Source organism: Myotis daubentonii, chromosome 10 (genome assembly GCF_963259705.1).
Source record: "Myotis daubentonii chromosome 10, mMyoDau2.1, whole genome shotgun sequence".
In the NCBI taxonomy this organism is placed as follows: Eukaryota; Metazoa; Chordata; class Mammalia; order Chiroptera; family Vespertilionidae; genus Myotis; species Myotis daubentonii.
In genome coordinates, this window is record NC_081849.1 from 13,449,877 (window position 1) to 13,521,965 (window position 72,089).

The 72,089-nt window shown below is 43.7% G+C and overlaps 1 protein-coding gene and 1 long non-coding RNA gene across 2 annotated transcripts; both read left to right on the forward strand.

The window, feature by feature from the left end:
- The first annotated feature begins 26,416 nt into the window (after positions 1–26,416).
- On the forward strand, positions 26,417–32,557 carry LOC132211321 (leucine-rich repeat-containing protein 37B-like). The gene is made up of 5 exons (XM_059656050.1): positions 26,417–26,487; positions 27,960–28,031; positions 28,658–28,732; positions 31,444–31,559; positions 32,418–32,557. The coding sequence occupies exons 1-5, from the start codon at positions 26,468–26,470 to the stop codon at positions 32,555–32,557; spliced, it is 423 nt and encodes a 140-aa protein (XP_059512033.1). The 5' UTR covers positions 26,417–26,467.
- An 805-nt stretch (positions 32,558–33,362) lies between these two features.
- LOC132242676 (uncharacterized) lies at positions 33,363–41,119 on the forward strand. Its single transcript, XR_009454692.1, has 3 exons — positions 33,363–33,478; positions 33,736–33,863; positions 41,082–41,119. It is a non-coding gene; the product is annotated as an uncharacterized LOC132242676 (long non-coding RNA).
- The last annotated feature ends 30,970 nt before the right edge of the window (positions 41,120–72,089 follow it).

Consider the following 72,089-nt stretch of genomic DNA (forward strand, 5'->3'; position numbering starts at 1 on the left):
GAATGAACTTTATTATTTCTTCAAGGTTCTTCACATATGTACACCTTAAGAGTTGTCAAGTAGGCGTAACATGTTCTCAAAAAATTAGGGTTGCCACGCAGAAGAATTTTGAGTCAGAGATTTTGTTGGTTTTGGCAAGCACTCACAAAAAGCCTACCCACCCCTGACCAAGGCTTTTATTAATATAGTTAATTAAGCATGCATTTGAATGTATCATTTCATAGGTAACTCTAGCCTTGAGGTAAGGAATTATAGTATAAATAGTCAAGTATTTATATACAAATAAGAAGGGCCATAGGCAAGAAAAGCTGGGCTGAAGCTGGAATCCCTGGGGAAGCCAATACTTCCTCAAGCAGCAGTGTGGTCCATCAGGTGAAGAGGTCTTCTCTTTCTTGTTTCCCCAATACACTCAGTCCCTGAGAACTGGAAGACACCTCCTCCCCCAGGGGTAGAGGTTATTCTGGTGCTCTGACCTCTCGGTCACCAGTTATAACACTAGTGGCCCAGTGAATGAAATTCTTGCACATTAAAAGAGAATGAGAAGAAATATTTTAATATTGCTATTTACCCTTTATAATAGAAGTGTCAGAGATGAAAGAAATTAGTAAAATGTATATAAAATTTCCCTCCTGTCCGAGTCTGGGGTGTGCCATGGGACCTAGAGTCAAGTCCCTGCCCACCACCCTCATACACTTCAAAAACGCAGGAGACACACACCCAGACAGCCACATCCCCACTGGGTGAGAGCTATACCCTGCTGGCCACACACCTGACAAGCCCCTCCAGGTGGGAGTACAGCCTCAGGCCTCCTAGCCCGGTGCCGGGGCGGGAGATGCGGCCAGAGTTTCCCCTTCAAGCCACACCAGGCAGGGAGCACAGCCTGAGGTTCCCATCAAGCCCCGCCGGGTGGGGGCATGGCCTGAGGTCCCCGGACCAGTGCTGGGATGGAGGCGCAGTCTGAGGTCTCCCAACCTGGCACCAGGGCAGGGGGCCCAGTCTGAGGTCTCTCAGCCTGGACCCGGGGCGGGAAGCATGGCCAGACGTTTCCCGTCAAGCCCTGTGGGCCGGGGGCACGGCCTGAGTTCCCCCTGCGCAGTGCTGGGGCAGGGGGCGCAGTCTGAGGTCTCCTGGTCTAGAGTCGGAGCCGGGGATGTGGCCTGAGGTCCCCCATCAAGCCCAGCCCTCCCACTCCCCCCTCCCCCCCCCCCCCCGTCCTCCCTGGCATCATACCCGTGCTGAATGGGGACACACCCAGGCAACTTGATGTTAGTGCTAGGGGCAGAAGTCCCCTCCCCTGGACCTGCCCACAGACTAGTTGTGACTGGGACACCTTAATGGACAAATTAGAATATCTCTTTATTATATAGACTAGAGGCCTGTTGTACGAAGAGTTTCGTGCAATAGGTCTTCCCTTTCCTTGGCTGTGGCACCAGTTTTCCTCTAGCACCAGGGACCAAGGCCTTTGCTCTAGGTGGGCTCTAGCCAGAGCCCCACCCCAGCTATCAGGCCTCAGGGCTCTCCAGATCCTGGGGCCAGGAGGCCTCGCGGTTCCGCTGATCCCGGGGCCGGGAGGCCTCGCGGATACTCTTGGCACCAGGGCCGGGAGGCCTCGCTGCTCAGCCAGCTTCGGGGCAATTTGGCTTCGCTCCACCCCTTGGAGCCTATGTATGCAAATTAACTGCCATATTTGTTGGCAGTTAATTTGCATATCGCCCTGATTAGCCAATGGGAAGCGTAGCAAAGGTACCGTCAATTCCCCTTTTTGTCTTTTATTAGATAGGATATTTCTCGACGTATCCATAGAGGTGTGAACAGGAATGTGTGGATTCATTATATTTTCTAGAACCAGCACTTGTTAACTATCCTCAAGATGCAGCTAAAGGGATGGTGAACAGCTAGATGCCAGCAGCAGGGTGACCTGGGAGAACAGGTAGAAGAAGGTGGAAGATGTGGGCCAGCGCTGCACATTCATCCCTGACAACACAGCACACAGACCATCACTAAGGCCCTAAGGCAGTGGTTCTCAGTCTTCTGGCCCTTTGCGTACAGTTCCTCATGTTGTGACCCCAACCATAAAATTATTTTCGTTGCTACTTCATAACTGTAATGTTGATAGTTATGAATTGTAATGTAAACGTCTGATATGCAGGATGGTCTTAGCCGAACCCTGTGAAAGGTTTGTTCGACCCCCTAAGGGGTGGTGACCCACAGGTTGAGAACCACTGCCCGAAGGCATTGGCAGCTTTAGCTGATGAGTGAGCTGGAACCTGGGATTGAGGGTCCTTTCTCTGATGCACTAGAGCAGCAGTTCTCAACCTGTGGGTCGTGACCCATCTGGGGATCGAACGACCCTTTCACAGGGGTCGCCTAAGACCATCAGTAAACACATATAATTAAAGAGTTTCCCAAAATTCACGCAAAAAGTAATTTTGATAGAAAACACAGGTTTATGATTAAAAATTGTAAATTTTTTATTGATTCATAGAGTATAAAGTATAGGGTTATGTATGAAATAGCATATCTGTTAAATGGCCTCCATGGGCTTGCTGCCACATACTCCCGAGAAACAATTCAATTACTGCATGAGTCATTTCCTGGTGGTGTAATTTCCCATTTTGGTGATCAGAATTGGCCACTCAGATCATGGGATTTAACGATGTTGGACTTTTTTCTTTGGGGTTTTTGAATTCTAAGGTTTATTCCAACAAGCCCACGACCACCCACGCCTTGATGGAGGAAATTGAGCACTGTATGAAGGAAATTCAGCCACATTTATGCAAAACGGTCACGGAAAACTTCAACAAAAGTGTGCTTATCTGCCCTGACCAGTTTGGCTCAGTCTGGAAAGGGACTGGTGGGACCACTTCTCCATTCACTTGTCCTGCCTCAGCCTCTGTGGATCCCGCTGTGGGTCATGTGTGTGCTCCTCGGCTCCCTCCAGTTCAGCCCAGCACCAAACCTACCTACTTCCTACTGTGTCCAACACAGATCCTTTGACGCGTGATTCCAAGTGAATGTTCTGGTTCCTCCACTCCTGCAAAGAGAGGAGAGTCATTACTAAATCACATAAAGTCAGTGAGATTTAAATGCCTGAGTGAGTAAAAGAAATTCTGAGTGAACAAGATTTAATAATAGACCTAAATGACCACAGATAAATGCTGGTGGCTTAGCAATATGAGACGCAGAAACGGTGCGAACCACACTCAGGACAACAGCACCACGCCCCCCAGGGGAGAAGTGGGACTGGGAAACAGGCCAGCATATTTTGTGGCAGGAGAAACAAGGGAAATGCAGAATTCATATTTATCTGTCTGTTTTCTAGGAGGGCTTTTGCTTGAGAAGGCAGCCACTTTGGCTAAGAGATAGTCAAACATGCCACATGCAAGCAAAACATGGCTACATGCAAGGGTTTGTCTGATGAGGATGAGATTTTCATAAGGGTAAAGTCTAAATCAATGGGGACAATCTGGAATTCTTATCTGAAATGGTCAGGTGGGGTTCTACGCAGAGTGCAAGGGCCTCCAGTTCCTAAGTGGTTAATTAGTTTGCTGATGCTGTTCTCTTGGTGCCTGCCCAGGTTACCTCCCAAAGTTCCTACTGAGAATGAAAACAAGTGTTTTTCTCTGGGTTGACCAGTGAGCCAGCTGATACATAGTGTGCTTAAGGCACAGCCTGGGAATGGGGATCAGTGAGGTGTGGGGAATGCAGGAGGTGAGGAGAAACAAATGGGATTGTCCTGGAGACTCATTTCCTGTCCCCTTTCAGTGGCTCACCAGATCGCTAGCTCAGCAGGTACCAGCAAGTAATGGGAAAATAGTCCCCTTTTCCAATGAGATAATTTCTTTCATCCAACAGCTTTCATGGTGGTGGTATAGATGTTCCTGCCTCACCTTCCCTAGAAGCGTGATGCATTCCATGCAGGCTCCCTCTCCACAGGACCTGCAGCCATGGGACACATGGTCCAACTAAGTCTGGCCTAATCCCCTTCTATGGTAGCTTGGGGATTGAGTAAACTTTGCTATTGTCCTTTCACATTTGTGTGTGTGTGTGTGTGTGTGTTTGTGTGTGTGTGTGTGTGTGTGTGTGTGTTTTAATTTGAGAGAGAGGGGATAGGAGAGGGAGAGAGAGAGAAACATAGATGTGAGAGGAGAACATTTATCGGATGCCCCCTACTGGGAATTCAGCCTGCAAACCAGGCATGTGCCCTGACCAGGAATCAAACCAACAACCTTTTGGTTCATGGGTGATACCCAAGTCACAGCTACACCAGACTGGGCTCTGTTGTTATTCTGATTGGAATTTCCTCCCAAAAAGAATGCAACACTATATTGACACATTTGTCCTCTGTACATGCTGGGTTCAAGGAATTTTGTGCCCATAAAAATCTATGGGTTGTTAGCGTGGCTGACATACAGAGGAAGAGTTGGAGCCTGGAGTCAAGTCCGCAACCATTACAAGGGCATCATTCGTTAATATATGATCTCAAAGGGTCTCAAGTCTGTCTCACTGAATCCCTGTATCACAGTGTATTAGGCATCAGTTTCTCCCTATATGAACCTGTCTACATGTATGTATGGATTGGCTTGTATATGCATAGATTCTGGAAAGATACACAAAGACTAGTGATGTTAGGTATTTTGGGTGAAGGAATTGGATGGCTATTAAGACAGAAATGGAAGAGTGATTTCTGTACTTTTTATTTTTTTACTAGAGGCCCAATGCATGAAATTTGTGCAAGGGTGCTCAGCCCATGCAGCCCTGGCTTTGTCTGGTAGGTCATTTGGCTGTCTGGTCTAATTAGCATATTATGCTTTTATTTTTATAGGTTCCTTTTTAAAAAAAATTGTAATAAAAGGCACACACCATAAAATTTACCATCTTAACCTTTAAAAAATATTTTTATTGATTTTGGAGAGGAATGGAGAGGGAGGGAGAGAGAAGAAACATCAATGATGAGAAAAAAATCACTGATCAGCTGCCTCCTGCACCCCTCCTACTGGGGATTGAGCCTGCAACCTGGGTATGTGCCCTGACTGTAACAAAAGGTTTTTGCTACAAAGCTGGTCCACCTTCTGGGAAAATGGCCAAGGCACTTCAGAAACAAAAGTATCTAACATAGATTCTTTAGTTGCTTGTGTTGCTATTGCAAAATGTTTCATTTCTGCCAATTTTAGCAGAGTATGAAATGTAAATAGATAAAACTGTGGGGGTTCAAGGTGTTTTTTAGGATTCATTTTATTATCACTCAAGTACTATATGAGACTGATAGCTCAACTTAATTAGGCAAAAGCTCCATAAAATGAAAAGAAACTTTTGAGACCAGAAGAAAATATTTGCTTTGTACGTGGAAGAAAAAGTACACCCATACAATAGAAAGTATGCCCTAGCTGGTATTGTGCACTGATTAGCTCATTGGCCTGTGGACTGAAGGATCCCGAGTTCGATTCCAGTCAAGGGCACATGCCCGGTTTGTGGGCTTGATCCCCAGTACGGGGCATGTAGGAGGCAGCCGACCAATGATTCTGTCACCATTGATGTTTCAATCTCTCTCTCCTTCTGCCTTTCTCTCTGAAATCAGTAAAAATATCTATCTCTATATAAAAGCCTAAGCAACCAAATGACTGAATTACTGAACGACCGTTCCACCAGTAGCTATGACATGCACTGACCCCCAGGGCGCAGATGCTCAATGCAGGAGCAGCCTGCTTGTGGTCAGTGCACTCCCCGCGGGAGAACCGCTCAGCTGACCAACCCGTCCCGGGGGCCCACCAGCCTGCTGGCAGCCTCTCACTCCCTCAATAGTCCTGCAGGTCCAATCACCAGAGAATATAACAGACATCGATGGACTGGCACCGCAGGCATGATCCTGACAGTGCTACTGGCCCTGCACTATGGCCGCTTCCCCTCCCTAGAGGCCCTGCAAGGAAGAAAGAATATAAAAGCAGCCGCCAGGTGGCTCCCAACAACTGGTGCAACATCAGCGGATGGACCTGGATCCCTGGCTGGCAAGGGCATCCCACCACCTGCCCAGAGGGCTGATGGAGTCCTTCTCTCAGCATGGGATTCAGACACAGGGTTTATGGATGGTGTGCACCACTGCGGTGGCACAAGCCTCTGCCAATCAAGACTGACTGGGCAGGAGCCCCTATCAGGCACTGTGGGGCAGGAATGAGCAGGAGTGGCGGGCGGCATTGGACTGCCACTTTTGGCCCGATCCCTGCAGGCCACCCCGAGGGACCCCACCCATACACAAATTTGTGCACCCAGCCTCTAGTCTATACATATAAAAGGCTGATATGCAAAGTGTCACCCGGGAGTTCAACCAGGAGTCCAGGAGTTTGATGGCTCATTATGATATACACTGACCACCAAGGGGCAGAGTGGAATGAAGGAAGGCCCATGCACCAATTTCTTGTATTGGGCCTCTAGTATAAATAAATAAAAAGTATGTCTACACATTAATATTAAAAGGCAAATACTCATAACAGCAATGGGGAGGCATCAGTCTGAGCAGTACGCACATTTCCCGCTAGTGCATCTTTGAGGCTCATTCCATTCCAGGCTCCTGGGAGGTGCAGCTCACTTGACCACCCTGTTCCAGGCCTGTGCTACCTGTTGCTTGGCAACCATTGGTTCCAGCAGTCACCTAGCAAAAGGCAGAAAAGGACTTGGCGCTTCAAGGTGATCCAGAGTGAGGTGCAGGGAATTCAAATGGGCCTCATACCTCCTAGTGTACTGGGCTGCATTTCGGGGCGCGCTGTACTGTCTGTTCCTGGAACAGACAGATAGGAAGGTACTGACATCAGGTCAGGCCTTGAGATATGGTCTCATGGTCCCTCCTCAATATACTGTGCTCTCTGTTCCCGGAGAACATAGATAGGAAGGTGATAATGCTACACTGTGTCGGGAAAAAATTGGGTAAACAAGGCTTTGTAATTTTGTAGTTTTTGCAAATAAATAGGCTGTAACGCTTGCAGTCATTGCTGCAGTTCCGCCTTTGCTTCGGCCGGGTGCTGGGACTGCAGACAGCTGGCCAGCTTAATAAAGGTTCCTAAATTTAAATTCTGAGTCTGTGGTCTATCTCGCTGAGTCAACCCATAACATTTGGAGGCCCCAGCAAGATACCCGGCAGGGAGGAGAGGGACCCCTTATTTAGGGCTGGAGGCTCTTCCCCAGCAGGGAGGAGAGGGACCCCCTATTCAAGGCAGGAGGCTCTCCCCCACTTGTCGCCCGGCACTCAGCGAGATACCCCACACCTGTGGAGAACGACTACCAAGGAGGCCTCCACTCCACCCAAAACTTTCAATTCGGAAATCGACCCACCTGGACTTTCGAGAGAGGTAAGGACCGGTCGTTAAACAGGAATTGGGACGTCCCACGGAAGGACCTATACGGAGGGCTGGACGCAGCGGTACTCCTGGTCCTCACCTGCAGCCACGAAGGTGGCCGGGGTCCCTGGTTAGTGCGGCTGTAGGCTGCACTGGGTTTGTCTGTCTGGTATTTGTTTGTCTTGGTGTTTATTGTCAAAAAGTTGTTTGCCTCTGTGTACACCCTGCTGCAATGTTTTCTGAAAAATTTTCAGGACTTCAAAGAGCGAGCTGCAGGTTCCGGGCAACCTTAGGGTGCATTTGGCTGATTTATTTTGTCTTTGTTCTTTGTTGTCTTTGTCTTTGTCAAATGGGTTAGGGTCAGTCATCTTCGTCAACCCCCTACCAGTCAGGCCCACTCCGAGTGAGTGGAAAGGGAGCTTGATCACCTCCCGGGAAGCCATAGAGCTCCCTTAGACAATTAGTCAGGAATTGGTTGGATTGTTTAAACTCTGAATAAACATTTGGTAGAAGTCAAAAACTCGGACTGTCTGGTGTATGAATGTTAGTATGAGAGTCTGTGTGAAGTGAAAGAAACTGAAGTTCTGGGGTAGATTTAAAAGTTATAATGTTAATGCTTTTTGATTTACAGCGATTCTGTGAACGGGAGTGGCCCACTTTCCAGGAGGGGTGGCCGGATGCAGGGTCTTTTGATCTGACCACTGCCTACCGGGTCCATTATGTCATATACGCCCGCCCAGGGCATCCTAATCAAATTCCTTATATTCAGGTTTGGGTTGATATATTGTCCAAGAAACCCCGGTGGATGACGGCTTGCCTCCCGAGGGGAAAATTGGGACAGAGACAGACAGTCCTCTTGGCTTCAACCTAGAAGGACAAGACTCGCCCTGTTTTCCAGGGTCCAAGTGAGGAGGCACACCCAAAGGTCAGGCCTCCCCCGTATGCTTCCCCACCCGCCGGGCTGGCGGTGGCTAAAGACCCTGGCCCGGAACCTCTGCCTCCTCCACAGCCGGTTTCCTTTCCTCCAAAATCACCAGACCAGGACCCGGCTTCCTTCTCCCCTCCTCACACTAGGCAAGGGACAGCATATGGAGAGAGAGAGAGAGAGAGAGAGAGAGAGAGAGAGAGAGAGAGAACCTGCAAGACCCAGAAGCATCCGCCAGTCCTGCAGTTCCTATGCTGCCACTATGGCAGGCAGGCCCTTTAGATTTGGGTCCAGACGGGCAACCTTTCATGGTCTATGTCCCCTTTTCTACCAGTGACCTGTAAAATTGGAAGAACCAGAATCCTTCTTTCTCCCAGAACCCACAGGGGTTAATCTCTCTTTTAGAGTCTGTGTTTTTTACCCATCAACCTACCTGGGATAATTGCCAACAGTTGATGCAAACTCTTCTCACTTCGGAGGAGAGAGAGAGAGTCAAGGCAGAAGGGAGGAGATTTGTACTGGGTCGGAATGGGCAGCCAACCTCTGACCAAGATAGATTAGAGGCTGTGTTTCCCTCCAGGCGACCTGACTGGAATCCCAATAGTGAGAGGGGAAAGGAGGCTCTCGATCGGTATCGCCAGACTCTATTGGGGGGCATCCGAGCTGCTGCTCAGAGACCCACAAACCTCTCTAAGGTGACAGAGACAGTCCAGGGGCCTAATGAGAGCCCGGCAGCTTTCCTGGAGAGATGTGCGAGGCCTATCGGGTGTATACCCCCATTGACCCTGATGCCCCAGAAAATCAAAGGGCTGTCATTGTAGCATTTGTTTCCCAGTCGGCCCCAGATATTAGAAAACACTGCAGAAGTTAGAAGGCTTTGAGTGGAAATCAATCTCTGAGTTGGTTGAGGTAGCCCAGAAGGTTTCTAACAATCGGAGGACCCGACGGCAGGTTTAAACACCTGGATGGCCAAGGTCCTCCTGGCCCTAAACGAGGAAAAAGGCCCAAGGGGCCGGAGTGACAATAAGAATAAAGGAAAACCTCGTGGGAGAAAAGGAGTCCAACCCAGGCTTGGAAGAAATCAGTGTGCACTTTGCAAAAAGGAAGGACACTGGAAAAGGGAGTGCCCTGAATGTGTCGGGGAACCAACTCCCGTGCTGGTGGAGGAGGTGGATTAGGGTTGTCAGGGCTCAGCTGGCCCCCAAGAGCCCAGGATAACTCTGACAGTGAGGGGGCCAAAAGGTGGACTTCCTTGTGGACACGGAGGCACCTTCTCTGTCCTGCAACAGCCAGTGGGTCCGGTCTCTAAGACCAAAATCCCCATCAAAGGGGCAACTGGAAAAGTGAAATCCTACCTATGGACTAAAGGTCGGATCAGCGACCTAGGAAACGGCTCAGTGACTCACTCATTCCTAGTAATGCCAGAGTGCCCTTACCCTCTGCTAGGCCGGGACTTGCTGAGTAAATTATGGGCCACAATCTCTTTTGAAGGGCCAGGGCCAGAGGTCAAGTTGGAAGACCCAGGGACTGCGGGGATCTATCTTCTGACATTGCCCTTACAGGAGGAATATTTACTATATGAGGAGGAGCCTGGGGAAGTCTCCGCAGATGCCTATCTCCAACAACTAAGACAGGCTATCCTGGGAGTTTGGGCAGAGGACAATCTGCCAGGGTTAACTAAACACCGGCCTCCAATTGTAGTCCAGCTGACCAGCAGTACCACCCCAGTCAGAGTCTGGCAATATCCAATGAGTCAGAAGGCGAGAGTGGGAATTGCCAAGCACATTAAGAGTCTGAAAGAGGCTGGAATCTTGATTCCTTGCCAATCTGCTTGGAACACTCCCCTGTTGCCAATACAGAAACCGGGGACTGAGGATTTCAGGCCGGTGCAGGACTTAAGGGAAGTATACAAGAGGGTTGAGACTATCCATCCCACGGTTCCGAAGCCTTACACTCTTCTCAGCCTCCTCAAGCCAGAACACCAGTTCTATACTGTTTTAGACCTAAAGAATGCCTTTTGCCTTTTTCTCCCTTCCCCTGGCAAAGAAGAGTCAAATTATTTTCGCCTTCGAGTGGATGGACCCGACAGAGGGAGAGTCTGCACAGTTAACTTGGACAAGGTTGCCACAAGGGTTTAAGAACTCACCCACTCTGTTCGATGAGGTCCTAAACCAAGACCTCTGGGCCTTCCTTTGGGACCATCCATGGGTGACTCTGCTCCAATATGTAGACGACCTCCTCCTGGCCACGGAGGAGGAACAGGACTGTAGACAGGCCACTCGAGAGTTGCTGACCACCCTAGATCATTGGGGTATCAGGTCTCAACCAAGAAAGCTCAGCTATGCACTACCCGAGTAACATATTTGGGTTACAACATAGAAGGGGGTAGGTGAACTTTATCCAGTAGCAGAATAAAGGCCATCCTGTCAATCCCCAGGCCTACCGCCAAAAGGCAAGTCCGGGAGTTCCTCGGGGCAGTGGGTTATTGCAGGCTATGGATACTAGGTTTTGCAGAGATTGCAAGACCACTATACTCTGCAACAGGGGGAAAGGAGGCCGCCCTGGTCTGGACAGAAAAGGAAGAAGAGGCTTTTAAGAGACTGAAAGAAGCCCTGATAAGCGCCCTGGCACTCGCCCTGCCAGACCTAACCAAACCCTTTCAGCTATATGTAGCTGAGAACAAAGGGGTGGTGAAAGGGGTCCTCACACAACCCCTAGGACCATGGAAGTGCCCTGTAGCTTATCTCTCTAAGAGACTTGACCGAGTGGCCTCGGGATGGCCCAACTGCTTGAGAGCCATTGCAGCCACCGCCCTCCTGGTAAAGGAAGCCTCAAAGCTCACCTTTGGCCAAAATCTCCAAGTAGTCGCTCCACATGCAGTTGAGACCTTATTAGGAGCCCCCCGGAGAGGTGGATGTCCAACGCCCGCATTACCCAGTACCAGGTGTTACTGCTAGACCCACCGCGAGTCAGCTTCCTGAAAACAGCTGCCTTGAACCCGGCCACACTCCTCCCTGACGAGGAGGCAGAGCCCCCTTTGCATGACTGCAAGGAGACACTGACTGCCTTCACTTCCCTCCGAGAGGACCTTGTGGACCAGCCCCTGCAGAATCCAGATGAGACCCTCTACACAGACGGGAGCAGCTTCGTAGAGGAAGGTACACGGTATGCGGGGGCGGCAGCGGTGACACAAAAGGAGGTTCTCTGGCACAAGCCTTAGGACGAGGCACCTCAGCCCAAAAGGCAGAACTTATAGCACTCACTCAGGCCCTCCGTTGGGGAAAAGGAAAAAGAGTGAACATTTTCAGACAGTCGGTATGCTTTCGCCACTGTACACGTGCATGGGGCCCTATATCAGAAAAAAGGCCTTCTGACCTCAGGAGGAAAGGACATTAAAAATGCTTCTGAGATACTTAACCTCCTGGCAGCCATATGGAGGCCAAAAGAAGTGGCAGTAATTCATGGCCAAGGGCACCAGAAGGGTGATAGTCCCGAAGCACAGGGAAATCGACTTGCAGACCAAACCGCCAAGGACGTGGCTAAAAGTCCAGTAGGGCCCCTAGAAGTTCTCGTAGCCCTGCCAGCACGAAGGCTCCCAGAGAAGCCTACTTATGTGATGGGGGAGCAGAGGCTAGCTGTGAAACTAGGGGCTCAGGAAGGAGAGGCTGGATGGCTAATCCTGCCAGATGGAAGGTCTATAGTGCCAGTAGCCCTGGGGCTGACCATTGCTTCCCAGACCCACCAGAGCACCCACCTGGGGGGAACGAAGCTATCAGAACTACTGGGAAGAGAATTTTACATCCCAGGGCTCCAGAAAATATCCCAAGATGTGGCTAGGAGGTGCCAAGTATGTGCCCAGGTAAACCAAGGGCCCCCTGTTGTGGCCGCGCCAGGGCAGCGATTCCGAGGACAGAACCCTGGAGAACACTGGGAAGTGGACTTCACCGAGATACCAGGAGGACAAGGAGGGTATAAATACTTGCAGACTTTGATTGATACCTTCTCTGGCTGGCCTGAGGCATACCCAACCAAGGCAGAGACAGCACAGGTAGTAGTTAGAAAACTCCTCACTGAAATTGTCCCCCTGTTTGGCCTGCCACTATACATGGGGTCCGATAATGGCCCAGCGTTCATCGCCAAAGTTACACAATCCATAGTTGAGGCCCTGAGGGTTACCTGGAAATTGCATTCTGTCTATAGGCCACAGAGTTCTGGACAGGTATAGAGAGGATGAATCGGACCTTAAAGAAAACATTAACTAAATTAAAATTAGAGACTGGCAAAAACTGGGTAAATCTCCTTCCTTTTTGCTCTCCTCAGAGCTAGGTGCACCCCATACATAAAGGGACTCACCCCTTTTGAAATTATATTTAGGCAGGCCACCACCTCTTCTTCCCCACCGAAGGGAGGAAGAGCTTGCCCGACAATCTACCTGAAATTTGCTTAAGTCCTTACAGGCTTTGCAGAGCAGTGCCTCGTCAGCAGGACGGGCGATGAGAGCCATACGGGAGGAGGACGTGCTGAGATCCAGTCCAACACAGCCTGCCTTCTCTCCGGGAGATCTCGTTTGGGTGAAGCGTCACGACCCTGGCAGCCTGGAACCTAGATGGGATGGACCCTCCCAGGTGGTGCTGAGCACTCCAACCGCCATCAAAGTCGCAGGAAAGAGGCACTGGATCCATCGTACGCAGGTTAAGAAAACAAACGACAGCGTCGAGGGATGGCGGGTCCAGAAGACCGGAGACCCGTTGAAGGTCAGACTCACTCGGTGTTCTTCCTAACTCTCCTCATCTGCCTGCAGCCGGGCCTGGGAAATCCCCATTCGGCCAGAAATTACTCTTGGGAGGTCACACGTGCTATTGATGGGACTGTTATAGGCTCTGTTGTTGGAACAGGAGCGCCTGTCATCCCCACAGATCTCTGTAAATTGTTTGGAGAAAACTGGGGAAATTCCCGTAGCAAAACTGCATCGACGGGGTATGGCTCCTGGGGCCATCCCCGGGTCACCACAGCCAGGTGTTACGGGTGCGGAGACCTAACCCTAGAACAAGAATTGTGGCACACTCGACATTATGTCTGCCCCCGGGAAGGGGGTAGTAACTGTGGAGGAGAGGGTGACTTCTATTGTGCCTCTTGGGGTTGTGAGACCCTAGCCCCATGGAAAAAACCTCCCACAGACAAGCTCCTCCGTCTGAACAGAGAGGTTCGACCTGGGGCCCCGAAGAAGAACTGCACGATCAGAAATTGTAACCCCGTCCTCCTCATGCCTCTCGCCTGGTGGACTGACCAATGGGAAGGGAGAAAGACGTGGGGACTAAGACTCTATGTAAGCGGCCGAGGCCCTGGCCAGCTCTTCACCATTCAACGCCGGACTCTTTCCCGGTGGTTCAACCCAATTGGCCCCTTGCGTCCCCTAGATAAGCCAGAGAGACCAAGCCAGCCACAGCACCCAGCCCCAGCTAAACCTCCTGGTTCCCCTGGGGCACAAAGCTCTGGGAGCCCCAGTCCCACTCCACCTGCAGCCGAAACCTCGCCAGCCCTTGGGGACCTACAACAGCCTTTGGATACAGGCTGTAAAGTTAATAGTTTTATGCACCCAATACTCCAGAATCTTAGAGGAGGACGCTGAATCAAAGATTTGATTCCCAATAAGACAAGTAGCGAATGTATTGGGCTGCATATCGGGGCGCGCTGTACTGTCTGTTCCTGGAACAGACAGATAGGAAGGTACTGACATCAGGTCAGGCCTTGAGATATGGTCTCATGGTCCCTCCTCAATATACTGTGCTCTCTGTTCCCGGAGAACATAGATAGGAAAGTGATAATGCTATACTGTGTCGGGAACAAATTGGGTAAACAAGGCTTTGTAACTTTGTAGTTTTTGCAAATAAATAGGCTGTAACACTTGTAGTCATTGCTGCAGTTCCGCCTTTGCTTCGGCCGGGTGCTGGGACTGCAGACAGCTGGCCAGCTTAATAAAGGTTCCTAAATTTAAATTCTGAGTCGGTGGTCTATCTCGCTGAGCCAACCCATAACACTCCCCTCCTCCCCACCTTCTTTTATACCCCCTCCCCACATCCCACCAATCTTGGGCTCTGGGCCACCCAAGTGTGTAGTCCAAATCCTGCCTCACTGTGAATGGAGAGGGGAGAACCAGAGGGAGATAGTTATCTTTTCTGCAGGTGAAAGGAACCACTTGGTCCCTGATGATTCTGGAGAAAAAGCTCCCTCTTCTGTAGGCACTGCAGCCCAAGAATAATCTAGATTGCCTAAATAAAGGTTAGAACTTGAGGTGGGGGAGGGGTGCTTGGTGGCTAAGGGGCACATGCAGGACAGGGCTGCCAATTGTGACATGGCTGCCAATTGTGACATGGCTGCCAATTGTGACATGGCTGCCAATTGTTGGGCTCCTGCTCAGCGCAGGTACTTGCATCCCACTTTTCTGGGTTGCGTGTATGTGCCCCAGTATTTTGGATCGCTCGTTGTGCTCCAGTCTCCTGGATCGCTTGTTGTGCTCCATTATTTTGGTTCACCTGTTGTGCCCCAGTCTTCTGGGTCACTCTCCGTGCCCCATTCTCCTTGGTGGCTCACTGTGCCCCGGACCTCTGCCTGTCATGTCCGGGCTGCACATGTGGGCCCCACGGTTCCTGTTCCTGTGGCAGCTGTTGTGGCTGCAGGTCCAGGCAGCTCCGATTCCGGAGTTGGCCATGGACTCTAACCTGCTGACCTCCATCCCCCTGGGGCCCACCAAGCCCTGGTCTTGGGATCAGCAGAATCCTGCAAACCTAGAACTTCCTTCTGTCAACCATGATGCCTCAGCGGTGCTTGCAGAGGCCCCTGAGAAAACGGAACCTTCTCCAAACCCTCAGACGGCTATAGTTCAGCTTCCAACCCAACAAGAAGCCTCAACTCAGTCTGTTCAGGCTCAGCGGCCAACCATTCCACCTGTGGACCTGGGACTCACCATCACTCCTGAACACACTTTGGGGGCTGCTGCAACAGCCCTGAAGCAGACTGCAGCTCCTCCACTGAAACCTGCGGTGACACTTCCACCGCCAGAGACTGTTCAGGCGCTTCAGCCAAACTTTCCACCTGTGGACCTGGAGCTCACCATCACTCCAGAGTCTACACTGGCGACTGGTGCTACACCCCTGCAACAGACTACAGCTCCTGCAAAGCACCCTGAGGTGACACTTCAACATCCAGAACTTGTTCAGGTTCAGCAGCCGACCTTTCCTGAAGTCACAGCCACAGGTCTATCATTTGACCTGGAAGCTACAATAACTCAGCCACCAGAGTCATCAGAGACAGTTCCTCCAATGACTGAACAGAGTGCCACCATGAACATTTGTGAGATCTGTTCCTGCAGTAATGGCACACTGTCATGTATTGGTTTTGGCTCAAAGCAGAGGCTCACCAGAGTGCCAGTACCAGAGCCCAGCACCTATAATGGCACCTTCACCATCTTGTAAGAATTGCCTTTTCTCATTTGCTCTCTGCATCCTGGCTGACATGGCAGCCTTTTCCTTGAGGTCTTCCTGGGCCTTCCTCATCTCCCCCAAACCATGTTGAATGACTTTGTTTTTATCTTTGTTTGACAACTATTCCTTATCTGTATTCTCTTAATACTATTGTTCCCCCTTAACCAGTCTTCTGCTTGTAATTGTCCATGTTATTTTTACATAGTTTTAGCCCTAACATTTCCTTCCTTAACCTCTACTGTCCTCCCACTTTTGCTCCATTCTCTTTGCTCCAGGTCTTTACCTGCAGCAACATGGCCCTCTCCCAGTCTCATTGGTGGTGATACAGCAAAGTGGTTAAGAGTAGAGATTCTACAGCCAGAGTGACTGGGTTTGAAACCACTATGCCATTTATTAGTGCTGAGACTCAATTTCCTCACCTGTAAAATGAAGATTATATAGTTACCATTACATAGGATTGTTGTGAGTTTTAGAAGAATTAATATATATATATATAATATATATGTATATATGTTCATATAATATATATATATATATATATATATATATATATATATATATATATAGTACTTATACAAGTTCCTAACATCTGTTTGTGTTTTTTATTATTTGCTACCTCAAGTCATATCTAGAACTTATCTTTGTCCCCTGGCTTTCTATATAAATGACCCATTTTGTTCCCAGCCCAGGTCTAAGTACTGTGGGAGCCACAGAAGTATGACATTTTCCATGGAACATGGCAGTGGTAGGTAGGAAGAAAGGGAATATACATAAAAGAGGAGGTGATATATAAGTAAGTTCTAAAAGAAATACAGGCCAGAGGTGCTATAATAAAGCAGAATCTGTACATATTGGGGTATGGAAGTCAGGGAAAACTGCATGGATAACCCAGAGCTTTAGCTGGGACTTAAAATGAGGCTATGGTTTGGTAAAATAGTGAGTACAGTAGGGCAAAGGCATGGCTACAGGAATGCTCATGACTTAATAGACCAGTCTGGTTATAAAGAATTGGTTTAGGAAGTAGTGAAAACTATGATGATGAAAACTCTTGACTATCATTTCTAGGGGTTTGGAAGTTCCACTGAGAAAAGGAGACCTATTGAAAGTTTTCAAGTGAGAAAGACAGATGAGTAAGAAAAACAAGGGGGGGGGGATTATTTCAGAGTCCATAGGTAGAGTGATCTAGAAAGGAAATCTTGACTCAGGGAGACCAAGTAGAATACTCTAGGAGTTCAGTGAGAAGACGCTGAATCAGGGTGTTGTGATAGAAGAAGAACGAATATCCTCGGAACACTAAACGGAAGAACTGACAAGCTTTAGTAATTGACTGGAGTGAGGATGGGATGTACAGGAAAGAGAAAGATCAAATATGACCCTGGAAAATGTCTGTCCTGGATGATGAGGAGAATGATGGTAGTATGACAGGTGGACATACAGCAGTTGGGAAAGAGGCAGATTGAGGAGGTGAGCTCAGTTTGGGCTGCTTTTATTGGTGAGCATAAAGCAACAAGAAGGCTTCAGCTTGAGTCGAGGTGTCCACTAGACAGAGGGGCAGACAGATATCTGACTTTTTCTGATCTTCCTGAAAAATATGTAAACTGAATAGGTAAGTTATTGCTGAGGGATGAGGACAAAGCTAAAGATTCAAAGTCATCCACAGAATTAGTGTTTGAAACTGAACCTCAGGAATTTAACAGCTTCTTTTAAACACTTGTAATTCATGGACACATTCTCACTGTTGTGGGTTTTTTAAAAAAATACATTTTATTGATTTCAGAGAAGAAGGGAGAGAGAGATTGAAACATCAGTGATGAGAGAGAATCATTGATCTGATGCTTACTGCAAACCCCCTACTGGGGATGGAGCCACAACCCAGGCATGTGCCTTTGACCAGAATTGAACCTGGGACTCTTGAGACCACAAGCTGATGCTCTATCCACTGAGCAAAACCAACTGGAGCTCACATTATATCTTTATTAATTGTGCAAACAGGAAAGCTGACAGTTGTGGAAATTGGAAAGCTATGTTTCCTGCTTTTGAGTATCAAGTTTGCCATGATTGTTTTACTTATTTTGTTCATTCATTTCTTACTTAGTCAATGATATTAACTGTTTCTTTGCAGAAACTTACAAGGAAACGCTATTTCTTACATTGGTAAAGATACATGGAAGCCCTACCATTTGGTTGAGAAACTGTGAGTATAGTCTCTCCATAAGTGAATTTATTTATTTATTTATTTATTTATTTTTTTTAAAAAAAAATACATTTTATTGATTTTTTACAGAGAGGAAGGGAGAGAGATAGAGAGTTAGAAACATCGATGAGAGAGAAACATCGATCAGCTGCCTCCTGCACATCTCCCACTGGGGATGTGCCCGCAACCCAGGTACATGCCCTTGACCGGAATCGAACCTGGGACCCTTCAGTCCGCAGGCCGATGCTCTATCCACTGAGCCAAACCGGTTTCGGCCATAAGTGAATTTAAAAAAGCTAACTGCATTGTAAGATCCTTCTTGGTCCAGAATATTGAGGTCAGTAGCTCTGAGAAAAGGTATTTCCCCCTCTGTATCCCAAATCAGTGTCTATTGATTGCAATTCTGTACATTTAAAAAAATTAAATTTGGTAGGCCGTCTTTAAAATCAGAGTCAATTTAAACTTATTTTCCATTATAACAGGTAGGACATGATAATTTTTTAAATATATAAAAATGAGATAGCAGGTATAGTGAAAACCCTGCTTGGGCCTCATCCCCACCTGAAGGTAACTGCTAACTGTTTACTATATTTTCTTACATATCCCTTTCCACGCGTTTGCCTACATACATATTTACAGAAAGTAAAATAGGAATATTATGTGATTTTCATATCTTTTTTGTTACATAATTGATAACATCCTACCACTTGATACTTTCCCCTTATAAATTACCTTACACGTGCTTCCTTCTTGATAGAGAGAGGGTTAGCCAGTTCATTTAAACTATTTCATAATATTCCATATTTTAATAATCCCCCTATTGTTGGATATTTAGATTATGTCCAGTTTTCCTGTTACATGTATTTGATGCAACATACATTCTTGTGCATACATCTTTGGGATCATGGGCAGATATTTATGTAGACTAGATATTTAGAAATGAAATTATTGGGGTGAAACTATATTGATACAACATTTAATTGCCCTCAAAGAAATTATGGCCACTTATACTCCAATAAGTGGGCAACTACACTATTTATTTTCTTCTGTCCTTCCACAACTGGATAGTCTCCATGTTTTTGGCTGATTAATGGGTGAATAAAGGTGGTCCCACCTAAGTTTGAATTTTTCTGATTACTTGTGAATTCAGATACCTTTATATATTTATTGAACATTAGTTTCTTAAAAATAATTTTTTTTTCATTTCATAAATGAAGAGGGAGAGAGAGAGATAGAAACATCCACGATGAGAGAGAATCCATTGATCGGCTGCCTTCTGCACACTCCACACCGGGGATTGAGCCCGCAACCTGGGCATGTACCTCTACTGGGAATCAACCGTGACCTCTTGCTTCCTAGGTTGACATTCACACACTGAGCCGTGCTGGCCAGGCAGGTTTGAAGATTTCTAAGTCAGCTTGAGATTTATACTTTGTAAAGGAGAGGTTCCTAACTTAGAGTCAATGGGCCCCCAGTGCACCATTTCTTACCATTTGTCCTCCCAAATGGTAAGGAATTTGGTGATCTGCAGAAGCCTATATTCTTGAGGACTATGTTTTTAAAAGATTTATAAGTTAAAGTACCTATGAAAATAAGGAAATGTATTATTAAAATGCATATTTAAAAACATTTTTTATTTTTCTATGATTATTCTTTTTTTAATCCTCACCTGAGGATATTTTCCCTTTGATTTTTAGAGAGAGTGTAAGAGAGAGGTAAAGACAGAGAGAAATATCAATGTGAGAGAGACACATTGATTGGTTGCTTCTTGCACGGGGCCCGAGCAGGGCTTGGGCTGGAGAAGAGCCTGCAACCCAAGGTATGTGCCCTTGACCAGAACTGAACCCGGGACCTTTGGTCCATAGGCAGACATTCTATCCACTGAGCCAAACCAGCTAGAACTAAAATATTTTTTAAGAATAGATTTTTGAATGGCCAGCCAGCATGGCTCAGTGGTCAGCCTATGAACCTCGAAGTCATGGTGAGATTCCCATTGAGGATATGTCTGGTTGCAGGCTCAATCCCCAGTGTGGGCTGTGCAGGAGGAAGCTGATCAATGATTCTCTCTCATCATTGATGGATCTCTCTCTAATTCTACCTCTTCTTTCCTCTGTAAAATCAATAAAAATATATTTTTAAATTAAAGCAATTAAATATTGATACTACTTCTCTTTTTTACATTTTTATTTAATCCTTGTCTGAAGATTTTTTCCATTAATATTTTTCAGAGAGAGTGGAAAGAGGGAGAGAGAGAGAGAGAGAGGGAGAGAGAGAGAGAGAGAGAGAGAGAGAGAGAGAGAGAGAGAGATGAGAAATAGATATCAAATGACTGCCTCCTGCTGGTTTGGGGCCAGGGATTGAACTTACCACCAAGGTATGTACCCTTGACTGGGAATTGAAACCATGATCTTTTGGTCTTTTGGCCAACACTCTAACCACTAAGAAAAACCAGCCATGGCAAATCTACTCCTCTTATATTAATTAGCACAAGCTATAGTGGTTGATCTAATAACTGTTATAACTTCAATGGAGTGATGTGAATAAATGGTATTTTGAGATATCTGCAACCAATATGTTATATGAAAACCTCTGTGATTTTACTGAAGACCCAATGAACTACTGTACTGCTAATCTACTATGGTCTGTTGCCTACATTCACAATGCCGGGCAATGCAAATTTCAGGTAAAGCTTTGTGAAAATAAAGATGTAATTTTATTTGCGATTCAGGTTTGGCCCCCTGAATTCAGACCATACAATCCTATTCCCCGACCTCTGCCCTGAAGGGATAATCAACAAATGGAAATTACATGCACACTTTTGCATGTATTCAAGAAAGTGCAGTTTTCTAGGGAAAGGGTCCATAGCTTCTATGAAATTCTCACAGGGCTCTTGTCTCCAAAGTTAAGAGTCACAAATGTAGGGGGGAAGAAAGACATTTCCTTGCCTATAAAGCTGTGCTTATTCTCATGATTTATTTTAAATAAAAGTAGTAGACTGAAAATGATGTTTGTCATTTTCTGAAATCATGGAAAAAGTATTTATGGAACATCTGCTACGTGCCAGGAACTGTTTTATGTGCCAGGATTACAGGCTCAAGAACAACGTAGATAAATTATGCGATTTTTCAAGGGGTTTATAAGTATACTAGAGGCCCGGTGCATGAATTCATGCACCAGTGGGGTCCCTCGGCCTGGCCTGCAGGATTGGGCCGAAACGGGCTCTCCGACATCCCCCACGGGGTCCCAGATTGTGAGAGGGTGCAGGCCAGGCCAAGAGACCCCACCTGTGCACCATCGGGGCTGGGGAGGGATGTAGGAGGTTGGCCAGCCAGCGAGGGACCGTGGGAGGGCTCCAGAGCATGTCCAGCCTATCTCGCTCAGTCCCAATAGGTCAGACCCCAGCAACAAACTAACCTACTTGTCGGAGAGTCTGCCCCCTGGTGGTCAGTGCACATCATAGCGGGCAGTTGAGCAGTCGTTGCATATCATTAGCATATTATGCTTTGATTGGTTGAATGGACAATCGGACAACTACTTAGCATATTAGGCTTTTATTATATAGGATAATATGAAAATGAATATCCCTATATATAAAAGCCTAATATGCAAGTTGTCACTGAGGGAGTTTTACTGGGAGACCAATGGCTTGCTATGACATGCGCTGACCATCAGGGGGTGGTGCGAAACGAAGGAAGCCTCTGGCCAGCAGCCAGCAACCAGGGAATGGAGGTTCCAGCCAGGTAGCTAGAAGGCCCTAATTAGCCCTGATTGCCAGCCAAGCATATGGACCGTACCTATGCATGAATTTTGTGCACTAGCCCTATAGAGTGAGTGTGTGTGTGTGTGTGTGTGTGTGTGTGTCTGTGTTTGTATATTACATATATATACCCATATACATACATACACACATACACATATATATGTATTAACTAGATAGATATCATTTCAAATATTCGTAAGTTTTTTGAAAAGAAAGAAAGAAAGCTGAGTAAAGAAAGTGAATCAATTTTTGAATGCTCTATTGTTTGCAAAAGAGGATGGGAAAAGAAAGTTTTGAATAAAACAAAACAGATTATCGTCCTTCAATTAAATAAAAATTAGGGTTTTCACGGGCACCATTACCTGGGTTTCCCCATATATATTTCTCTGCAGTAAATAGTTGTAGTTGTTTTGCATTTTGATCCAGAAATAACCTTTTCATTTTTCAGAAATCTCAGTGGCAATAATCTGAAAGAATTACGTAAAGATTCATTTGAAGGCCTCGATTCCCTGAAGTATTTGTAAGTTAATTGTATTTATTTATGAGTTTTTTAGTTATATTATCTATAAAATAAATAAGGGTCTCACATGAAATAATTTCTACAATTTCTCCCAGCAATGAAATTCTACAATTCCATAAGTCTATGTAGCTCATTTCTAGCATTTAGTATCTCCTATGCATTTTCAGTTTCAGTTTTGTCCTCTAGACAAAATATTGATAGGAAAAACTCTTCAGGTATGGAGTAAAAGTGGTGATGAGGTCTGAGTAATGATAAACACCCATATGAGTCTTGTTATGTAAGTGTTCATATACGGTCTGCTTATATTTACAGTTCGTTTAGGGCCCATGGATCAAATTGGGCCTATGACTGCTTGTTTCTTTTTTAATTTTTAATTTAAATTCTTTATTTTTTAACGTATTACATAAGTATCCTTTTCCCCCCATTTACCTCTCCCCGGCCGCCTCCCTCCTTCCCCAGATTGTTTGTTTCTTACAGCAAGTAAGTTAAGAAGGATTTTCACATTTTTAAATAGCTTTGAAAGAAAAAAAAAATGAAGAGAAATATGGAAGACAAACTATTTGTGGCCGGCAAAGCCTAAAATATTTACTGTCCGGCCTTTACATAAAAGGTTTTAAAATGTTGATTTGGTAAAATGAGAGGAATTTAGCTTAACCTCAAATTGCCTCCTATAGGACAAGAAAATATAAAGCATTTACATTAATTTGAATGCCATTAACCCATAATTTTTTGATAATTAAATCTAAATTAGATTAACATTTACACATTAAATGTTTAAGCAGATGAATTATGTAAACAATATTATTAAGAGCATATTAAATTACAAAGAGAGCAGACTGTTGTTGACGATTTCAATGCAGGAATTTTTATACCACTACTAAAAGTAAATGATGGTTAAGTGGTATTGTTAGAAATGTCTCCACTAACTAAGTATATCAGAAATGCCCCTGACTTCACTAATTACAAAATAAAAATCTCTTCAGCCTCCTTGTCAAGGAAGAAATGCTTGCCTATTATTCTATTTACATAGAAATAGGGAGATGTTCTTTACTATAAAAACTCAACTAGGATTCTTTGTCCATGGCACCCAGAGCTGTTTATGTCATTAATCCTTATTAGGCTAATTAATGATGCTATTGAGCAAATGGATTCTTTCTGCAAATATGGAAGGCTCCAGGCAAGTAGGTATAAAGAGCCTCACATGCCACTAAAAATAGTCATTTGTATTATCAAGCCTTTCAAACTTCAGAGGGACATCCACTTTTATATTGGTCTTCTTGCTATCTCGCTTCCAAACCTTCCATACAGTTTGGAGGAAATAAAATGAAGTAAATAACTGCTCAATTGGTTAGGTCATTCATTACTTCTAGTGTGAAATACTTTGTAAGCTAACTATTTCATGCTAGCATAAAGTATTTCCATCCATTAAAAAATGCCAATCAATAAGCAAGCTAAAACAGAAAATGCCAAGCAATGTACCTAGAACTATAGGCACAAGATAGGTACGTCACGGTGCCTACCCTTCTGATAATTCATGCCCTCATAGGGAAAATAAACGTATCAACTAAAACCATAGAGCACAAGTACTAAATGTAAGACTACGTGCTGCAGTGGCACACAAGAGGGAGCCATGAAATAATAAAACTACATTTCTTTTAAAAGTCATTTTTCTCTCTACTTCCCAGCTATTTGTTTATTTGATAAATATTTCACTTTGCACCTGTTCGCATGGCAGTAGACAATGCTGATGATCAAGACAGAGTCAATACTTTAAGGAGTTTGTACTCAGAGGAAATAGGATGCAAAAGTAACTCTACTGAAATATTGTAGGAAATGCATATATAAATTGGTTTTGGTCACAGCAGAGGGAAAAAAGGCTTGACGCTGGATCAGCAAAGATGTCAGTAGAGCAATGCTGCTTGAACAGGACCTGGAAGGGCTTTGGGGGATCAATGGATAGACATCTTGGGTAGAATAAGCTTGCAAAAGGAGCCTGGGAAAATATACCTTGAGTAGCTGTAGAGTACACGTAGGGGGAGGAGGAGATTAGTGCCAGATCTTCTGGAGTTTTGAATGCCAAGTAACATGTTATCACACCATTGCTTGAGGAGAAACTTTAGCCGAAAACAGAGTCACTTGGAGGGCTTGTTAAAACTCAAGCTGTACCCCCAGTTACTAATTCAGTTGATCCAGGGTCGTATGGAGAATTTCCATCTTCCAATAAGTTCCCTAGTGTTGCTAGCTGGTATTTGAGAACCACTTCTGGAGTGTTAATCTGGTGACTGTGTGCAGGATGGTTTAGCAGGGGGAGATTATAGGTGGAAACACCAGTTAGAAGACTGTTACACCCTTCCAGGAGAAAAGTGAGGGACTAAAGTGGAATCAATGGAAATAAGACAGTCAATTATAGACAAGGGATGGTGTTTTCAAATAAAAACCCCGCACTATGTTGTGGTCTTTTGTCCGACCACTGTACAACTGAAGCCATTAAATTCATGGGTATTAAAACAATGTAAAATAAGTCAATTTCTATTAGTATATTAGTATCATTAATTCAACGTTCTGTATTAGTTCAAAGTTCTGTATTATTTAGAGCAGTCGTTTACTTTTAAGTTATGTGAAAAAGCATCTTTTATTTCTTCTGGTATTGAATTTGCCTAAAACACAGAAGTAAACCAGGAAGGTGTGTAGATGTGAGACTATTTTCTTTAATGTAAGAAATTTATAAATGTACATGAAGATATAAACTTTGAGCTCATAATCTAAATTTGATGAGACCACAAAGGGTCTTCTAATCAATTCTTCTGCTCTCAGGAATAAATACCTTCAAAATGTATCAAGATCTATAGTTGTATGTTGTATTTATGAAGATCCTGATGGTGAGACTTTTGAATGAGGGCAGCATAATGGGTTCTGGATGGTTCAAATCACAATTCTTAAGGTTTTCAGTTTAGACTAAACCTGTGTATTCAATACTATTCTAACCTCTACCAGGTATTCCTACTAATTAGATACTAAGAAGTAATTAAACACTGTTTTTCGTTCACTTTTTCTAGGGACTTGTCCGGCAATAAGATAAAATTCATTGAAAAGAATGCATTTGATTCATTACCTCTTTTGCAATATATGTAAGTGATAAATATAACCTCATTGTTTTTATGGATTTCATAAAACATAATTGTAAACCTCTTTGTTGTTTATTCTGAAGTAAGATGAAAATTTTATTACTAGAAAACTACTAAAGTTATGTAGCAACTCCTATTTGTGACTAGCATAGATTAGTGTGAGAATTCTGTCACATTCAGAATGAGCCATTCTATCTGCACAGCAAAAGAAACCATGAACAAAACAACAAAAAAGCCCAGTGCATGGGAGAACATAATTGCCAATGATTTTTCCAGTAAGGGCAAAATCTCCAAAATTTACAGAGAACTCATATACCTTAACAAAGGGAAGATAAATAATCCAACAAAAATGGGCAACGGGTCTAAATAGACACTTTTCAGAAGAGGACATATGGATGGCCCAGAGACATATGAAAACATGTTCAAAGTCACTAATTACTGGAGAGGTGCAAATCAAAACAATAATGAGATAACATTTCACACCTATCAGAATGGTATCATCAACAAATCTACAAATGACAAGTGCTTGTGAGAATGTGGAGAAAAAGGAACCCTCCTGCACTGCTGCTGGGAATGCAGACTGGTATAGCCACTGTGAAGACAGTATGGAGTTACCTCAAACAGTTAAAAACAGAATGAACCATTCTATAGCAGTGGTTCTCAACCAGGGTGATTTTGAACCAGGTGACACTTGGCATTAGCCAGAGTTTGAGTTGTCAGAACTGTAGATTTCCTACTGCCATCTAGTGGCAGAGTCCAGAATTATTGTTCAAGGCAAAGGACAGTTCCCCATAATCAAGAATTATCTAGCCCAAAATGTCAATAGTCTTGAGGTTGTGTAACCTCTTTTCAGAGAAATATAGATCAGTTTAATACAAACATCTTTTGTATCTAATTCACCACATGTATAAACATGAAAGCATAAACCATAAGCAATATCTCCCATAGTAAGAATTTTAGTGTACAGAGGGAGTATTGAGGTTGTTTTATCATATATAAATTAGAATCTCTGCTAAAGGATAAGTGATCTGAAAGAATTTGTCCTCTTCTTTTGCTTGTGTCTTTTTTGATAGAAATCTTGGGTGCAATTTAATCACAAAAGTGAACTTTGGAACATTTCAGACCTGGCATGGAATGCAGCTATTACACAAGTTGTAAGTGAAATAGTTGATGAACACATGTAAAAGCTATGTGTAAAAACTTCTTACAGTGATTGTTTGGCTGGGTATAAGCTCAGTTTGAACTCGAGAAGGATGGCTTAAGAGCCATTCTTTTTTTTTCTTTTTTAAATGAGGAAACTAAAGTGCAAAGAGACCAAGAGACTTGTCTAACTGGTATATGCCATGCTCTGCTTTGCCAGCACTGACTTTGGCATGGGCTTGTTTGCTTTCAAGACGTGTGGGGTGGGGGCGCGCGGTAATACTGAATTGAGAGGAAAATTTATTTCAGCACTGGGAATAAAAGTTTGTGTCAATTAAGAAATTTATTTGACTGATATGTAATCAAAATATTATTTATTTTTGAAACAAACACCCATTAAATTCCTAATAAATGTCAGGCACTAATAGTCAAGAAATTGAGAAGTAAATAGGTGATTACATACATTATAAGAAAGCCTGTGATGCAAGAATACACATAGGAGTATGTGATAGGAGCATGGCTTTCACCAGTTCCTCTTACATCTATCCCATTTGTGGCTCCAAAACCAAAGAATTAGGTCTATATTTTTCTTTAACTGGATGGTTTACACTGGATTATTAAAAATTTCTGGAGATGAAAAAATAGCACCTTGAATTATGAGGACATTAGAAATGGTAATTCCTTGCACTAGCCAGCTTAGCTCAGTGGATAGAGCATCGGCCTGCGGACTGAAGGGTCCCTGGTTCAATACTGGCTAAGGGCACATGCCTGGGTTGCAGGCTTGATCCCCAGCAGGGGTTGTGCAGGAGGCAGCCGATCAATGATTCTCTCATCATTGATGTTTCTATCTCTCTCTCTCCTCTCCCTTCCTCTCTGAAATCAATAAAGAAATATAAAAAAGAAAAAAGAAATGGTATTTCCTGTAGAGCAGGAGCTTCCTATCAGCATAGTCATTAATGGGTTTTCAATCTGAAAGGTTCTTCAGTATATTTTTCTTAGCTATCTACTTTTTTCCTCTTTTTTTTTTTTACTTTCTCTTCTCCACTTTATCATTCAGAGACTTGGGTAGTTCCCCAATAATGAATCCTTTATAGCCCTGGCCCGTGTTATACAGTGGTTGGAGCATTGGCCCATACAACAAGGGGTTGCGGGTTCGATACCTGGTCAAGGGCACATAGCTGAGTTCTGGGTTCTATTCCTGGCCCTCACTGGGTCATGTGGTAGAGGCAACCAACCGATGTGTCTCTCTTACATCGGTGTGTTTTTTTTCTCTCTCACTCTCTCTAAAAAAAGGAAGTGGAAAAAATATCTTCGGGTGAGATTAACAACAACAAAAAGAATGCTTTACAGATTCTAAGAGTGATCTCTGGGAATAGACAGAAAATAATTCTTTTCAACCTTCATATTCTGAACCAACAAAATGAATATAAACTTTCATGGCAGTTATTAAAAATGCAGACAATTTTAATTCTATTGCATTTTTCAGAATTGTACATGAAAATCCTCTGATGACGGTTCAAGATCCTTATCTTTTTAATTTGCCAGCATTGAAATATTTGTAAGTATTGCAACAATTTCATGGCTCCTGAGATGATTTCTGTTCTTACTTTTGTCAAAGATGAACTATTTTGCATTTTGATAAGGAACTGGTAATTAAAATTTTAACTTGGTTATTCTCAAAAATGATTTATTGGCACATAAAAGTGATAAGAAAGACTGTACAAGGGCAAGACAGCCAGCAGAGGAAGGGAACAGGGTTGAAAAACACATTCTGACATGAAACATGTAGTTGCCTGAGGAAATACCATGGATCTCCGAAAGAGAAAAGTAATAAGTTGTACATTCTGTGCTTTTTAAAAAGAATGATCAAATAGTGATTGGAACAGAGAATGAGAAGTAGGATGATGGTAACACAAAAACAAAATATCACATTGTACTGTTCACCTAAGTCATTAATTTGATGATGAAAATACAATAATTTGATGATGCAATACATTTAAATTTCTTCAAGAAGAGCTCTCTAAAATGATTATGTATGGAAAGTAAACTAAGGCACCTTGAATTATGGAGCTGGCTTGACAGAGAAGCCAGAATTTAAGTAAACGGATGTTGTTAAGTGCCTTTTCAAGAATACAATTTTAGTCTTTGGGTTCATATCATGCATGTTTGGTCTTTCTCCTTCAGAGACATGGGAACAACACAAGTGACGTTTACAACACTTGATAACATTCTCATGACAGCTCCTGAGTTAGGGAAACTGTAAGTTGATTTTTCTTATATTTATTTTCACTTAGTTCTTTTGGGTTGGCTTTTTTATTTTCAAAGTCAGGTTTATTGAGGTATAATTTGTATTTAAAATAATTGTCTCTTTTAAAGCGTACAGTTTAGTGAGTTTTGATAAATGTATAGTCTTGATAAATGTACCACCATCATCTTAGAGATCCAGAACACTTTTATCATCCCCAAAGGGCCCCTCATATTTCTTTTTTTTAAATATATTTCTTTATTGATTTCAGAGAGGAAGGGAGAAGGAGAGAGAGATAGAAACATCAGTGATGAGAGAGAATCATTGATTGGCTGCCTCCTGCACACCCCGTACTGGGGAATGAGCCCACAACCCCGACATGTGCCCTTGGCCGGAATCAAACCTGGGACCCTTCAGTCCACAGGCTGATGCTCTATCCACTTAGCCAAGCCGGCTAGGGTGCCCTCATATTTCTTTGCATTCAGGTCCTCCTCCCACCACCAGCTCCTGTCAAGCACTGGTCTGATTTTTTATTGTTATAGTCGTGCCTTTTACAGAGTGTCTTATAAATGAAATCATGTAGAGCAAGTGTGTCAAACTCAAAGGCTAACACGGTCCAAATAAATGAGGCATGTGGCCATGGGCTTGATGTAGAATGTAGCTTTTTGTGTTTGGCTTCTTTCATGTAGCATGATCCTTTTGAGATCCATCTAAGTTGTTGCATCTATCAGTAGTACATTTCTTTTTTTATTGCTGCGTAGTATTCCAATTGTGTGTATATACTAGTTTGTTCCTGTAGTAATCAGGTAATGGATATTTGAGCTGTTTCTAGTTTTTTGGCTATTGTGAATTAAGTTGCTAAAAATACTCACATACAGGTCTTTGTGTGAACATACGTTTTCATTGCTTTGGAGTAAGATACCTAAGGGTGGGGCTGCTGCATTATATGCTGAGTGCATACCTAACTAGTAAAGAAACTGATAAACTGTGTTCTAAAGTGGTTGTACCATCTCGCCTTCCCACCAGTGGTAGATGAGAGTTGCAATTGCTCCACATTTTCACCTGATCTTTATATTTCTGTGTTTTGTTTTTTTTAACTAGCCTTTCTAGTAGGAATGCATTTGTATTGCAGTGTGATTTTAACTTGCACTTCTCTAATAGCTGATGGTGTGGAATGTCTGTGTGAAAATATATTTGTCAATGGAGTGTCTGTTCAAATCCTTTTAATTTGACATTTGTCTTATTATTGAATTTTAAGAGTGTTTTATATAAAGTCCTTTCTGTAAGATACGTGTTTACTAAATGTATTTTCCAAGGTTGTGCCTTCTATTAAACGTATCACTGAAGACCAGAAGTTTTTAAAAATATATTTTTTTATTTATTTTAGAGAGGGAGAGGCAGAGAGAGAGAGAGAGAGAGAGAGAGAGAGAGAGAGATAGAGAGAGAGAGAGAAACCTCAATGATGAGGGAATCATTGATCAGCTGCTTCCTGCATGTAACCTGCTGGGGATTGAGCCTGTATCCGAGCCTGTGCCCTGACCCGGAATCCAACCGTGACCTCTTGGTTCATACGTCAATTCTCAATCTCTAAACTACACCGGCAGGCTGGACTGTTTTTTGATTGTATGCTTTTGTTTGTCTTTTTTTAATATTCACCAGGAGATATTTCTCCTATTGAATTTTAGTGAGGGTAGAAGGGAGGAAGAGAGTGGGATAAAAGGAAGAGAGAGAGAGAGAGAGGGAGTAGGGAAATATCAATGTGAGAGAGACATTTCAATTGGTTGATTGGTTGCCTCCTGCACACCACAAAGCCATCATCAAAATCAAAATGTCTATAGCCTCAAAAAGCTGCATCATGTCCCTTCTATAATGATTCCTTCCCATTCCTCCTTGCCCTCCCCAATTCCTGTGCAAACACTGATCTGCTTTGTGTTACTATAGGTTAGTTTGCATTTTCTAGAATTTTATATAAATGAATTGTATAGTATCTACACTTTTCTAACTGGCCTCCTTTATTCAGATGATTATTTTAAGACTAGAGGCTCAGTGCACGAAAATAGTGCAGTGGGCAGGGGGGTGGGGCAGCGGAGTGTCTCTCAGCCCAGATCTTGGTGGATGCCCAAATGACGGCTCCCTATAGGTAGTGGTTCCTAAGCTAGCACTTGGACATCCATAGCATTGCTGTGGAGGCAGAAGAGGCTCCCGACACCACCACTGTGCTCGCCAGCCATAAGCCCAGCTTCTGGCTGAGAGGCATTCTGTCTGTGGGAGTGCACTGATCACCAGGGGGAAGCTCCTGTGTTGAGTGTCTACCCCCTGGTGGTCAGTGCATATCATAGCAACTGGTCGTTCTGCCATTTGGTCGATTTGAATATTAGCCTTTTATTATATAGGATTAGTCCATATTTTGCCTAATGTTGTTTTGACTATCAATAATTCATTTCTTCTTATTGCTGAATAGTATTTCATTAAGAATGGATATATCAGTATTTTTCAACATTGATGGCTATTTGAGTTGTTCTAATTTTTGACTATTACAAAAAAATCTATTGTGAATATTTATGTACAAGTCTGTTTATGGAAATATACTTCTATTTCTCTTGATAAGTGCCTGAAAGTGGAATGGCTATGTCATATAGTAGGTGTATGTTCAAGTTTTTTAAAAAAACTATTTTCCAAGTAACTCCTTTGTCACTAATATAATTCTGTATGTTTCCATTTATAGTATCTTACCTAACCGTTTGGCCTGCTGCCTCTGCCAATTTAAAAATAATATAGAGGCTGTTGCCAAGACGGTCAAACTGCATTGTGAGACCGAATGTGTGACCAACACACCGTGTGGTGAGTCTCAATTGCCTGATGATAAACTTTTTAATTTTTATTTTGTTTTCACTTTTTATTTGTAATCAATGACGAAACATTTTGAGGCAAATAAAGTAACTGTATTATTTTTATTCATTTAATCAGAGGTCAACTCTAAAATTTTAAGAACTACTCCTTGCTTAAAGTCAGATGAAGGGAAGGGTCTTACCATTAATGGCCACTTCGTGTGTGTGGTGCTCTCTGCTGGGTGCTTTACTTCCAAATGAGAACGTGTTCATTAGTGTGTCACAGTCTGTAAACTCTTCTGTATGCATCAGGTTTCAATGACCCTTTGCAGTGTAGACATTTTCATTTTGTTTGTTTTTGCAAGTTTATGAAAAAAGTACAAATGATGCTGTTTTATGTAAGTTTTATTTGGAACCAGAGAGTTTTTGGATCCATCACCAGAAGCTGCTACCCAGCCCTTCTAAGGCATGGGGGGGCTCTTTCTTAGACTGTCCAACTCTGAACTTGCTCTGAAGCACAAGGTTTTCTATCCACCAAACAGGCGTGTGCTTTTAAGTATTTTTCTCCACATTAGGTTTATTGGCAGCTACTTGATAACTTCCAAAATGTGCTTTTACGCCCAGAGAGGTTAAATACAAGTTTCCATCAGTGATCTATGCTACTTATATGAAGTCAATGTTGCTTATTTTTCAAAACAATGTTTTGACCAATGATATTACTCCCTTCTGCCCCAAAGTGGGCAGATTAGGCATTTTAATCTCCGTTAAAGGTGAGTAAAAACAAGATCAGAAAGGGCTAAGAGCTGTCACCGCGTGCCCAGGCCTCTAGCTCCCAGTTTTGGGCTCTCCGCAAGCCCATGCTCTTTCCCAGGACGTTACCTCCACTTCTCACCCTTATCACCACCAGCATTACTTTTAATTCTTCTGAAAATTCTTGTGTACCAGCTGCACAATGGCACACTTGACCTTCACACAGTCAGAATCTTGGGATGGTTCCCCAAGTACAGCTGAAAATATAAAAAATGTTATGAAATGATAGCAAAGTGGGCATCTGACAAAAGTTATTTTTTCCCTTCAGTATTTTAGAACCCCAAGTATTATTCCATAGATTTAGTGAACATTCCACAGTGGCACACAACCTGGCAAGTCTCTTAACGTACATCCCGAGGGCCTGCCTAAATCTTAAGCACAGAGCGAGGGTAGACATATTGTTTGTTCTGCTTAGAGCCGTCTGTTATGGAGCTGGCATCTGTGGAGGCAGCGCCCAAGTAAGGAATCGGTGGGTTAGTGGAGAAGGGTATGTCCAGATGAGGACGTGTTAGCAGTGGGTGTTAATCGTGGTCATCTGTGATGGTAGCAAGAACACAAGCATCCTGAAGAGTGGAGAGAGGAAGGCTCAGGCCCCCTCTGCATCTGAAGCAGGACAGGATGGGGTGCGTGAATGTGAGGAGTCACAGTAGATCTGCAGAGCGTCTAACTGAGTGGGTCTTCCAGCCCTGGCTTTTGTCCAGTAACGGGCAGTTGGCCCTTGGGGACCAATGGAATAATCCTAAATATAGTCACCATATGTCATGTTATGGAATGTTCTAAGTAAATAACCACTTTAAAAAAAGATACAGTTTCTCCTTTGGTTTTGTCAACAATCATAGATGTAAGTTGGGGTTTATAATTCTCCTCTCCAAATGGCACTCAAATATTTGCCGATTCCCTATATATTGGACGGGGATGTAGGCTCTGGACTGACAAATATCTGTCCCATGAGTCTTTCAATATCAAATGTGATTTCTTCTTTTTTGACAGATGAAGAGCTCCTATTAGAAGGACCTCTCATCAAAGTATTACAAGGCCGGCAGAACATCAGCACTGAGCTGACCATTGAGCCAGAGAGGGCATCCTCAAACAAAAAGAGCGACACTTCCTCATCCCTTATGAGTGAGCAGCTAGACTTTAATGATAAAAGTGATGTTAATAGTGCACTAAATTACCAATTGCCTTATTTCTTGGAAGGAAATCTAGAAGATATAGAATTCACTTTATTACCATTCATTCAACTCCCTCTTTCAAATGTACTCGATGCAGATATGCCCCTGAATCATTTGAGAAACAACAGAAGGAATCCTTCTGTTAACCCAAAACTTAACCATTCAAGTTTCAAAAATTGACCGAGGAAACTCTATTTTCTGGAATAGGCCTTCTGATGAGACTGCTCACCCAGCAGCAGGAAGTAAAGATATCCAACGCAGAGTGGGATGCGGAACAATGGAAAGATGAGAGGATGCAAGCCCCCCAGAAGCAGGAAGAGAAGGCATCCAATGAGGTGAGGACAGGTTCTGAGACACCTGCCCTGGACTTTTAGTCAGTTTAGGTCACAGTGATGGGGAACATGACACACGTGTCAAAGGTGACACGCAAACGCATTTTTTTGGTTGATTTTTCTTTGTTAAATGACATTTAAATATGTAAAATAAACATCAAAACTATAAATCTTTGTTTTACTATGGTTGCAAATATCAAAACATTAATATATGTGAAACTGCACCAGAGTTCAGTTAGGGTATTTCAAAATGCTGACACGCCGAGCTCAAAAGGTTCGCTATCACTGGTTTAGGACATGCCATGAAGTACCCAAGTAGGAAGACCAGGGGCACCTCGTCTCAATCCTGTCTTGATCATGTGACTTTGGCTTAGACAGTGATCTGCCACTTTGCTCATTTAGAGATTTGTGCCACTGTTCCTAGTGTAGATGAGAAGAGGTCCTAAATTCCAAGATGAACAAATTGTCCAAGAAAATGCTAATGAGCAGATTACATAACACATTAGATGTGGTATGTTCTTTAAGAGCCTATAAGATGTGGTATGTTGCTTAAGAACCACGTGGAAAGGTGGGGTCTTAGAATAGTAGTTAAGAACAGTTACCAATTCATTAGAATAGGCTAGAGAATAATTAGATTTTATGCTTTCCATACCTTTGTGGGTTTTTTTTAATGTTGTTCTTGTTGTTGCTGTTGCTGTTGTTCTTTTTCTTCTCCTCCCCCTTGCCCACTCCTTCTCCTCCTCCCATTCCCCTCTCTCTCCCCCTCCTCCTCTTCCTCAAACTCCTCCTCCTCCTCCTTCTTCTAGCTCAGGCAAGAAGTGACAAGATATAAGAATGACATCATCACTGCAGCAGCTATGATTCCAGTAACAACGTTTTATTCTGTAGTTTTCTGTCTCATTGTGGTAAGACAACAGTTAATTCAGATTTCCAATATATAGTCCATCTTTGAGGAGGTTCAGAACCCACAACCTGAAAATCAAAGCCACTTTCCTGTCTACTCCTACTTGATACTCTTCTTTAGTCATGAGCACTGAGATATGCTTTATTCTTTTTTTATTAAAAATTATATTGCAGGGATGTTTAAAGGAAGCCCACTCCCAGAAATCTGTGAAAATGAAATCAAGATAACAAGCCATTAGACCATTTTAAAAATATATATTTTTATTGATTTCTGAGAGGAAGGGAGAGGGAGAGAGAGATAGAAACATCAAAGATGGGATGCCTCCTGCAAGCCCCTTATTGGGAACAAGCCCGCAACCCAGGCATGTGCCCTGTACTGGAATCGAACCTGGGACCCTTCAGTCTACAGACCAATGCGCTATACGCTGAGTCAAACCAGCCACGAGACTATTTTGAAACTTAAGTTTGATATGCCAGAATTGATATGATAGCAAAATTTCTTCAACTCAAAATGAACGATGTTGAGTTGATGTACTAATCAATTACTCTCTTCCTGACTTCTTTATTTGTTGGCTAAAATGAGGAGAGATATGGAATCTCCAACCTCATGGAGCTATGTCACCCTAGCAGATGGGACATGGCATAATGACAAAAGTGGGATCTTGTGAATTCTTAAGGTATACTTAGCAGCTTTCTTCTCCAGTGTGTAAGGCATGGTGTTAGTAGATTCAGTTAAAACACTGCAACCTAAATCCTGCATCGGGCTTCTCTAAAGCCTGTCATGTTAGAGTCACCTGTTCCTAGAGCTTGTCTGTGTCCCTTTTGTTCAATTACATGATGGTGTGCTTTCCCTACAGGCAGATTGCTGACATTAAAAGAATGATTTAATAAGCTGAAGATCTTGACTCTACCCCATAAATCCAACATAATATATTTCAACAGTCATGGCAACCCTCCATTCTAGCCAAAGCCACCCCTCACCATAACCTAGCCCACACCTGGCCCATTCCCACTTTTTTAAATGCCTTTGCCCATCTAAAATTCCCTTATTTTGCTCTCCCTGGGAAAGTCCTGTGAATATCTCAAAAGCCAGCTCAGGTTCATCTTTCTTCATAAAGCTTTCCCAGAGTCTTCCAGCCATGCTGTTCTTAGTCCTTTTGTGAGCTGTGTCACTATTTTTTTTTTTTTTTTGGTAATAGTAAGGCAGTCCCCTCCCCTGAGAACTTAAAAATGTGGTAAACAATTTTTTAAAATGTGTCTCCCCATGAGAGAAATACTAGGTGAACACATCATGGAGCAGAGCAGAGATGTGTATAGACCAAGTGGCTTCAGACCTATGTGTTCCTAAGACTTTTGAAATGTCACATTTTAATATTCTAATCAGCGGAAGAAAATGAAAAATGGGAATAGAAAAGCCCCCTAATTATATGAGAAGGAAAATAATAGCAGGTCTATATTCTCATCTTAAACAAACATACTTACATAAATGTAAAAAACATGGAACCTGTATTAGTACTAGGAAAAAACAGAAGCAATATATTTATAATCTGGTGTTGGGAAAAAGCTTTTGGAGCCTGATACCACAGGTAGAGACTTTGATAGATTTGACCAGCTTTTCTGTAACACCATTAGCAAACTTAGCACTGGTTGATGCCAAGCACAGGATGTAGATTTTTCCATACACATATTCAATCCCCACAATCCTGTGAGGAAGACAGTACCACCTTCTCCCATAGATGGAGATTGACTTAAGTTCCCAGTGGCAAAGTCAAAAGCAGGACCCTGTTTTGCCTGACTGCGAAGTCTTTGCTTCTTCCTCCACTGCTCTGTCTCCTTAAAGACAATAACACTGGGGCCATGGCCGCTGTTGCTCAATAGTGAGAGCATCAGTCTGAGTGCCAAAGGGTCACAGGTTTGATTCCAGGTCAGGGGCGAGTACCTGGGTTGCAGGGCACCTGCCATGCAGGAAGCAACCAGTAAATGTGCCTCTATCACATTCCTATTTCTCTCTCTTTTTTCCCTCCTGCCCCCTCCCTTTCACTCTCTCTGAAAAACAATGGAAAAAATATCCTTAGGTGAGGATTAACAACAACAAAAAGACCACTGGGGAATATTCGAAACAGTGAAAGTCAGTGCAATCCACTAAGGTTTAAGTTATTTATTTATTTATTTTTTAAAATATATTTTATTGATTTATTACAGAGAGGAAGGGAGAGGGATAGAGAGTTAGAAACATCAATGAGAGAGAAATATAGATCAGCACCCTCCTGCACACCTCACAACTGAGGATGTGCCCGCAACCAAGGTTCATGCCCTTGACTGGAATCGAACCTGGGACCCTTCAGTCCTCAGGCCAATGCTCTATCCACGGAGCCAAACCGGTCAGGCAAGAATTAAGTTATTTAATGTAAAAAGAGTTCCATAAATCAATAGGGAGAAGACAATCCAGGGTGGAAGAGGGCAAGGGCTGTGAAGAGTAGGCTATGTGTAGACATCTTTCTCCATACCTGTTGATCTTCTCATGGCTTATGGAGTGTGGATTTTATTAGCGAGGTGTTTGTCACCTCACAGTATGAAAGTTGTCTGATATTTTCTTCTAGTCCTTTTTATAACATTTGGGGATTTTTCTCAAATTAAAAAAAAACTATCATTGGTTTTATTTGCTTTTCTTGTGGTTGACTGTTTTTCCCCTATATGAAGATCCAATTGTCTTAAAATGTTTTATTGAAGATCTCATTCTTTCTTTACTGAACAAAAATCTATCTTTTTGTGGACTCTATTCTGTTGACCCAATTAGCTTTTTTTGTACCAGTAGCAGTATCACTACACATATATTTTGATTGATTTCAGAGAGGAGGGGAGCTGGAGAGAAAGATAGAAACATCAATGATGAGAGAATCATTGATCAGCTGTCTCTTGCACATCCCCTGCTAGGGATGGAGCCTGCAACCCGGGTCTGTGCCCTTAACCAGATTGGAGCCCAGGAACCTTCAGTTTTCAGGCCAACACTCTATCCTCTGAGCAAAACTGGCTAGGGCCTGTGTCACTATATAAATCCAGTTCCTTCTTAAACTCCTTTTTGGAAGTTTAACTCCTCCTTTTTTATCTTTTTTCATACATTTCATTGCATATTTTCTCTACCAAATGTCAGTGGGTCGGTTTAGGTTTAAAAATCATCGTGGAATTTGAATAGGATTACATTGCATTTGTAGATTAATTTAAGGAGAACTGGCATCTTTACTACCTTGTAGGAACACAGTACTTCACTTTGTGTATTCTTTCTAAAGTCTTTCAGAAGAGTTTTAATGGGTCTTACACATTTTTTGTTAAGTTTATTTCTTTATACATTTTATTGATATTGCAAATGGTCTTTCATTTTTTATGGGATTTTTTTATTTTTAAAATAATGATATCTTTATTTTCTGATTATTACAGTTGTTTCTCTTTTCTCCCCCAATAGCTCCCCTCCACCCGGTTCCCACCCCGCCCTCTGCCCTCACCGGCCCCCACCCCCTACTGACCTCATCCATAGGTGCACGATTTTTGTCCAGTTTCTTCCCACATCCCCTACCTTTCCCCCCCCCTCCTTTTGCACTCCCTATCTATGCCCCTGATTCTATTATAGTTACCATATTATTCTGTTCATCAGATTATTTATTCACTTGATTTTTAGATTCACTTGTTGATAGAGGTGTATTTCTTGTTCATAATTTGTAGCTTTACCTTTTTCTTTTTCTTCCTCTTCTTAAAGGATACCTTTAAGCATTTCATATAATACTGGTTTGATGGTAATGAACTCCTTTAGCTTTTCCTTATCTGTGAAGTTCTTTATCTGACCTTCAATTCTGAATGGTATCTTTGCTGGATCAAATAATCTTGGTTGTAGATTCTTGGCATTTATCACTTTGAATATTTGTTGCCACTCGCTTCTGGCCTGCATAGTTTCTGTTGAGAAATCAGCTGACAGTCGTATGGGCACTCCCTTGTAGGTAACTGACATTTTCTCTCTTGCTGCTTTTAAGATTTTCTCTTGGCATTTTAATTATGATGTGTCTTGGTGTGGTCCCCTTTGGATTCTTTTGTTTAGGGTTCTCTGCGCTAACTGGGCTTGGAAGTCTATTTCTTTCACCAAGTAAGGGAAGTTTTCTGTCATCAGTTCTTCAAATAGGTTTTCAATATCTTGCTCTCTCTCTTCTTCTGGCACCCCTATAATTCCGAGGTTGGTACCATTGAAGCTGTCCCAGAGGCTTCTTACACTATCTTCATATTTCTGGATTCTTTTTTTGCTTTTCTTTTCTGGTTGGGTGTTTTTTGCTTCTTCTAATTTCGAAACATTGGCTTGATTCTTGCGATCCTCTAGTCTGCTGTTGGAAGTCTGCATAATATCTGTTATTACAGTCAGTGTATGCTTAATTTCTAGTTGGTCCTTCTCATACCCTCGATGGTCTCACTAGATTTCTTAAGGATCTCACTACATTTATTGGCGGTCTCATCCGTCTTTTTGAGGGTCTTACTAAATTTGTTGGCAGTTTCTAGAAAGTTCTTGAAAAACCTTAAAAGTGTGGTTTTGAACTCTGTATCCAATAGTTTGCTTTCCTCCATTTCCATCATTTGTGTCCCCTTTCTTTGTCTCCGCATTTTGGCTGCTTCCCAGTGTTGATAGAGTGGCTTTCTGTGCTAGATATCCTATAGGGCCCAGTGGATCAGTCTCCCCAATTACCTGAGGTGGACACTCTTGGTGCACCCCCTGGTGAGCTTTGTGCACAGTCTTGTTGTAGTTAAGCCTTGATTGTTGTAGGTATAGCTGGGAGGAATTGACTTCCAGGCCAATTGGCTGTGAGAATCAGCTGTGTCTGCAGTGGGAGAACTTCTATGGTGAAGATACCCTTCTGGGACAAGACTTGCTTCAATGGGGCTTTGGTGCTCACTGAGTCTGCCCCCTGAGTGTGACCCTTATGGATCTGAGGAGTTGTAATCTGGATGGTCCCACTCTGACCACTGGGTACACTGGCTCTTGGATCTAAAGAGGTGCTAATTTAGCCACTGCCTGAGGCAACCCAGCAGGAGCTACAAAGAGATCTGCAGATTCCCCTTCTTTTGTGGGGGTTTGGAGGTGCCCAGATGAGGCCCAGCTATGAAGCAATGCAAGCTCCTATGGGGCCTTGGGCCTTCTCTTGGAAGTTCTGGGTCTGTCTGGCTGAGCTACAGTTTGTTGGGTAATTTTCAGATTGTAAAGGGCCAGGGCATTCAGATGCAAATCCTCTACAGTAGCATGGGTGGAGCCGGATCTCAGGGAATCCACAGAGCAGAGCAAGCCGCTATGGCTGATCCTCACCCCTGCCCTAAGGGGCCCCGCATCTCAGTGACCCAGTAATTGCTGCAAGCACTTCTGAGGGAAAGCCGCCCTCAACTTCTGAGTTCTGCCCACTGCCAGACAGTCCCGTTTCTCCCCATATGACTTCCTGGACCTGGAGTTCAGAGCAGTCGCAAGCTTGAGACTCCCTCCCCATTCAAAAAGAAAGCCACCTCCTTAGGTGCCAGCCCCTTTCCGCGAGCTCGTGCCTCCGTACCTCTGCACTTTACTTCCTCAGCTCCTCTGAATCTCAGTGTGCTTTTCTCTTTCCTTCTAGTTGTAGAATTTCCACTCAGCCAGCCTTCCTGTGGTTCTGGATGATGTTTGTTTTTTCTTTTCATTGTATTTTGGAAGTTGTTGTGAGAGGCAGCAATTTCTGGTGTTTACCTATGCCACCATCTTGGGTTCTCCCCTATTTTTTTTTATTAGTTATTTGTGGTATGTAGGAAAGTTATTACATTTGCATGTCTTGATTTAGCCATCTTACTGAGTTGTCATATTACTGCCAATAAAATTTTAACCTATGCTCTTGGGCTTTTTAGGTTGTGCATCATCTCATGTGCAAATATGTTTTGTCTCTTTCTTCCCAGTACTTCATTTTTCCTATTACATTGATTAGGACCTCCTCAACAATGATAAAGAGTAAAAGTACTAACAGGAATCCTATTCTTGTTCTTGACCTAAAACAGAGCTGCTGTGTAGGTTTCTGGTAGATACTTTCATTTTCTTTGCTACTTCTAAGTGTTTTTATTGGGAATTATCTGCTGAATGTTATCTGAAACAGCCAAGAAAATGCATTGCCAGCTGCATGCAAGGTCCTAAGTTAGGACTATGGAAGAGTCAAAGGACTAGGCAGAGTTTCTGCCCTCAAAAAAGTTACCATCTCAATTAAGACAGAAGGAATAAAGCTTTAGAGAGAGTGGTCATTGTATGAATAATCATGATGTTGTTTTCTTCCAAAATAGATTTTTCGGAGGAAGATACAGAAAGGAGGAAGCTCAAGGTAAATACAGGTCTGGAAATTCTTAAAGTAGAATTTTATGAGGAGAGGAACTTCCTCTTTCTGTAAGCAGCCAGAGGTGACCTCTGAAAATGGTTCATTATTCACTTGAGTCAGAAAACCCCACAAAAGCATGAAAGTCAAGAGATTTAAACCTTTGTGTTCACTTTAAGGACATTTGTGAAACTACACGGGTCATCAAGGGTACGCATATCTGAAAACCCCCAAGCTTCTGAAGGATGTCACTTTATAGGAGCAATGTGTTCCCTTCTGTCATTACAGTGGTGGAATTGGTAGGCTTGCTCAGGCCAAAGAAAGGGGCTGGGACAAGATTGGGTACAGGTTGGTGACCCCAAAGAGTGCTGAATTTTTGCTGCTGTTAACGTAAAAAAAAACACTGTAAAGAATTATGGTGAATTTATTTGAGCCAAACTGTTGACATGCATTGAAGCAGAACCTCTAGGAATTGAGGTGTTGCTCCAAAGAATGCCAGGTTACATCTGTATTTATACATTGCAATCAAAGGAAAGGGATGTAGGTGGATTACATGAAATCCATTGGTGATAGTTTAAGGAGGTGGGATAAAGCAAAGCAGGAAAACCTCTGGGATAGGATAAAAAGTGACATGATGGACATGTGCTGCTTTTACATAGATGGATACAGGATAGTTCAACATCATTAACACTTGACGATTAACTTGATAACATAACAATGAGCAAATGTCCTGGTGATATTTGTTGAACCCTGAAGGGTCCCGAAAAAAGAGGAATTTAGAAATTACCCAGATATTTCACAAATATGTTATCCTAGAAGCAAAAAGACAAATGGGCTCAGTAAAGACCTAAGTTGATCTTTGTCAGGGAAAATACTGGCCTAGGACATGACAACCCACTATAACCTGTTTGCAGTTAAATATTTAATTTTCAGACCATCTTTTGTGGTTACTTTAGGTCTCTGAGTCTGCAAGACTGCCATGCAGGCCTCCCCTGAGCTTGTCAGGTTAGCATGTGGCCCCTTTTGTCCACACTGCACATGCTGAAAAATGCAGTAAGCAACACTGAAAATCCTGCCTATACCCCATGCCAAGCCATATACATAGGTCTCCCAGAGACATTGCAGGGCCATTTTAAACTGTCACAGAGAACTGGAAGCCCAGCACGCAAGCAATCATTTTCAAGGTCCCAGGTCTGTGGTGATTTTGCTCAGGAATATGGACCCAGGTACCCAATTAGTCCGAATAAGACCAGAACTATATGTGCGAGGGTCATGGAGGATGGCATGAATCACTAAGTGTTGGTATGTATTTTCCTCCAAGCAGCTTTTTCTCCAAATTCAAATCATCATCAGACCTTGATGAGGAGGTAAATTTGAGGAGGACAAAGTACTGTGTCGGGAGAAATCACAGGAAATGTAGAGTTCATGTCTCCCCATCCTTTTTCTAGGAACCTGGATTTTGGAGGAAGTGGCCTCTTTGCATAAAAAACTGCCGGAAGCCGGTCCATCCTTGCTGCTTGACACAGTCGCTGCAGGAAAGAAACATCTGCACAGCATATGTTTCAAGGGACCTGGCGTATATAGCATACTGTTCTTAATATGTTTGCTCCCCTTAGCGCTGTGTGTTTTAACCAAGGTCACCTCTCCTAGAAAGGTTGTTTCTCCAGGTAGGAATTTTTCCCTGAAGTCAGGGAGGGGATGAAACTCCTTAACTAAGTGCCAGGCGGGTAGTTAATCACTACAAACAATCATGCTTAAGCTACATAATCTTTACTCCCTGGAATGGAGATAAGAAACGCCCTAACCTTTGTAATAGAAATTGACAGGATTAAAATCAACTGGGATAAATACCATTGTAACAAGACAATAAACAGCAGAACCTCTCTGGAGATCAAGACGAGAACTTGGCTGGAGATCAGGGCTAGAGATCCTGTCTAGGCTGCTGATCAACTGAACGCTGTTTCCTTGTTATTCCTTCTTCGCCGACTCCGTCTATGCCTTTGGGAACCCCTGGACCTGCTGGGGTTGGACCCCGGCAAAAAACATCTATGGCAAAGGGAAAAAGAAACTAAAGTCAGAGGAGCAGGAATTGTTCCTAAAAACGTAAATAATTGGGAACACTTAGAATTCCTATCTCAAATGAGGAAATAATGAATAGTTTAATTGTTCCTTTCAAGAGTCAAAGCCTTGACCTTCTTCTTTTTCTTCTTACCCTAGAAAGCGGAGTAAATCCTCCCCTTCATTAACACACATTGATACAGAGTCTGCTGCGGACACAGAAGGGGAAAGTTCTCCCTAAAATGGCATCAATAAACCCTACCTTAAGGATTATTGATTAAGGCTTAATAGTAAAGCATCCCAGTGCAAGAAATTTGTGCATGGCGGGGGGGTGGGGTGTCCTCAGTCCCGCATGCACCCTCTCCAATCTGGGACACCTCGGGGGATGTCGGACATCCCTCTCTCCATCTGGGACCAGTGGCTCATAACCACTCGCCTGCTTGTCTGCCTAATTGCCTCTAACTGCTTCTGCCTGCCAGCATGATCGCCCCCTAACCGTTCCCCTGCCAGCCCAATTGATGCCTAACTACTGCCCTTCTGGCCTGATTGCCCCCAGCTGCCCTCCCATGCCGGCCCGATTCCCCACAGCTGCCCTCCCCTGCCAGCCCATTCGACCAAAGCTGCCCTCCCCTGCTGGCTCAATTGCCATCAGCTGCCATCCCCTACCGAGACCCGTCTCCTCCACTGGGACCTGCCTCCTTCATATGAGGTGGCAGAGATGCCGATACTGGCCTCTTCTGTGCCATGCGGAGCCATGGGTCCCCTAGGCCACATCACGTGGAGCGGCCACTGGTCACCCCCTCCGCTGTCCCCGAGACGATCTTGTGGTGGCCATCTTGTGATGGCCACTCTGTGATGACGTCGTGTGCAAGGACATGAGGACCACATAGGTTGGCACGCTTGCCAAACATGGCATGCCAGTAACTTTTGCTGGCACGCGAAACCCTCGCTTATTGTCTTCCATTTACAATTTCTTTCTTAATATCGACTTTTTTATTTTTCAGATAAATTCAGTGTAGGTGCATCTTAGATAAATAAACAATTTTACATGACAAGTTATCTTAAAGACCATAGACATGGATTGACGAGAGAGGGGAAGAGCAATTTCTATGCCTCTGCCTTAACTCTTCCTGCCTTCCTATATCCCACCAGTGTTTTGGTTTCATCCATATACGCTTGTGAATCTTTGTTCTCACTGATGAATTCTGTTAAGTCTCGTAATAGGAATAGCCAGACAGAGGAAAGTAGTAGCTTATGCATATCTCTGAAGGTCATGAAATATAAACCTGATGTAAAATCTCTGTCATCAGTGATGCACCAGCAAAGGTCCCACTGATAATGTCAAACAGAGTCGTAAAGTTTTCTGTCAGACTATCAGTGTACATGTATACATTAAAAAATAAATGTAGCCCGGACTGGTTTGGCTCGGTGGATAGAGCGTCGGCCTGCACTGAAAGGTCCCGGGTTCGATTCCGGTCAAGGGCATGTACGTTGGTTGCAGGCACATCTCCAGGTGGGGGTGAGCTGGAGGCGGCTGATCGATGTTTCTCTCTCGTGGATGTTTCTAACTCTCTTACCTCTTCCTTCCTCTCTGTAAAAAATCAAAAAAATATTTTTAAAAAAATAAATATGAAAAACACCGGAGTTTGCTGCCTCAAACAACCACTTCAAAAATACAACTAAAAGACAGAAAGGACATCATCCAGAACCACAGTAAGGCTGGCTGAGTGGAAATTCTACAACTAGAAGGAATGAGAAAAGCATTCCGAGACTCAGAGGAGGCGCAGTGCGGAAGTAAAATACTAAGGTGCGGAGTGTATACATAGCGGGTGGGCGGCTGAGGGCGCTGTTGTCGTTTTCAATCGGGAGGGAGTCTCAGGCTCTGAGCTCCAGTTCTGGGCGAGATCTCGGGACCCAGACTCATACGGGAGAAGCGGGACTGTCTGGCATTGGTCAGAACCCTAGGGTAGATTTCTCTCCTTGGGGCTTGCAGCGATTCCCAGGACACTGAGATGCAGAGCCTCTGAGGGCAAGACTGAGAGCAGCCAAAACTGCTAGCCCCGCCCTGTTGATCCCCTGGGACCTACCGTGCCCAAGCCCTGCTGGGGGGCTTTTGCTGGATACCTGCAGGCAAAGGCTAGATTAGCACCTCACTAGAGATCCAGGAGCCAAGAAGCCCAGAGGTCAGAGTGGAACCATCCAGTTGGCAGCTCCGTGGGACCATAAAAGACACACTCAGGGGGCAGACTCAGTGAGCACCAAAGCCACATTGAAGCAAGTCTTGCCCCAGAGGGGTGTCACCAGCACAGAAGTTCTCACACTGTAGACACAGCTGATTCTCACAGCCAATTGGCCTGGAGGTCAATTCCTCCTAGTGATAACTACAACAATCAAGGCTTAATTACAACAAGACTGTGCACATAGCCCAAAGGGGGTGCACCAAGAGTGTCTACCTCAGGTAATTGGGACACTTAGCACAGAAAGGCAGTCTATTGACACAGCGAAGCATAAAAAATGCCAAAACAAAGAAACAGAACAAAAATGACAGAAATGGAGTAAAGCAAACTGCTGGATATAAAGTCCAAAACCACACTTTTAAGGTCTTTGAAGAACTGTCTATAAGCTGCTGACAAATTTAGTAAGGCCTTCGAAAAGACTGGTGAGACCGCCAACAAATGTAGTGAGATCTTCAAGAAATCTAGTGAGACCCTCAATGTTGTGATAAAGAACCAAGTAGAAATTAAGCGTACACTGACTGAAATAAAGAACATCATACAGATTCCCAATAGCAGACCAGAGGATTGCAAGAATCAAGTCAAAGATTTGAAATACAAAGAAGCAAAAGACACCCAGCCAGAAAAGCAAAATGAAAAAAGAATCCAAAAATACAAAGATAGTGTAAGGAGCCTCTGGGACAGCTTCAAGCGTACCAACATTCGAATTATATGGGTGACAGAAGATGAGAGAGAGCAATCTATTGAAAACCTATTTGAAGAAATAATGACAGAAAACTTCCCCTACCTGGGGAAAGAAATAGACTTCCAAGTCCAGGAAGCGCAGAGAACCCCAATCAAAAGGAATCCAAAGAGGACCACACCAAGATACATCATAATTAAAATGCCAAGAGCAAAAGACAAAGAGAGAATCCTAAAAGCAGCAAGAGAAAGAAAATCAGTTACCTACAAGGGAGCACCCATATGAATGTCAGCTGATTTCTCAACAGAAACTTTGCAGGCCAAAAGGGAGTGGCAAGAAATATGCAAAGTGATGAATAGCAAGAACCTACAATGAAGATTACTTTATCCAGCAAAGCTATCATTCAGAAGTGACGGTCAGATAAAGAGCTTCACAGATAAGGAAAAGCTAAAGGAGTTCATCACCACCAAACCAGTATTATATGAAATGTTGAAAGGTATCCTTTAAGAAGAGGAAGAAGAAGAAAAAGGTAAAGATACAAACTATGAACAACAAATACACATCTATCAACAAGGGAATCTAAAAATCAAGTGAATAAATAATCTGATGAACAGTATGAACTGGTGATTGTAATAGAATCAGGGACATAGAAAGGGAATGGTCTGACTATACTTGGGGGGGAAAGGTGTGTGGGGGGTGCGGGAAGAGATTGGACAATAATCCTGCACCTATAGATGAGGACAGTGGGTGGGGAGTGAGGGCGGAGGGTGGAGTAGGAACTTGGTGGAGGGGAGTTATGGTGGGAGAAAAAAGGAACCAATGAAATAATCTGAACAATAAAGATTTAATTTTAAAAAAAATCAATGTATTTTTCATCATCATATACTGTGTTTTAGTCGCTTCAATTTATTTTATTATTTCTTCAAGGTTCTTCACATACATACACCTTAAGAGATATCAAGTAGGCATAACATGTTCTCAAAAAATTAGGGTTGGCATGCAGAAGAATTTTGAGTCAGAGATTTTGTCGGTTTTGGCATGAACTCACAAAAAGGCTGCCCACACCTGACCTAGGCTTTTAGTAGTACAGTTAATAAAGCATGCATTTGAATGTATCAATTCATAGCTAACTCTAGCCTTAAGGTAAGGAATTATAGTGTAAATAGTCAAGTATTTATATACAAATAAGAAGGGCCATAGGCAAGAAAAGATGGGCTGAAGCTGGAATCCCTGGGGAAGCCAATACTTCCTCAAGAAGCAGTGTGGTCCATCAGGTGAAGAGGTCTTCTCTTCCTTGTTTCCCCAATACACTCAGTCCCTGAGAACTGGAAGACACCTCCTCCCCCAGGGGTATAGGTTATTCTGGTGCTCTGTCCCCTTAGCTCACCAGTTATAACACTAGTGGCCCAGTGAATGAAATTCTTGCACATTAAAAGAGAATTAATGAGAAGAAATATTTTTTTTATTGCTTAAAGTATTACAAAGGGTATTACATATGTATCCATTTTATCCCCCCGCCCTAGACAGTCCCCTAGCCTCCCCTATCCCCCAGTGTCTTATGTCCATTGGTTATGCTTATATGCATGCATACTAGTCATTTAGTTGATCTCTTACCCCCCTCTCATCAAAGTATTACAAGGCCGGCAGAACATCAGCACTGAGCTGACCATTGAGCCAGAGAGGGCATCCTCAAACAAAAAGAGCGACACTTCCTCATCCCTTATGAGTGGGAAGCTAGACTTTAATGATAAAAGTGATGTTAATAGTGCACTAAATTACTAATTGCCTTATTTCTTGGAAGGAAATCTAGAAGATATAGAATCCACTTTATTACCATTCATTAAACTCTGTCTTTCAAATGTACACAATGCAGATATGCCCCTGAATCATTTGCAAAACAACAGAAGGAATCCTTCTGTTAAACCCAAACTTAACCATTCAAGTTTCAAAAATTGACCGAGGAAACTCTGTTTTCTGGAATAGGCCTTCTGATGAGACTGCTCACCCAGCAGCAGGAAGTAAAGATATCCAACGCAGAGTGGGATGCGGAACAATGGAAAGATGAGAGGATGCAAGCCCCCCAGAAGCAGGAAGAGAAGGCGTCCAATGAGGTGAGGACAGGTCCTGAGACACCTGACCTGGACTTTTAGTCAGTTTAGGTCACAGTGATGGGGAACATGACACAGGTGTCAGAGGTGACACGCGAACTGATTTTTTGGTTGATTTTTCTTTGTTAAATGACATTTAAATATATAAAATAAACATCAAAACTATAAATCTTTGTTTTACTATGGTTGCAAATATCAAAACATTAATATATGTAACACGGCACCAGAGTTCAGTTAGGGTTTTTCAAAATGCTGACACTCCGAGCTCTAAAGGTTCGCTATCACTAGTTTTGGACATCCCATGAAAGTACCCAGGTAGGAAGACCAGGGGCACCTCGTCTCAATCGTGTTGATCATGTGACTTTGGCTTAGACAGTGATCTGCCACTTTGCTCATTTAGAGATTTGTGCCACTGTTCCTAGGGTAGATGAGAAGAGGCCCTAAATTCCAAGATGAACAAATTGTAGAAGAAAATGCTAATGAGCAGATTACATAACACATTAGATGTGGTATGTTCTTTAAGAGCCTATAAGATGTGGTATGTTGCTTAAGAACCATGTGGAAAGGTGGGTTTTAGGATAGTAGTTAAGAATAGTTAGCAATTCATTAGAATAGGCTAAAGATTAATTAGATTTTATGCTTTCCATAACTTTGTGGGTTTTTTTTAAATGTTGTTCTTGTTGTTGTTGTTGTTGTTCTTTTTCTTCTCCTCCCCCTCTGCCTCTCCTTCTCCTCCTCCCATTTCCCTCTCTCTCACCCTCCCCCTCCTCCTCTCACTCCTCCTCCTCCTCCTCCTTCTTCTAGCTCAGGCAAGAAGTGACAAGATATAAGAACGAAGTCATCATTGCAGCACCTGTGATTGTAGTAACAATGTTTTATTTTGAAGTTTTGTGTCTCATTGTGGTAAGACAACAGTTAATTCAGATTTCCAATATATAGTCCATCTTTGAGGAGGTTCAGAACCCACAACCTGAAAATCAAAGCCACTTTCCTGTCTACTCCTACTTGATACTCTTCTTTAGTCATGAGCACTGAGATATGCTTTATTCTTTTTTTTATTAAAAATTATATTGCAGGGATGTTTAAAGGAAGCCCACTCCCAGAAATCTGTGAAAATGAAATCAAGATAACAAGCCATTAGACCATTTTAAAAATATATATTTTTATTGATTTCTGAGAGGAAGGGAGAGGGAGAGAGAGATAGAAACATCAAAGATGGGATGCCTCCTGCAAGCCCCTTATTGGGAACAAGCCCGCAACCCAGGCATGTGCCCTGTACTGGAATCGAACCTGGGACCCTTCAGTCTACAGACCAATGCGCTATACGCTGAGTCAAACCAGCCACGAGACTATTTTGAAACTTAAGTTTGATATGCCAGAATTGATATGATAGCAAAATTTCTTCAACTCAAAATGAACGATGTTGAGTTGATGTACTAATCAATTACTCTCTTCCTGACTTCTTTATTTGTTGGCTAAAATGAGGAGAGATATGGAATCTCCAACCTCATGGAGCTATGTCACCCTAGCAGATGGGACATGGCATAATGATAAAAGTGTGATCTTGTCAATTCTTAAGGTATACTTAGCAGCTTTCTTCTCCAGTGTGTAAGGCATGGTGTTAGTAGATTCAGTTAAAACACTGCAACCTAAATCCTGCATCGGGCTTCTCTAAAGCCTGTCATGTTAGAGTCACCTGTTCCTAGAGCTTGTCTGTGTCCCTTTTGTTCAATTACATGATGGTGTGCTTTCCCTACAGGCAGATTGCTGACATTAAAAGAATGATTTAATAAGCTGACGATCTTGACTCTACCCCATAAATCCAACATAATATATTTCAACAGTCATGGCAGCCCTCCATTCTAGCCAAAGCCACCCCTCACCATAACCTAGCCCACACCTGGTGTGCTAGGTTGAGGGACTGCGGCATGGAAGGGTTACAGAATGTTACAGAATGTGCTGGGAGGGGGGACTGACGTATGGAAGATTGTGTCAGGGTTAGGAACCATAGAAGAAAAATTGCTAAATTGTCTTAGAAAAACAATGTGTTATGATACGCTCCAGCCAGGTGTAACTCTGTTTACCCCCCCTTTGTGCTTATGAACTTTCCATGAACTTCTAAGGTAACACTGTTGTGCTATAAAGGATCATACTGCACCCTTGATCTCGGCCACATGCTCCGAATCTCCCAGAGGGGGAGATAGGCGCTGTGGTCAGCTGGCCGGCTTAATAAAAGGCTCTTAAATTTAAATTCTGAGTCAGTGGTCTATCTCGTTGAGCCAACCCATAACATTTGGAGGCCCGCAGCGAGATACCCGGCAGGGAGGAGAGGGACCCCCTATTCAAGGCAGGAGGCTCTCCCCCGGCAGGGGTGAGAGGGACCCCTTGTTTAGGGCAGGAGGCTCTCCCCCACTTGTCGCCGGGCACTCAGCGAGATACCCCACACCTGTGGAGAACGATTACCAAGGAGGCCTCCAGTCCACCCAAAACTTTCAATTCGGAAACCGAGCCACCTGGACTCTCAAGAGAGGTAAGGACCGGTCGTTAAACAGGAATTGGGACGTCCCACGGAAGGACCTATACGGAGGGCTGGACGCAGCGGTACTCCTGGTCCTGACCCGCGGCCATGACGGTGGCCGGGGTCCCTGGTTCGTGCGGCTGTAGGCTGCACTGGGTTTGTCTGTCTGGTATTTGTTTGTCTTGGTATTTATTGTCAGAAAGTTGTCTGCTTCTGTGTACACCCTGCTGCAATGTTTTTTGAAAATTTTCAGGACTTCAAGGAGCTAGCTGCAGGTTCCGGGCAACCTTGGGTTGCATTTGGCTGATTTATTTTGTCTTTGTTCTTTGTTGTCTTTTTCTTTGTCAAATGGGATAGGGTCAGTCATCTTCGTCGACCTCCTATCAGTCAGGCCCACTCCGGGTGAGTGGAAGGGGAGCTTGATCACCTCCCGGGAAGCTATAGAGCTCCCTCAGGAATTGGGAAATTGTTAGAAATTGGGTGGATTGTTTAAACTCTGAGTGAATGTCTGGTGAAAGTGTGTGAGTGTGGAGGGAGGGGGCCTGCCCTCTCCTCTCCTTTATGTGGCTCCATGACTTCGGTTACGGAGTCCGAGTGGGCCCCAACCTGCGGTTCCGCGATTCGTCATATGGCATAACGGTGACTCACCCCCATGTGGAGGTGACCAGGCCCGGGGTTTATACGGGTGCACCTTAGCTACGACGAATCTAAGCTCCCAAGGGACGCGGCCAGGCGGGCATCTGCGTGAGGATCTGTGAAAACAGGTCACCCCCTCCCTTGTCTGTCTCTCGCCATCGATCATCATGGGGTCGGGACAAAGTTTGTTTATGTAGGGCTAGCCAAATTACTACAGAGAAGGAGGACTGGATACAGCTCCAGCCTGGGCTAGTCTATTAAGAAAGTGTAAATCATTACTGGTCTATGTAAAGTAAAAGCTACTTTGATTTATTCTGCTTTCTGTTGATACGCTTGGCTGAACGTTTGGGCTGGCCCCTTTAATAGTCTTCAAAGCCTCTTGCAGCTGCGAGAATTATTTTTTCTCAGAGTCTTTTGCTCACTGTTAAGGGGGAATCAGCCTACTTAGTTAATAAAGATTTCTATCAGTTGCTCTTACCTGGGTTGTAATTTACTGTATTAAACTAAAGTTCTGGGGTAGATTTAAAAGTTATAATATTAATGCTTTTGATTTACAGCGATTCTGTGAACAGGAGTGGCCCACTTTCCAGGAGGGGTGGCCGGATGCAGGGTCTTTTGATCTGACCACTGCCTACTGGGTCCATTATGACATATACGGCAGCCCAGGGCATCCTGATCAAATTCCTTATATTCAGGTTTGGATTGACATATTGTCCAAGAAACCCCGGTAGATGAGGGCTTGCCTCCCGAGGGGAAAATTGGGACAGAGACAGACAATTCTTTTGGCCGGGCCCCAGAAGGGACAGGCTCCCCCGGTCCTTCAGGGAGAGCAGGAGGAACCCATCAGCCGGCCGCCCCCTATGGTCCCCAGGCGCCGGATCTGGGTGAGCCCTGGCCTCAGGCCCAGGCCACGCCACCAGCTCTTGTCAGAGAGAGAGGGGAGAACCTGCAGGACCTTGCGACATCTGCCAGTCCTGCAGTTCCTATGTTGCCACTACGGCAGGCCGGCCCTCTAGATCTGGGGCTAGACAGGCATCCCTCTGGGGAAGCAAGGCAGACTGAGGCGCTATTCCCAGCTCCAGACCAGATTGGGGAATGAATGATCAAAGAAGGGGGGCTGGATGCCTGAGCTACCTGCAGTGGCCCTGAAAAAAGAGAAGCAGCAGCAGCAGCAGCGAGAAAGTACTTGGGCCTTTGGCTTACAGGCTACAGCAGTTAAGCCAGAAGCCAGTGACTAGTACTAGCCTTCCTACAGCCCCAGAAATAAAGTAGCAAGCCTGAAATCTATGAAAGCTGCAGATAGAGCTAGTAAAAGCTCCCTGCTTGCAAATGTACTGAAAGGGTTTAGTACCTGTTGCTGCTGGAAGAGGAGGGGCTGATACCCCTTCCAGTGCACTCCCTTCAAAGAGGCCTGGTCGCTGCTCTGCCATAAAGGGGACTGGTGGGAAGACAAGGAAAGCAGGGCCCTGTAACTAATAAACAGAGTTAAGAAAAGGGCATTCTCCCTGGACCTGGGAGCCATCAGGACTTTGAAATTCTCCAAGAGAGGAGAAGTCTGACTCAGAGACTAGCCAAAACCTCGTTGGGTTAGGAGGACCGGAGGCTGCATATTGAACTTATAGACTGCAGTTTGCTAGGCAGAGGTCCAAGCCCAGTTGTATAGGGGTTAAGCTACCTATGTACAGCAAAACAACTTTCTCCTGTGCCAGAATACATTTTAAGGAAATTGGACAAACTGTATTTGTGGCTAGAAAGAAGAACTGGCCTATGTGTAAACTGTCCTGGAAGAAGGCTATGTGGGGTGAACCCAAAAAGTAAAAGGTGTCTAGCTGCTGAGAGGGCAGTTGCCCAGGTGGGCAAAGAAAAATACCCATTAAATTTTGGTCTCAATTGAGAGACAGTTGACAGTTAGCAACCTGTATACTGTCTTACAGGCCTGTGCGACCATGCCCATGTCAGGGGTGGCACAAAACCTCAACTGTAGGAAACTGGGGAAGGCCTGCCTAGAACAGAGGGGGTTAATAAAGTGGTGAATACTAACCCTCTGTTACAGAAATTACAGACCCTGTGAGGTCCTGTGACATGTAAGACCCTGTAAGGAAATAAAGCTCCTTTAGTACAGATTAAGGGCTGTGTTTCCCTCCAGGCAACCGAACTGGAACCCCTATAGTGACAGGGGAAAGGAGGCTCTCGATCGGTATTGCCAGACTCTATTAGGGGGCATCCAAGCTGCTGCTTGGAGACCCACAAACCTCTCTAAAATGACAGAGACAGTCCAGGGGCCTAACCCTGATGCCCCGGAAAGTCGGAGGGCTGTCAATGTTGCATTTGTTTCCCAGTCGACCCCAAATATTAGGAAAAAAATGACAGAAGTTAGAAGGCTTTGAGGGGAAATCAATCTCTAAGTTGGTTGAGGTGGCCCAGAAGGTTTTTGACAATCGGGAGGACCCGATGGCAGATTTAAACACCCGGATGGCCAAGGTCCTCCTGGCCCTGAGCGAGGAGGGAGGCCCAAGGGGCCGGAGAGACAACAAGGGCAAAGAAAAGCCTCGCGGAAGAAAAGGAGTCCAACCCAGGCTTAAGAAAAAATCAATGTGCATTTTGCAAAAAGGAAGGACATTGGAAAAGGGAGTGCCCTGAACGTGCGGGGGAACCGACTCCCTCCCATGCTGGTGGAGGAGGTGGATTGGGGTTGTCTGGGCTCAGCTAGCCCCCAGGGGCCCAGAATGACCCTGACAATGGGGGGTCAAAAGGTGGACTGCCTTGTGGAACTCATAGCACTCACTCAGGCCCTCTGATGGGGAAAGGAAAAAAAAGTAAACATTTTAGCTTCCTGAAAACAGCTGCCTTAAACCCGGCCACACTCCTCCCTGACGAGAAGGCAGAGACCCCTTTGCATGACTGCGAGGAGACACTGACTACCCTCACTTCCCTCCGTGAGGACCTTGTGGACCAGCCCCTGCAGAATCCGGATGAGACCCTCTACACCAACGGGAGCAGCTTCGTAGAGGAAGGTACCCAGTATGCGGTATGCGGGGTGGCAGTAGTGACATGAGGAGGAGCCAGGGGAGATCTAAAAAGCCCTGGTGAGCGCCCCGGCACTCGTCCTGCCAGACCTACGCAGGGACTGCAAGGATATATCTCCTCACACTGCCCTTACAGGAGGCCAAGGAAGTGGCTAAAAGACCAGTAGGGCCCCTAGAAGTTCTCGTAGCCCTGCCAGCAGGAAGGCTCCCAGAGAAGCCTACTCATCTGCCGGAGGAGCAGAGGCTAGCTGAGAAACTAAGGGCCCGGGAAGGAGAGGCTGGATGGCTAATTCTGCCAGACGGGAGGCCTATAGTGCCAGAAGCCCTGGGGTGGACCATTGCTTCCCAGGCCCACTAGAGCACCCACCTGGGGGGAACGAAGCTATCAGAACTACTGGGAAGAGAATTTTACATCCCAGGGCTCCAGAAAATATCCCAAGACTTGGCTAGAAGGTGCCAAGTGTGTGCCCGGGTAAACCAAGGGCCCCCTGTTGTGGCTGCGCCGGGACAGCGATTCTGAGGTCAGAACCCTGGAGAACACTGGGAAGTGGACTTCACCAAGATACCAGGAGGACAAGGAGGGTATAAATAATTGCTGGTTTTCATTAGTACCTTCTCTGGCTGGCCTGAGGCATACCCAACCAAGGCAGAGACAGCATAGGTAGTAGTTAGAAAACTCCTCACTAAAATTGTCCCCCGGTTTAGCCTACCACTATATATGGGGTCCGACGATGGCCCGGCGTTTATCGCCAAAGTTACAATCCATAGTTAAGGCCCTGAGAGTTACTTGGAAATTGCATTGTGTTTATAGACCACAGAGTTCTGGACAGGTAGAGAGGATGAATCAGACCTTAAAGGAAACATTAACTAAGTTAAAATTAAAAACTGGCGAAAACTGGGTAAGTCTCCTTCCTTTTGCCCTCCTCAGAGCTAGGTGTATTCCGTATATAAAAGGACTCACCCCTCTTGAAATTATGTTTGGCAGGCCGCCACCTCTTCTTCCCCGCCTAAGGGAGGAAGAAATTGCCCGGCTGTCTACCCGAAATTTGCTTAAGTCCTTACAGGCTTTGCAGAGCAGCGCCACGTCAGCACAACGGGTGGTGAGAGCCGTACGGGAGGAGGACGTGCTGAGATCCAATCCAACACAGCCTGCTTTCTCCCTGGGTGATCTCGTCTGGGTGCAGTGCCACGACCCTAGCAGCCTGGAACCTAGATGGGATGGACCCTACCAGGTGGTGCTGAGCACTCCAACCGACATCAAAGTCGCAGGAAAGAGGCACTGGAAATTGTAACCCCGTCCTCCTCATGCCTCTCACCTGGTGAACTGACCAATGGGAAGGAGAAAGACATGGGAACTAAGACTCTATGTCAGCGGCCGAGCCAATTCTTCACCATCAAATGCCGAACTCTTCCCCGGTGGCTCGACCCCTACATTGCCAAATGCCTCCTCAATTTCATATTGTAGAGGAGGGCACTGAATCAAAGATTTGATTCGGGCATAAGACCAGTAGGGAATGTGCTAGGGTGAGGGACTGCGGCATGGAAGGGTTACAGAATGTTACAGAATGTGCTGGGAGGGGGGACTGACGTATGGAGGATTGTGTCAGGGTTAGGAACCATAGAAGAAAAATTGCTAAATTGTCTTAGAAAAACAATGTGTTATGATACGTTCCAGCCAGGTGTAACTCTGTTTACCCCCCCTTTGTGCTTATGAACTTCTAAGGTAACACTGTTGTGCTATAAAGGATCATACTGCACCCTTGATCTCGGCCACATGCTCCGAATCTCCCAGAGGGGGAGATAGGCGCTGTGGTCAGCTGGCCGGCTTAATAAAAGGCTCTTAAATTTAAATTCTGAGTCAGTGGTCTATCTCGTTGAGCCAACCCATAACACTGGCCCATTCCCACTTTTTTAAATGCCTTTGCCCATCTAAAATTCCCTTATTTTGCTCTCCCTGGGAAAGTCCTGTGAATATCTCAAAAGCCAGCTCAGGTTCATCTTTCTTCATAAAGCTTTCCCAGAGTCTTCCAGCCATGCTGTTCTTAGTCCTTTTGTGAGCTGTGTCACTATTTTTTTTTTTTTTTTTTGGTAATAGTAAGGCAGTCCCTTCCCCTGAGAACTTAAAAATATGGTAAACAATTTTTTAAAATGTGTCTCCCTAAGAGAGAAATACCTAGGTGAACACATCATGGAGCAGAGCAGAGATGTGTATAGACCAAGTGGCTTCAGACCTATGTGTTCCTAAGACTTTTGAAATGTCACATTTTAATATTCTAATCAGTGGAAGAAAATGAAAAATGGGAATAGAAAAGCCCCCTAATTATTTGAGAAGGAAAATAATACCAGATCTATGTTCTCATCTTAAACAAACATACTTACGTAAATGTAAAAAACATAGAACCTGTATTAGTACTAGGAAAAAATAGAAGCAATATATTTATAATCTGGTGTTGGGAAAAAGCTTTTGGAGCCTGATACCACAGGCAGAGACTTTGATAGATTTGACCAGCTTTTCTGCGACACCATTAGCAAACTTAGCACTGGTTGATGCCAAGCACAGGATGTAGATTTTTCCATACACATATTCAATCCACACAATCCTGTGAAGAAGACAGTACCACCTTCTCCCATAGATGGAGATTGACTTAAGTTCCCAGTGGCAAAGTCAAAAGCAGGTCCCTGTTTTGCCTGACTGAGAAGTCTTTGCTTCTTCCTCCACTGTTCTGTCTCCTTAAAGACAATAACACTGGGGCCATGGCTGCTGTTGCTCAATAGTGAGACATCAGTTTGAGTGCCAAAGGGTCACAGGTTTGATTCCAGGTCAAGGGAAGGTACCTGGGTTGCAGGGCACCTGCCGTGCAGGAAGCAACCAGTAAATGTGCCTCTATCACATTCCTATTTCTCTCTCTCTTTTTTCCCTCCTGCCCCCTCCCTTCCACTCTCTCTGAAAAACAATGGAAAAAATATCCTTAGGTGAGGATTAACAACAAGAAAAAGAACATTGGGGAATATTTGAAACAGTGAAAGTCAGTGCAATCTACTAAGGTTTAAGTTATTTATTTATTTATTTTTTTAAATATATTTTATTGATTTATTACAGAGAGGAAGGGAGAGGGATAGAGAGTTAGAAACATCAATGAGAGAGAAATATAGATCAGCACCCTCCTGCACACCTCACAACAGAGGATGTGCCCTCAACCAAGGTTCATGCCCTTGACTGGAATCGAACCTGGGACCCTTCAGTCCTCAGGCCAATGCTCTATCCACTGAGCCAAACCGGTCAGGCAAGAATTAAGTTATTTAATGTAAAAAGAGTTCCATAAATCAATAGGGAGAAGACAATCCAGGGTGGAAGAGGGCAAGGGCTGTGAAGAGTAGGCTATGTGTAGACATCTTTCTCCATACCTGTTGATCTTCTCATGGCTTATGGAGTGTGGATTTTATTAGCGAGGTCTTTGTCACCTCACAGTATGAAAGTTGTCTGATATTTTCTTCTAGTCCTTTTTATAACATTTGGGGATTTTTCTCAAATTAAAAAAAAACTATCATTGGTTTTATTTGCTTTTCTTGTGGTTGACTGTTTTTCCCCTATATGAAGATCCAATTGTCTTAAAATGTTTTATTGAAGATCTCATTCTTTCTTTACTGAGCAAAAATCTATCTTTTTGTAGACTCTATTCTGTTGACCCAGTTAGCTTTTTTTGTACCAGTAGCAGTATCACTGCACATATATTTTGATTGATTTCAGAGAGGAGGGGAGCTGGAGAGAAAGATAGAAACATCAATGATGAGAGAATCATTGATCAGCTGCCTCTTGCACATCCCCTGCTAGGGATGGAGCCTGCAACCCGGGTATGTGCCCTTAACCAGATTGGAGCCCAGGAACCTTCAGTTTTCAGGCCAACACTCTATCCTCTGAGCAAAACTGGGTAGGGCCTGTGTCACTATATAATTCCAGTTCCTTTTTAAACTCCTTTTTGGAAGTTAAACTCCTCCTTTTTTATCTTTTTTCATACATTTCATTGCATATTTTCTCTACCAAATGTCAGTGGGTCGGTTTATGTTTAAAAATCATCGTGGAATTTGAATAGGATTACATTGCATTTGTAGATTAATTTAAGGAGAACTGGCATCTTTACTACCTTGTAGGAACACAGTACTTCACTTTGTGTATTCTTTCTAAAGTCTTTCAGAAGAGTTTTAATGGGTCTTACACATTTTTTGTTAAGTTTATTTCTTTATACATTTTATTGATATTGCAAATGGTCTTTCATTTTTTATGGGATTTTTTTTATTTTTAAAATAATTAAATCTTTATTTTCTGATTATTACAGTTGTTTCTCTTTTCTCCCCCCATAGCTCCCCTCCACCCGGTTCCCACCCCGCCCTCTGCCCTCACAGCCCCCCGCCCCCTACTGACCTCATCCATAGGTGCACGATTTTTGTCCAGTTTCTTCCCACATCCCCTACCTTTCCCCCCACTTTTGCACTCCCTCTCTATGCCCCTGATTCTATTATAGTCACCATTTTATTCTGTTCATCAGATTATTTATTCACTTGATTTTTAGATTCACTTGTTGATAGAGATGTATTTGTTGTTCATAATTTGTAGCTTTACCTTTTTCTTTTTCTTCCTCTTCTTAAAGGATACGTTTAAGCATTTCATATAATACTGGTTTGGTGGTGATGAACTCCTTTAGCTTTTCCTTATCTGTGAAGTTCTTTATCTGACCTTCAATTCTGAATGGTATCTTTGCTGGATCAAATAATCTTGGTTGTAGATTCTTGGCATTTATCACTTTGAATATTTGTTGCCACTCACTTCTGGCCTGCATAGTTTCTGTTGAGAAATCAGCTGACAGTCGTATGGGTACTCCCTTGTAGGTAACTGACTTTTTCTCTCTTGCTGCTTTTAAGATTTTCTCTTGACATTTTAATTATGATGTGTCTTGGTGTGGTCCCCTTTGGATTCTTTTGTTTAGGGTTCTCTGCGCTAACTGGGCTTGGAAGTCTATTTCTTTCACCAGGTAAGGGAAGTTTTCTGTCATCAGTTCTTCAAATAGGTTTTCAATATTTTGCTCTCTCTCTTCTTCTGGCACCCCTATAATTCCGAGGTTGGTACCATTGAAGCTGTCCCAGAGGCTTCTTACGCTATCTTCATATTTCTGGATTCTTTTTTGCTTTTCTTTTCTGGTTGGGTGTTTTTTGCTTCTTCGTATTTCAAAACATTGGCTTGATTCTTGCGATCCTCTAGTCTGCTGTTGGAACTCTGCATAATATCTGTTATTACAGTCAGTGTATGCTTAATTTCTAGTTGGTCCTTTTCATACCCTCGATGGTCTCACTAGATTTCTTAAGGATCTCACTACATTTATTGGCGGTCTCATCCGTCTTTTTGAGGGTCTTACTAAATTTGTTGGCAGTTTCTAGAAAGTTCTTGAAAAACCTTAAAAGTGTGGTTTTGAACTCTGTATCCCATAGTTTGCTTTCCTCCATTTCCATCATTTGTGTCCCGTTTCTTTGTCTCCGCATTTTGGCTGCTTCCCAGTGTTGATAGAGTGGCTTTCTGTGCTAGATGTCCTATAGGGCCCAGTGGATCAGTCTCCCCAATTACCTGAGGTGGACACTCTTGGTGCACGCCCTGGTCGGCTTTGTGCACAGTCTTGTTGTAGTTAAGCCTTGATTGTTGTAGGTATAGCTGGGAGGAATTGACCTCCAGGCCAATTGGCTGTGAGAATCAGCTGTGTCTGCAGTGGGAGGACTTCTGTGCTGAAGATACCCTTCTGGGGCAAGACTTGCTTCAATGGGGCTTTGGTGCTGACTGAGTCTGCCCCCTGAGTGTGACCCTTATGGATCTGAGGAGTTGTAATCTGGATGGTCCCACTCTGACCACTGGGTACACTGGCTCTTGGATCTAAGGAGGTGCTAATTTAGCCGCTGCCTGAGGCAACCCAGCAGGAGCTACAAAGAGATCTGCAGATTCCCCTTCTTTTGTAGGGGTTTGGAGGTGCCCAGATGAGGCCCAGCTATGAAGCAATGCAAGCTCCTATGGGGCCTTGGGCCTTCTCTTGGAAGTTCTGGGTCTCTCTGGCCGAGCTACAATTCGTTGGGTAATTTTCAGATTGTAAAGGGCCAGGGCATTCAGATGCAAATCCTCTACAGTAGCATGGGTGGAGCCGGGTCTCAGGGAATGAACAGAGCGGAGCAAGCCGCTATGGCTGATCCTCACCCTTGCCCTAAGCGGGCCCGCATCTCAGTGACCCAGTAATTGCTGCAAGCACCTCTGAGGGAAAGCCGCCCTCAACTTCCGAGTTCTGCCCACTGCCAGACGGTCCCGTTTCTCCCCATATGAGTCCTGGGTCCCCAGAGACTTCCTGGAACTGGAGTTCAGAGCAGTCGCAAGCTTGGGACTCCCTCCCCATTCAAAAAGAAAGCCGCCTCCTCAGGTGCCAGCCCCTTTCCGCGAGCTCGAGCCTCCGTACCTCTGCACTTTACTTCCTCAGCTCCTCTGAGTCTCAGTGTGCTTTTCTCTTTCCTTCTAGTTGTAGAATTTCCACTCAGCCAGCCTTCCTGTGGTTCTGGATGATGTTTGTTTTGTCTTTTCATTTTATTTTGGAAGTTGTTATGAGAGGCAGCAATTTCTGGTGTTTACCTATGCAGCCATCTTGGGTTCTCCCCTATTTTTTTTTTTTATTAGTTATTTGTGGTATGTAGGAAAGCTATTACATTTGCATGTCTTTATTTAGCCATCTTACTGAGTTGTCATATTACTGCCAATAAAATTTTAACCTATGCTCTTGGGCTTTTTAGGTTGTGCATCATCTCATGTGCAAATATGTTTTGTCTCTTTCTTCCCAGTACTTCATTTTTCCTATTACATTGATTAGGACCTCCTCAACATCCTCTCCAGCACTTGTCGTTAGTGGAATCCTCTCCAGCACTTGTCGTTAGTGGAATTTTTGATGATAGCCATTCTGACAGGTGTGAGATGGTACCTCATTGTTGTTTTGATTTGCATCTCTCGGATGATTAGTGACTTTGAGCAAGTTTTCATATGTCTCTTGGCTTTCTGAATGTCCTCTTTTGAAAGGGGTCTATTTAGATCCTTTGCCCATTTTTTGATTGGATTGTTTATCTTCCTTTTATTAAGTTGTATGAGTTCCCTATAAATGTTGGAGATTAAACCCTTATCCGTGATAACATTGGTGAATATGTTCTCCCATGTAGTGGGCTTTCTTGTTGCTTTGTTGATGGCTTCTTTGGCTGTGCAGAAGCTTTTTATTTTGATGTAGTCCCATTTGTTTATTTTCTCTTTAGTTTCTAATGCCCTCGGAGCTGTATCGGTGAAGAAATTGCTTTGGCATATGTTTGAGATTTTGTTGCCTTTGGATTCTTCTAGTATTTTTATGGTTTCCTGTCGTATATTTAAGTCCTTTATCCATTTTGAGTTTATTTTTGTGAATGGTGTAAGTTGGTGGTCTAGATTCATTTTCTTGCATGTATCTGTCCAATTTTCCCAGCACCATTTATTGAAGAGACTATCTTGACTCCATTGTATGTTCTTGCCTCCTTTGTCAAATATTGAGCATATTGGTTCAGGCTGATTTCTGGGCTCTCTATTCTATTCCATTGATCTATATGCCTATTCTTGTGCCAGTACCAGGCAGTTTTGAGAACAGTGGCTTTGTAATACAGCTTGATCTCTGGTATTGAGGTCCCACCTACTTTGTTCTTTCTCAGGATCGCTGCAGCTATTCAGGGTCTTTTTTTATTCCAGATGAATTTTAGGAGAGATCGTTCTAGGTCTGTGAAATATGCTGTTGGTATTTTAATGGGAAGTGCGTTGAATTTATAGATTGCTTTGGGTAGTATGGACATTTTAATGATGTTGATTCTACCAATCCAAGAACATGGTATGTTCTTCCATCTGTTTATGTCTTCCTCTATCTCTTTTTTCAACGTTCTGTAGTTTTCTGAGTAGAGGTCTTTTACCTCTTTAGTTAAGTTTATTCCTAGGTAGCTTAAATTTTTTGGTGAGATGGTAAATGGGATTGTTTTTTTAGTCTCTCTTTCTGTAAGTTCACTATTGTTGTATAGAAATGCCATAGATTTCTTGGCATTAATTTTGTATCCTGCTACATTGCCAAATTCATTTATTAAGTCTAATAGTTTTTTGATGGAATCCTTAGGGTTTTTTATGTATAATATCATGTCATCTGTAAATAAGGCTTAGAAAGAGCCACACTCAAGGGCCAAAAAGCCGCATGTGGCTCGCGAGCCACAGTTTGCCAAGCACTGGTAAGACATTTAAGTGACAAACATTAGTGCTTCCAGTTGCTCACTAAAGTTAGTGTTTAGAGTCAATCAAGTCATGGTTTTTCCCTTGAATAAATGAAGAACAGAATGAGCACTTCTGAGAATGAGATTATTTTTCTAGTTTTTCCATTTGTTGAAGAACCAATTTTTTTAACTGTGCATGATTCCCCAGGCTATTTCAGTAAGAGGGTTAAACTTAAGAATATGATTTTGTAATAATGAGCACAAAGCACTCACTATGTGCCAGTCTTGTTCTTAACACTATATATAAATTTACTTGACGGTTTAACAAAAAAAAAAGAATTCCTCAGATGAGGTTCACAGTAAGAAGAGGACAGAAGGACTTCCCAGAATTTGGAATAAGCAATATGGAGAGTTATCTTTTCAGTGATAGAACCAATTCAGTTTCTCCCTGCTCACGAACTTCCAAGGCAATGGCATTATTCAAGTGGAGAGGGCAAAAATCCAAGCTGCTGTTTGACTATTCATTTAACAGAGGTTACATGCAACCTGTCATGTGCTGTTGAATTACATAGTTTATCATACCATCTAATGTTTTGAAGGGTGGTTTTATTATTTATTAAACATATTTAAAGTTGCAAGAGAAAACACCTTAATATACCTACCAAAACTACATTTCAACATTCCTGTGTGTATTGTAAGTAACGCTGCAATGAACATAGGGTACATATATTCTTTCTCATTAATGTTTCAAGTTTCTTTGGATAATTCTCAGAAGAGGAATCATAGAGTCATAAAGCAGTTTCATTTTTAATTTTTTGAGGTAACTCCATACCTTTCCACAGTGGTTGCATCAATCTGCATTCCCACCAACACTGCAAGAGGGTTACCTTTTCTACATATCCTCACAAACACTCTTGTTTGTTCATTTATTGATTACAACATTCTGACAGGTGTGAGGTGATATCGCATTGTCATTTTAATTTGCATTTCTCTGATTAGTGATGTTGAACCTCTATTCTAATACTAGAGGAATATGCAAATTATCTGGGACGCCATCACAGTAACAGTAATGACCAGCAGGCTGCCTGGGGCAACAAGGCCACAGGGGGGTTAGTGAGGGATGACCAAACAACTGAACAGCAGGCTGCATGGGTTGACCAGGCTGGCAGGGGGTTATTGAGGGATGACCAAACACCTGAACAGCAGGCTGCATGGGGTGACCAGGCTTGCAGGGGGTTAGTGAGGGACGACCAAACGATTGAACAGCAGGCTGCGTGGGGTGACCAGGCTGTCAGGGGCAGCAGTTGGGGGTGACCAAGCTAGTGGGGGGTTGGAAGTTAGGGGCGACCAGGGGGGGCAGTTAGGGGCAATCAGGCAGGCAGGCAGGTGAGCAGTTAGGAGCCAGCAGTCCCGGATTGTGAGAGAGATGTCTGACACCAGCAGTTGGACATCCCCTAAGGGGTCCCAGATTGGAGAGGGTGCAGGATGGGCTGAGGGCCCACCCCCCATGTGCACGAATTTCATGCACCAGGCCTCTAGTCTTTTTATATGTCTACTAGTGGCCCAGTGTCATCCACAGGGATCGGGCCTAAACCAGCAGTCAGGATTCTCTCTCACAATCCGGGAATGCCTACTCCTAACCACTCGCCTGCCAGGCTGCCTGACTGCCCCTAACCATACTATCTGCCAGCCTGATAGCCCCCTAACTGCTCCCCTGCTGGCATGATTGACACGTAGCTGCTCCCCTGCCTGCCCAATCATCCCCAACTGCCCTCTCCTGCAGGCCTGGTCCCTCCCCGCAACTGCCCTCCCCTAGTGCTGGCCATCTTGTGACAATGTGGGGGCGGCAATCTTGTGGTGGGGGGCATCTTGTGACATGAGGGCACGAGGGTCAATTTGCATATTACCTCTGTATTATATAGGATTGGCCATCTGTATGTCCTCTTTGGAAAAGTGTCTATGCAGATCTTTTGCTCATTATTTAATTAAATTGTTTGCTTTCTGGTGTTGAATTTATAAGTTATTTTGGATATTAACCCCTTATTAGATGTGTTGATAACCCTTTATTCATTGGCAAAAATGTTCTCCCATTCAGCTGGTTCTCTTTTCATTTTGCTAATGGTTTCCTTTGCTGTACAAAAACTCTCTAGTATGGTATAGTTGCATTTGTTTATTTTTTCTTTTGTTCCTTTGGCCCAAGAAGATATATCAAAAAAAATATTGCGGAGAAACCAAGATGGAGGCATAGGTCAACACCGGAGTTTGCTGCCTCGAACAACCACTTCAAAACTACAACAAAAAGACAGAACAGACATCATCCAGAACCACAGGAAGGCTGGCTGAGTAGAAGTTGTACAACTAGGAGGAAAGAGAAAAACATACCGAGACTCAGAGGAGGCGCAGTGCTGAAGTAAAATACTAAGGTGCGGAGTGCATGCATAGCTGGCTGGTAGCTGAGGGCGCGGTTGTCTGTTTCAATTAGGAGAGAATCTCAGGTTCTGAGCTCCAGTTCCTGGCGAGTCTAGGGACCCAGACTCGTACAGGAGAAGTGGGACTGTCTGGCATAGGTCAGAACCCTAGGGCAGCTTTCTCTCCTTGGGGCTTGCAGCAAATAATGGGACACTGAAAAGCAGAGCCACTGAGGGGAAGACTGAGAGCAGCCATAATTGCTAACCCTGCCCTGTTGATCCATGGGACCCGCCCCGCCCAAGCCCTGCAGGGAGACTTTTGCTGGATAGCCTCAGGCAAAGGCTAGATTAGCACCTCACTAGAGATCCAGGAGCCAGGAAGCAGAGAGGTCAGAGTGGGACTATCCAGTTTACTGCTCTGTGGGACCATAAAAGACACACTCAGGGGGCAGACTCAGTGAGCACCAAAGCCACATTGAAGCAAGTCTACCCCAGAGGGGTGTCACCAGCACAGAATTTCTCCCACTGTAGACACAGCTGATTCTCACAGCCAATTGGCCTGGAGGTCAAATCCTCCCAGTGATAACTACAACAATCAAGGCTTAATTACAACAAGACTGTGCACATAGCCCACAAGGGGGTACACCAAGAGTGTCTACCTCAGGTAATTGGGACACTTAGCACAGAAAGGCAATCTATTGACACAGCGAAGCATAAAAAATGCCAAAACAAAGAAACAGGACACAAATTACAGAATTGGAGGAAAGCAAACTGTTGGCTATAAAGTTCAATACCACACTTTTAAGGTCTTTAAAGAACTGTCTAGAAGCCACCGGTAAATTTAGTAAGGCCCTCAAAAAGACTGGTGAGACCGCTGATAAATGTAGTGAGATCCTCAAGAAATCTAATGAGACCCTTGATGTTGTGATAAAGAACCAACTAGAAATTAAGAATACACTGACTGAAATAAAGAATATTATACAGACTCCCAACAGCAGACCAGAGGTTCGCAAGAATCAAGTCAAAGATTTGAAATACGAAGAAGCAAAAAACACCCAACCAGAAAAGCAAAATGAAAAAAGAATCCAAAAATACGAAGATAGTGTAAGGAGCCTCTGGGACAGCTTCAAGCATACCAACATCCGAATTACAGGGGTGCCAGAAGATGAGAGAGAGCAAGATATTGAAAACCTATTTGAAGAAATAATGACAGAAAACTTCCCCTACCTGGGGAAAGAAATAGACTTCCAAGCCCAGGAAGCGCAGAAAACCCCAAACAAAAGGAATCCAAAGGGGACCACACCAAGACACATCACAATTAAAATGCCAAGAGCAAAAGACAAAGAGAGAATCTTAAAAGCAGCAAGAGAAAGAAAATCAGTTACCTACAAGGGAGTACCCATACGACTGTCAGCTGATTTCTCAACAGAAACTTTGCAGGCCAGAAGGGAGTGGCAAGAAATGTTCAAAGTGATGAATACCAAGAACCTACAACCAAGACTACTTTATCCAGCAAAGCTATCATTCAGAAGTGAAGGTCAGATAAAGAGCTTCACAGATAAGAAAAAGCTAAAGGAGTTCATCACCACCAAACCAGTACTATAGTAAATGCTGAAAGGTATCCTTTAAGAAGAGGAAGAAGAAGAACAAAGGTAAAGATACAAATTATGAACAACAAATACACATCTATCAACAAGTGAATCTAAAAATCAAGTGAATAAATAATCGGATGAACAGTATGAACTGGTGATTGTAATAGAATCAGGAACATAGAAAGGGGATGGACTGACTATTCTTGGGGGGGGAAAGGGTGTGGGGGTGAGGGAAGAGATTGGACAATAATCGTGCACCTATGGATGAGGACAGTGGGTGGGGAGTGAGGGCGGAGGGTGGGGTGGGAACTGGGTGGAGGGGAGTTATGTTGGGAAAAAAGAGGAACCAATGTAACAATCTGAACAATAAAGATTTAATTGAAAAAAATAAAATAAAAATAAAATTACATATTTTTAAAGCCAAAAAAAATATTGCTATGAGAAATGTCTGAGATTTTGCTGCCTATGTTTTTTAGAACTTTAATCCATTTTGAGTTTATTCTTGCATGTGGTGTAAGAAGGTGGTCTAGTTTCATTTTTTTTTTTTTTTGCACTTATCTGTTCAATTTTCCCAACTCTTTACTGAATGGACTAACTTTAGTTCATTGTATGTTTTTGCCTGATTTGTCAAATATTAATTTACTATAAAGGCATAGATTTATTTCTGGGCACTCTATTCTTTTCCATTGCTCTATAATATATTTGTTTCTATGCCAGAACCATGTTATTTTTATTACGAGGCTTTGTAGTATAGATTGATATCAGGTAGGGTTATTCCTCCAACTTTGTTCTTTCTCAAGGTTGCTGTTGCTATTCAGGGTCTTTTGTGGTTCCATAGAATTTTTTGAAACATTTATTTTAGTTCTGTGAAATACCCCACTGGTACCTTGATAAGTATTGCATTGAAACTGTGGATTGCTTTGAGCGGTAAATGATGTTAATTCTTGTTACCTATGAATACACTGGGGCCTGGTGCATGAAATTCGTGCACTGGGTGTGTGTGGGGGGGAGTGTCCCTCAGCCCAGCCTGCCCCCTCTCGCATACTGGGAGCCCTCAGGAGTTGACCCCCATCACCCTCCAATCGCAGGATCGGCCCCTTGCCCAGGCCTGATGCCTCTGGCTGAGGCGTCCGGCCCCGGCAGCGGGGACCCGCAGCTGCAGTGGCCCCACGATCTCGGGCTCAGCTTTAGGCCCAGGCAAGGGACCCCTAGCTCCTGGGACTGCCAGCTTCAACCGTGCCCAGCTCCCATCGCTGGCTCCACCTCTATTTCCTGCTATCACTGGCCAGGGCGGAAAAGGCACCTGATTCTCTGATCATGGCTGGGGGGCAGGGCAAAGGCGGCCCCAGGGCCGCCTTTGCCCTGCCCCCCAGCTCTTAGATCCCCCCTGGGTTTCCGATCACTGTCAGTGGCAGGGGGCTTCTTCCTGCTTTCCCTTTCGCCTCCCTGCATTGTGCCTACATATGCAAATTAACCGCCATCTTGTTGGCAGTTAACTGCCAATCTTAGGTGGCAGTTAACTGCCAATCTTAGTTGGCAGTTAATTTGCATATAGCCCTGATTAGCCAATGAAAAGGGTAGCTCGTACGCCAATTACCATTTTTCTCTTTTATTAGTGTTGATTATATGCTTCTATTTATTTGTATCTTGCTCAAGTTCTTTCTTCAGTGTCTTATAATTTTCTGAGTACAGGTCTTTTACATCTTTGATATTTTTACATCCTAGGTATTTGATATTTTTTGAAGCAATTATGAGTGGAATTTTTTTTAGTTTTCTTTCCTGGTATTTCATTAATTGTGTATAAAAATACAATTGATTTCTGAATATTTATTTTTTATCCTCCTGGTTTACTAAATTCATTTATCAGTTCTAGTTGTTTTTTTGTGTATGGAATATTTAGAGTTCTCTATACACAGTATCATGTAATCTGCAAATAGTGACAGTTTTACTTCTTCCTATCCAATTTGGATACCTTTTATTTATTCTTCTTGCCTGATTGCTTTGGCTAGGACTTCCATTGCTATGTTGAAGAAGAGTGGTGAGTTTCCATCAGTAGATGAGTGGATAAAATACCTGTGGTACACTTACACAATGGCATACGATTCTGCTGTAAAAAGGAAGAAAATTTACCCTTTGTGAAAGCAGGGATGATCCTGGAGAACATTATGCTAAATGAAATAAGCCAATCAGAGAAAGAGAAGTACCATATGATTTTAGTTACATGTGAAATTTAATGAAAAACTGAACTACCAAGCAAAATAGAGAGAGTCATTGATAGAGAGCAGGCAGACAGCTTGGGGCAGAGAACGGGGTATGGATGAGGAGGTGGAGGGATTCATCAAAAAAAAAAAAAAAGAGAGAGAGAGAACTCAAGGAATGGACAACAGTGTGGTGATTGTTGAGGTAGAAGGAGATGGATGGAGATGATGGAGGGCATAGAGGCGATAAAAAGGTGATGGAAAAAATTAAATTAGAAGAAGAAAAAGCTAGGTCTCAAATCAATGATCCAAGCCTCAAGCTTAAGAAACAAGAAAAAGAATTAAATCTAAAGCAAACAGGGGAAGGAAACAAATTTAAGATCAGAAATCAATGAAATTGATCCCTAGAAAAAATGGTGGCCGAATAGGCAGATCTGTTGTGCACTTCATCCCAGGGCCAAACTTGAAATACAACTAAATTGGAGAAAATTCACCTGGAATTACCAACTGAGGTCCAGCTGATGGGGAGACATATTAAGGAAGTACATAAAATACCTGGAGACCAGTAGGTGTTATACCCAGATTTCAGGATCCCTAAAAGACCACACCAGGGAGCCAGCCATGTCTGATGCAAAAGCAAAGAGTCTTCATTCAAGCTAGCTCGGCTCCCCGTCCACCACACTCACCAATGCAGAGGCAAGAGGCAGAGAGAGAGAGCTTTGTGGGTAGCGGGGTTTTATAGGGGGGTTGGAGTAAGGGGAGGAGAGAGGACTGTGGGCCCTGCCGATTGGCCAGGCGCAAGTCGGTGTCTTGTTACACAGGATGTGGTTGTGTCTATGGTGCGAACTTCCCTTGATTATCATTGGTTAGTTTAAAGAAATCCTAGGTGAGGCTAGCAGCGGCTTGGGCTTCTGGGAAGAAGCTCCTTGCTGAGCACACGGCTGCTGCCCAAAATGGAGGATTAGGGGAAAGATGGAGGGCATAGCTCTCACCCTTTCATAGGAAGGGTGAAGTCGAGAGAGGAGCTGACCCAGTTCCCAGGGGTGGCAGGCTGGCATGTGAAGAGAAGAAGGCATGCTGGGCTATGAGAAGTTCTGTTCCCTCAGAAGATAGAGGCCTGGAAACCAGGCTGGGCTCCCCAGCCCAGAGCACCAGAGTCAAGATCCTAGGCCCTTAAAAAGAAAAGAAAAGAAAAGAAAAGAAAAGAAAAGAAAAGAAAAGAAAAGAAAAGAAAAGAAAAGAAAAGAAAAGAAAAGAAAAGAAAAGATCCTCCGCCCTTGAAACATTCAACTGTCAAAGGCTGCAGGGCTGCTGGCTGCTGCAGACTGGAGCTGAGACCCATAGCCCAGGTAACATCCAGTCAGGACAGGGCTGCTGGCTGCAGTGGAGTCTGGAGCCTGTCAGAGAGAAAGAGCAGTTTCATTTCATTATTTTGTTTTGTTTTTTTAACCCACAGCAAAGGAGTTTTCATTTGGGGCTACTCACCCAAGGCTTAGGGGTGGGAGGAGATTCGGATCCAAGATGCCTAAGGAGAGGTTGGGTTGGAAAGCATTGCAAGGAGACTTGGAAAAACAGTAGCCATGAACATTTGCCCATAGGCCCCCAAACCAAAACAGTCATTTTTCCTGAGAGGAGCTAGCCACTCCCAGCAGCCAGAGGGCAGGTAAAGAGAAAAAAATCCTGCCCCAGAAGATACAGATGCCCCACCTTCAGGAGCCTTGAATGCCACACCCTGAATTCTGAGCTTTTCAGAGGAAACAAGCCCAGAGGCCAAACTTACCAGTTTGAACAGTCTCAGGAGCCCTCAGTACTGGAGTGGGGGAGGGACCATCCACCACACTATCCGGGGAACAAAACCAGTAATTTTCCTGCATGGGAGAATTGATAAAAACTCCAGGTTTTCAGCTGACCCCGTTGGTCTTCATAGAAGGATCTCTGTCCAGTCAAGAGCAGAGTAATAGTTTGGGCCACTCATGGAGGAATAGCTCTGGGACAGGGAAACACACCACCATATTTCCTGAAAGCTAAATAGCACTTCCCACACCTAAAGCCCCTTCAGAAAAAAACTTTTGAGTGAATAAGATTGACAATGGGACAGCAGGCAAAGGTGGGCAGAGGCGGAGACTGGGGAGCCAGGGGAAGTCTACAGACCCAGCTCCTGGGCTCCTTGTTACTAACAAAACTACTTCACAGGGCAGATTGCCTCCTCCTTCTTGGAGTTTCAAGCAGGTTTCTGAAAGCCAAAGGAAGTGAGTGACAGTGGTGAGCACCTAAGTACCTAATAAGAAGTCCACAATTGACAGACAAAACAGAAGAGTAGGATCTAAAGCAAACTCCCATGGGACGCTAAACTCAGCTGAAACAAATGCCCCTTCACTTTTTCAAAATACTTTTTTTCCTGTCTTTTTTCTTCTTTATTTTTTCTCTCTTATTTATTTTTCCCTTTTTAAAGGTATCTTTTTTATCTATCTACTTTGTTATTATTCTAATCTGTTGTTTTGTTCATATATCTAATTTTCCTCTTTCCTTTTCCTACCAATTGTTTTGTTTCTTTTCACTGCTCAATTTTTTTCTCTCCCTTATCTTTATCTCCAGCTTTTTCACCTTTTTACTTTTTCTTATTCGGCATTCTCCTCTATTTTTCCTTTCAAATTGTCTTATTGTCTTCATTTCTTCACTCCCTCCTTTACTTTAAACTACTTTATTCCCCCTATTCCTTTCATTCTTTTTTTAAAATATATTTTATTGATTTTTTTACAAAGGGGAAGGGAGAGGGATAGAGTTAAAAACATCGATGGGAGAGAAACATCAATCAGCTGCCTCCTTCACACCCCCTACTGGGTATGTGCCCGCAACCAAGGTACATGCCCCTAACCGAAATAGAACTTGGGACCCTTTTGTCTTTAGGCTGACATTCTATCCACTGAGCCAAACCAGTTAGGGCTCCTTTCTTTATTCTTATTTTCTTTATTTCACTTTGCATCTACATATTCCACACCCCCACCCCTTTTCTTATTGTTTTTTGTTTTTGCTTTCTTCATTTGTTGTTTGTTTTGTTTTCTCCTCATATTTTTTCTTTTTTCCCCCCTACATTTTTCTATTATTCTTAATCTCTTTCCTTTTTCTTAATTCCCTCTTCTCTGGTGGTTCCTTCTGTTAGTGCTGTAGGAGTCTTCTGTACATTTTGGTTTTGTTTCTTCTGTTTCGTGTCTTGTTGTGTTGTATTTTGTTCTTTTCCA

Bases quoted from the DNA above. Each gene is read 5' to 3' on its own strand.
- LOC132211321 (XM_059656050.1), top strand. From the start codon at position 26,468: ATGCAGCTATTACACAAGTT. The intron at 26,488-27,959 runs GTAAGTGAAATA...TGCATTTTTCAG, and splicing joins ATGCAGCTATTACACAAGTT to AATTGTACATGAAAATCCTC. The intron at 31,560-32,417 runs GTGAGTCTCAAT...GCTCTTTCCCAG, and splicing joins TGTGACCAACACACCGTGTG to GACGTTACCTCCACTTCTCA.